General features: G+C 51.2%; 4 protein-coding genes across 6 annotated transcripts in view; 2 read left to right on the plus strand and 2 right to left on the minus strand.

Annotated features, from left to right (window-relative positions):
• Positions 1–6,367, plus strand: part of FAM166A (family with sequence similarity 166 member A) — a 14,068-nt gene extending 7,701 nt beyond the window's left edge. The window contains exons 4-6 of the mRNA XM_038156712.1: positions 2,296–2,390; positions 4,403–4,520; positions 6,139–6,367. Coding sequence (XP_038012640.1) covers positions 2,296–2,390; positions 4,403–4,520; positions 6,139–6,227 — 302 coding nt within the window. The 3' untranslated portion in view covers positions 6,228–6,367. The remainder of the gene's footprint in view (positions 1–2,295; positions 2,391–4,402; positions 4,521–6,138) is intronic.
• TUBB4B (tubulin beta 4B class IVb) lies at positions 6,217–8,361 on the minus strand. Its single transcript, XM_038156404.1, has 4 exons — positions 8,214–8,361; positions 8,019–8,127; positions 7,832–7,942; positions 6,217–7,423 (listed from the first exon to the last, which is right to left on the minus strand). Exons 1-4 carry the CDS (start codon positions 8,268–8,270, stop codon positions 6,363–6,365), a joined length of 1,338 nt encoding a protein of 445 aa, XP_038012332.1. The 5' UTR covers positions 8,271–8,361; the 3' UTR covers positions 6,217–6,362.
• A 7,493-nt stretch (positions 8,362–15,854) lies between these two features.
• On the minus strand, positions 15,855–31,261 carry LOC119709211 (ectonucleoside triphosphate diphosphohydrolase 2-like). Of its 3 annotated transcripts, none has more exons than XM_038156667.1 (9): positions 31,025–31,261; positions 28,870–28,987; positions 27,226–27,376; positions 26,303–26,435; positions 24,648–24,878; positions 22,041–22,313; positions 19,932–20,027; positions 18,798–18,929; positions 15,855–17,579 (listed from the first exon to the last, which is right to left on the minus strand). In XM_038156667.1, exons 1-9 carry the CDS (start codon positions 31,136–31,138, stop codon positions 17,352–17,354), a joined length of 1,476 nt encoding a protein of 491 aa, XP_038012595.1. In that variant the 5' UTR covers positions 31,139–31,261; the 3' UTR covers positions 15,855–17,351. The 3 variants fall into 3 exon arrangements, with proteins under 3 accessions (XP_038012595.1, XP_038012593.1, XP_038012594.1); XM_038156665.1 differs by having other exon boundaries at positions 26,303–26,462; positions 31,025–31,258; XM_038156666.1 differs by having other exon boundaries at positions 24,654–24,878; positions 26,303–26,462; positions 31,025–31,253.
• A 2,232-nt stretch (positions 31,262–33,493) lies between these two features.
• Positions 33,494–45,211, plus strand: NELFB (negative elongation factor complex member B). Its single transcript, XM_038156632.1, has 13 exons — positions 33,494–33,691; positions 33,827–33,990; positions 34,177–34,276; positions 35,511–35,741; positions 36,632–36,817; positions 37,827–37,939; positions 38,748–38,850; positions 39,786–39,881; positions 41,559–41,701; positions 42,587–42,693; positions 43,579–43,720; positions 44,451–44,559; positions 44,806–45,211. The coding sequence occupies exons 1-13, from the start codon at positions 33,590–33,592 to the stop codon at positions 44,941–44,943; spliced, it is 1,734 nt and encodes a 577-aa protein (XP_038012560.1). The 5' UTR covers positions 33,494–33,589; the 3' UTR covers positions 44,944–45,211.
• The last annotated feature ends 13,654 nt before the right edge of the window (positions 45,212–58,865 follow it).

Here is a 58,865-nt window from a genome sequence, read left to right on the forward strand (position 1 = left end):
TTGGGTCAGAAAAGGGCTTACTCCAACAAATGACAAGGGAACAAAGTTAGGAGTTTGTGTAGAGAAAGATCAGACACACAAATGTTTCCAGCAGCAGCAAATCTACTCCATCTTCAGGAAATGGTTTTGATCCCTAATTACACTTCCCAACAAAAAAGGCTTAATTTCTCCTTTGGGTGGGTTTGGCTTCAATCCGTCCCTAAAGTTGTGTTATGCTGTGCTGGGCAGCCAGGCCTGTGCTTCCTTAGGGTGTCCTTGGAGCCCTGATGCTGCCTTCCTCCTCCTCCCAAAACCAGAGCAGTCCCAGCACCTTCGGCTGGGTTTCTGACCCTGTATCTGCCCCCACCGGAATTTCCCACCATCATCACCTCTCCTCTGAACACCAGTACTGGGATTTGCCTGTTGAGCTGGGGGCTGTTGAGCACAGCACAGCCAAATATCCCTCCAGACCAACATATTTCATGGTGTTCTTTTTGTTTGGTTGGTTTTTCTGGTTTTGTTTTGGTTTTTTTTTGTTTGGTTTGGTTTTTTGTGGTTTTGTTTTTTTTTTTTTGGTGGTTTTTTTTTTTTTTTTTTTTTGGTTTTTTTTTTTGGTTTTTTTTTTTTTTTTTTTTTTTAAATAAAACATTCATTTTCTCCGGAGCCAGCAGCAGCCTCTGTCACGTTCCTGCAGCCATGGCTGTGCAAATCCTCTGCAGGCAGAGATTAGAGGTTTGACGCATGGAGTTAAAAGCTGGCTTGGATGTAAATCCCAAGAAGGGGCATTCCTGCTCCTTGCCCTCAGAAAGAGATTTGCACAGGAGCTCAGTGCCCAAAGCTCCCCTTGTTCTCCACAGGGATTTTGCAAACCCCTTCCAGGTCTGCCACTCGCTCATCTCATCATTTGGCTTTCCCAGAAATCGCTGGGGCAGCTCTTTGAGTGAAGCTGGGAGGAACTGGAAGTGGCAGCTGCCATTCCCAGCCCTGGCGGTGATTTAAGCAGTGCGGCCGAGGCAAGAAGTGGTTTTACTGGCGTTTGATTTTATTTCTCTTTTTGTTTGAAGCAGCTAGAAACCGGAGGTGTGGCCCTGCCAGGAGGGGTTGCAACAGCAGATTACACACTGCCAGTGCTGCCTGTCCCAAATGCCATCCGACAGAAAGCCACTTTAGGTAAAGCACAGCCGGGGCACCTGCAGCACCAGGCCACCTCTGAGGAAATGATGGGACCCTTCTCCCCATGGGGAAACCTCAGTGGCATTGCCCAGTGCCTCCAGCTTGTTTGGGATGGAAAATATCCCTGCTGCTCTCCCTGCAAGGGCGTTTCTTTGGGATGCTGTCACCCTTTGGGATGCTGTCACCCTTTGGGACGCTGTCACTCTGTGCCCGTGGCAGTGGAAGGGATTCAGGAACCACCTCAGTCCCCGGCAGCTGTGGGGCCGAGCTGCAGAGGGTGAGGAGAGCTGCTCCTTGGGCTCTGCCCCACCCTGCCAGGGTGGTTGTTCATCTCCTAGAAATCAGATGTTTTCCTGAACCACCAAATCCACACGCAGGGGAGCATGGCACCACCATAAAGGTGTAAACTGTGTCCTACAAGGGGTGTTCTTCATCTTCCCCCTTGCTCTGGGAGAACATTCCTGTGCAGCAGGAGAGCTATGATGGGTGATGGGCTGATCCCCCTCAAGGATCCAACTGCAGCAGGGATCCTTCACCCTGCACTGCACCACAGGATCACAGGGATCACAATATTCCAGTTAAAATGAGAGTGTCCAGGCTTTAGGGTGCAGAAGACAAATTTCCCTCTCTAAAACATTCCTTTGGAAAGAGGGAGTTTGGGCTGCTTTTAGGTTCTACCTCACTACGTTTTGTGTAGTTTTAGACTTTATAAAGTTTCTCTTGTGGGAATTTGTTGGATGGGCAGAGAGGATGAGGAAAAAAAGGTTGGACATCCCGTTGTTAGCCCCTGAATGTGTATTAAATTGGGAGAAAACACGAAAGAGCTGTAGATGTAAAAAAAAAAAAAAAAAAAAAAAAAAAAGACTAAGTAAATGAAATGGTTCTTCCATTCCACATTCAGACCAACAAACATCAGTTCAGGCCTTTGTGTTCTCCTTGGGAATCATAAGGCAAAAAACCTCTGTCAGAGAAGATACCTCACATATAAGAGTTAATTTTACAATTTAAACAGATTCATTTTTCCTTCCTATACTTTAAGGTTTTACATTCTTCCCAGGCTCCTCTACTCTCAGAGTGGTTGATCTTTAAATGATCTCTGTATGTTCTCAAGCAGAAAATGTTCTCTTTTGCCTCCACCCAAAGGGTACACTGGATACATCCCCTGCTCCCTGGACAATGTTGGCATGACCTACCTCTTGTCTGTGAAGAAAGCCATGAAGGAATTTGACCGTCGCCAGGTAGATTATAGATCATTGAAATGAGAATGTGCATAATGCTGATGCTGGATTTTCAGGACTAGGATTAGAACTGGGGTACAAGTACAAGCAAAATCAAACACAGTTAGTTAACACTGAAAAAAACCACCGGCAATTAAATTCTGTAACTTGTTTCCTTGGGACATTAAGGGATGGTAAATGAGTTCATAAAAGGATTAAGGAAATATATTGAGGGCTGGGTCAAGAGTGGCTGTTAAAAATGTTGCTCTGGGTGCAGAAATACAGGATGCAACTATCTGCACTTCCCTTATAGACTACATCTCCTCTGTCTGGTTGGCAGTGCTGGTGACTTCCTGTGATATAGCATTTATTTGGTTGTAAGGCTTTTTCCTTTCCTAACATAATTTGTCTTGAAGGGATCTCGACCTTCTTTCTCCTCCTATTGGGAAGGATGCAGAAATATGCCTCCTGAAAAACTTGTCCCCGTGCTGTAAGAGCTCCCATACAATGACACATAATCCTCGGGCACGGAAAGCGAGATCCCTCCCGCAGCAGCTGATCGTTTGAATTCAGAGCTACACGTCCCTCCCTGCCCCCAGCATGGAGTGAGATCCTTGGATGCAGCGAGATCCTTGGATGCAGCGAGATCTCTGGGGTGCAGTGTGACTCCCGGGGTGCAGTGTGACTCCCGGGGTGCAGAGGGATCCCCGGGGTGCAGAGGGATCTCTGGGCTGCAGCAGCCTCGCTGGTCCAGCGGATCAGAGCATTAAACCCAGGCTGAGACACCCGAGCCCTCGCTGCTCCCCGGGACACGGCCGTGCCTCCATCCCCGAGCACATGGGGCTGATGTAGGAGAGGCGGCCCAGGCTGAGGGTCCCCAGCTCGGAAATCAGCTGGGCAGAGCTGAGGCAGCGGGGAGAGAGCAGGGCAGCGCCGTGCTTCGGATGAGATGCATTTCCCGGCGCTGGCTGCCGTCTCCTTCCCTGCTGCCGTGATTAGGAATTGAAATGGAGCCAACGGAACAAAACCCGGGCTTTTATCCCTGAATGCGCTGTTTGCCAAGCCTGCCTGCCCCGGTGCCCTCGGCCCCGCCTGCCGTGCCGCGGGTCAGCCGGGGCGGTGTCCGTCCGTGCGCGGTTCAGCGCTCCGGGCTGCCGGGGCTCGGCAGCAGCGAGGAGCCGACGCGCCGAACGGAGAATCACACCGCAGTTCTAGCTAAGATGGCTTCTGACTTCGAGCCACTAATCTGCTGCCCTAAATCTTTGTTGTCCTCGGTTACAGATGTGCCGTGGATCACTGCTCGCTGCCTGCAGCAGGCACAGCAAAAACGCCCTCGAGGAGCCGCAGCCTGGGCTCCATCCCAGCACAAAGGCTCGGTGGCTGCGCGGTGCGCTGGGCTCCGTGACCCACATCCCCTCTCCGCATCCCACGCACAGCTCCAGGGACACCTTTAGGGGTTCTGACAGAGCTGTGACACCCATCCTGCTGCCCAGCCCCTCACCTGTGTCCAGCCTCAGAGGCAGGAGATGATTTGCACTCTTCCTTCAGTTAATGCTCCCTAAGCCTTCCTGTTCCTCCTGGCCTGGGAATTCCAGGCTATTCTCGTTGGTGGGACTCATGGAAACACAAAGGGGGTCAAGCCCAAACACAGCCACAGCACAGGAACACCACCAGCTCCAGGGACAGCAGAGCAGGAGCTTTGGGACTTGGGGATGATCCCCAAGGGAATAAATCTCTGCAGCCTGGTCTGCAGGGATCCCAAGGGCAGAACCTGGGCCACGCTCTGGGCATGGGGGACGAGCGGGCAGGGACTGCTGCCAGCACCTGCCAGGAGAAAAATTTATGGAGTGGAAAAAGGGACAATGCAACGTAGCTCTCAATTAGAAGAAAGCAGGACTGGAAGGAGAATTGCTTCATGTTGGCTTAAATATTTTATATAATGCAGAGTCAAAGCACATGACTTTGGTAAAAATAGTGTGTTTTAAAATAAACTGTTCCATGTTGTTGTGGGTCTTTTTTGTTTTGTTTTCCAGCTTTTGGAGAGAAATCCACCTTATACGTTGGGCACGAGATTCCCCCTGACACACTGGCCGGACACCAAAATTTACAGCCGTGCTGGGCTCATACCTAACTACATGGGCTTTGTACCACGTAAGTTCATCGGCTGAGCGAAAACGAAAGTCACTGATGCTGATCACTGGGTTAAGGAGTGCTGCTGCCGGCTGGAGCGGCACAGCAGCGAGCAATCTCTGAGGTGTTCCACATGGGCAGTAGGTTTTTTCTGGTCTGTGCTGAGGTGCCGGAGCTCTGCCATGCCCTGGCTGCAGGAGAGCCCAGTATTCCCACTGCCGGCCTCTCCCAGGCTTCGCATTTCCAGCCACCATCCCCCGCCCAGGCTCAGTGACATCCCACCTGTCACATGTCAGGAGAGGGATTTGTTCTAAAAAGCTTGAAGTCTGATAAAAAGGAAAAGGTGGATGGTGTGAAGGGGTTGAGGAAGCACAAAAAGTGTAAGGAAATTGTATCTGCCATCAGGACAGGTCCCTGCCTGAGCCCTGTGTTGGGCTGCCTAAAAGGAGAGGTCTGGAGGAATTTTGTGTGTAAGGGAAGGTGTGCCCGTGCACCTGAAAGCGTTCATGTACCAGGCTAAAAAATCTCAACACATCAGCAACTAATGCTTTGCTGTGTTTGGTCACAGCTCAGTAATGTGGGTGGGGAATCATGGAGCTCAGCTGGGAAGAACTGGACTCACTGCTCATCCTTGCTGCAGTGCAGAGGGGAAAAATGGGAGAAGATATGAAATATGGCAGGATTGAAAGCAAAGAGTGGGAAAACACCTCTCTCCTGGCAGGGCTGGGCTGCGGCTGATGGGGAAGTTGAGCCCGGAGAAGAGAATGTTGAGTGCAGGTCTGACACCGGGCCCTGCTCTGCAGACATTCCCACTTCCCTGCCTCTGGAGCCACCAGTCAGCACAGTTTTAACTGCTCCAACCAGTCCGGCTCTGGGTGGAGAAAATTAATTAAGGCAGAAAACCTTTAAACAAAAGCAGTTATAATTTAGAACACTGAACAGAATTCTTTTAGCAGGGAAGGATCCTGCTCGCTCCTGTCCAGCTCCTCGGTTGACAGCTTTGACACCAAACATACGAATTGGCTCAATTGTAAAGCCCTGCTGTTAATACAGGGTTTTCACGAGACACCTGTCAGGCGCTCAGCTCACCCCAACAGAGGCTGCATCAACACCTGATTATCAAAAGCTCTTCTGTGATTTCTGAAATCACTGCAGGAGGCTTGTGTGCACGGGACAGCTTTGGTGTCACTTGTGACAGTGTGCCCAGCACCCTTGGGCCAGGCCAGGCTCCCTGCTGGCGTTGCAATGCTGAGGAGCTGCAGTGGAGCAGCGCGGCTGCTGCAGGAACACCCTGTGCTGGGTGGCAGCGCTGTGGCACCATTTTGTGCCCAGGCAGCTCAAAGCTCCTGTGACCCCTGCTCAGCTCCTGCCAGGCCAGGCTGCAGCAGGGCACAGGCAGCTACCTAAATTTAGATACAGCTTGGAGTTAAATCCACCCTCCCTGCTAAATGTGCCCCCCTCCAGCAGTACCTGATTGTAAGAGAACACCAGGGAGTGTCTTCAATCCCACAGCACACTGCCACCGTGCCAGTGACACAGCAGGCGGCACCTGGCTGAGGGCAGGACAGAGGGGTGGGTACCAGGGACAGGGTGGCAGTGCTCGTGCCAAGCCCATCGTTTTCCTGTTTTTGTGTTCCAGACCTGCAGGACACCTGCGGGCTCACTTACGGGGACGGCACGCGGGAATCGTACCGCTGGGAACAGAGGAGACGGGGACTTGCACTGTGAAAACTGCTTTAATGGCGCCTGTACAGCATTGGGAGTGACTCGGAAACAGCAATAATAACACAACACAACAGAATTTTTGAATGAGAGAGTTCATACAACTTTAAACAAAATTTACAGGTGTTCAACTGCATAGCTTTACTCTGCCTCCTCCTCGGCCTCCTCCTCGAACTCTCCCTCCTCCTCAGCTGTGGCATCCTGGTACTGCTGGTACTCAGACACCAGGTCGTTCATGTTGCTCTCAGCCTCTGTGAACTCCATCTCATCCATGCCCTCGCCCGTGTACCAGTGCAGGAAGGCCTTTCTGCGGAACATCGCAGTGAACTGCTCAGAAATGCGTTTGAACAGCTCCTGGATGGCCGTGCTGTTGCCAATGAAGGTGGCAGACATTTTGAGGCCGCGAGGTGGAATGTCACAGACTGCCGTCTTAACGTTATTAGGGATCCATTCAACAAAATAGCTGCTATTTTTGTTCTGAACATTTAGCATTTGCTCATCCACCTCTTTCATGGACATGCGGCCCCTAAAGACGGCGGCCACGGTCAGATAGCGGCCGTGACGAGGGTCACACGCCGCCATCATGTTCTTGGCATCAAACATCTGCTGGGTGAGCTCTGGCACGGTTAGAGCCCGGTACTGCTGGCTCCCACGGCTCGTGAGCGGGGCAAAACCAGGCATGAAAAAGTGCAGACGTGGGAAGGGAACCATGTTCACTGCCAGCTTCCGCAGGTCAGCGTTGAGCTGGCCCGGGAACCGCAGGCAGGTGGTGACACCGCTCATGGTGGCTGACACGAGGTGGTTCAGATCACCGTAGGTGGGGGTCGTTAACTTCAGTGTTCTGAAGCAAATGTCGTACAGCGCCTCGTTATCGATACAGTACGTCTCGTCCGTGTTCTCCACCAGCTGGTGCACCGACAGCGTGGCGTTGTAGGGCTCTACTACAGTATCTGACACTTTAGGGGAGGGCACCACACTGAAAGTATTCATAATTCGGTCTGGGTACTCCTCACGGATTTTGCTGATGAGAAGGGTACCCATGCCAGAGCCTGTGCCACCACCCAGGGAGTGAGTAAGCTGAAAGCCCTGGAGACAATCACAGCTTTCTGCCTCCTTCCTTACAACATCTAGCACAGAATCGACTAATTCAGCACCTTCCGTATAATGGCCCTTTGCCCAGTTGTTTCCTGCTCCGCTCTGACCTGGAAAAGAGCCATTTTCGAATTAGATTACGGTCACTGCTTCCTGCTTATTGCTCGCAAGCAAAGCATAAGAGCATCAGGCTCCATGAAAGCTTTCATCTTATCGAGCGCAGGGCTGTGGTTTCACACAGGCACCTCTGCAGAGGCTCGCCAGACACAGGCAAACATTAATTATCAATGATACAACAGCCACTCCATTTCTCCCAGTGGCACGCACAGAGGTGGTAATGAAGAACCAAAAAGCAACGACCTCTGGTGCCACCTCGGAGCTGCTCCCAGCCGCAATCCCGGTATTCCACGCCAGGATTAGCCCCGTTCGGGCCGGTCCCTCGGAGCATGTGCGGCGGGGCAGCCCCGCAGTGCCCTGCCCGCCCCACCCCGCGGTTCCTCCCGCCCCCGCGCACTCACCGAACACGAAGTTGTCTGGCCTGAATATCTGCCCGAAAGGCCCGGAGCGCACCGAGTCCATGGTGCCGGGCTCCAAGTCCACCAGCACGGCGCGGGGCACGTACTTGCCGCCTGCAACACAGGGAGAGCCATGACTACCGCGCCGGGGGGGCCGGGGGGAGCACGGGAGGGCGGGTCCGGGCCCTACCTGTGGCCTCGTTGTAGTAGACATTGATGCGCTCCAGCTGCAGGTCGCTGTCACCGTGGTAGGTGCCCGTGGGGTCGATACCATGTTCGTCGCTGATCACCTCCCAGAACTGCCGAAGAGAAGCGCGTCAGCGGCGGCCACGCTGGACCAGGCGCGCTCCCCTCCCGCCCCCGCGCCCTCTTTCCCCGCCCGGACCTTGGCTCCGATCTGGTTCCCGCACTGCCCGGCCTGCAGGTGCACAATCTCCCTCATGATGGCGGCAGCTCCAAGCGCTCTCCACAACCCTAGGTTTTCCCCAACCGACTCTGGCTGCGTGAGGCAACCGCCAGCCCTTATATAGCAGCGGAATGCGCGCGCAGCCTTCTTCTCCCCGCCCAGGCGGCCACTCGCAGCAACGATTGGATGCTCATAGCGAGGCTCTACAAGTAAGAGAATCTAATTGGCTGCGCCGCCGTCACTCAAGCCGACGGGCTCCTACTCGCCCCGCCCTCCTGTCTGTTGGCTTTACAGTTAGGCAACCGGGAGCCGCGAGTGCCCGCCTCAGCTCGCTGACGGCGTTTCCGATTGGCTCAATTGAATGATTGATGTCGATGCCGATTGGCTGCCGGCCGTGGGGGATGAGCTAACGCCGTTTGATTGGCGGAGAACGAAGTGCCCTGGTAACCGTCGCAGTGACTCCGCAGCGGGCTCAGGGCGGTGGCCGCCGCAGCCGCCCATTCACAGACCCGAGTGCGCGCTTTGCGCAGCGGAGGCGCGGCTCCTCCTCACTGCGGGACAGGGCGGGTTCCCCGCGGGTCCCTCGCGCTTCCCCCCCGCCCCCTCGCCTCCGCTCCTCCAGGCGGGTCTCCCTCCTTCCTTCCCCGCCCGTCCCCCCGTCCCGCTCCAGCCGGCGCCGCAGCGCCGCGGCGGGTGGGGGAAGGACCCCGCGTGCGCACGCGCGGGCTGCAGCGACATTCCAGCACTTTCTGGCGCGCGGCCCCGGCCCGAGGGTGGCGGGGCCGCGCGCGGCCGTTGTCATGGCGACAGCGCCCGCGCGCGGGTGGCGGGAAGGGGCTGGGGCTGGGGCGGGCGGTGTGAGGGCACTGTGAGGCCTTGGGAGGCTGAGAGGGGCTCCGAGGGCTCAGGGAGCCTGGCTCCTGTGAGGGCTTGCGGGACCCTAAAGGCTCAGGGGGTCTGGCGGCTGCGAGAAGACTGTGGGGGCTCGAGGACATGTGAGGGCTTGAGGGTGCCATAAGGGCTGGGAGGGCTGTGAGGGAAGTGTGAGGGCTTGAGGGGCTGTGCGGGCATGGGGAGCTGTGAGAGGGCTGTGAGGGCAGAGGGGAATCCTGGCAGCTGTGAGGGGAGTGTGGAGGTTCAGAGGGTCCAGCTGCTGTGAGAGGTTAGGGCTGCTCTGTGCCTTGCAATGGCAGCTCTGTAGAGGCCCCCATGATGTGAGGGGAAGGCCCAGTGCGGGCCTCCTGCCTGTGAGGGGATCTGAGGTGGACGTTGCTTAGTTACCAAGGCTTCCTCACATGGGCACCTGCATCCTGGGCTGTGTGTGGGTGCTGCAGCCCAGTCATGAGCCAGCCAGGCACCCCGTGCTGGATAAATACCATCCTCACCTTTCCTTGTCCCTTATTCTACCTCCCAGCTTTGTGAGCACATTCTTGCCCAGACACTGCGTCCATTGGTCACAGTTTTATTAAGCATATTAGATTATTGTTTCAGTAGAATCTTTTTATGGTTGTATGTATTCATTGTGATGCCAGCTTGGTCTACAAGTCCCAGCATCTCTTCTTGTTTCACACTGGAACAAAAACTTGAAAGAGGCTCCTAATGGAGCTCCCAAGGCAGGGAGTCTCATCCTGCTGCCTTGCCGTGGGGTGGGCTGAGGCAAACGCAGCCATGACCTCAATTCTGCTGACACAGGCCAGCTCTGTGTGACACACAAACGGCTGGTACACATCCTGGAATCTGTGCCTGGATAACAATAATCCGATCCTGTGCCTGGGTCAGGTGAGGAGGAGGTGGCAGGACATAGAACCCTGTGAACGCTTTGGCTGGAGGCTGAATGGCCTCTGGTAGTCGGCTTAATACAAAGATTATGATGGTGGATATTTCTGGCGTATAAACAACATATTCCTGCAGAGGTGCTGGAAGGAGTCCAGGAACACTTGGAGCAGCCCCAGGGCATCAGGAGTGACTGAGAGGGTCCTGGGAAAGGCCCGTGTCTGCTTCTGAGGTGTCTGGGGAGACACACACAGCTCATCCCTCACATCCACAGCCAGAATGCAGGAGGTTCATGCAGCTCCCTTTGCCTCAGATAGCTGAGTAATGCAGAGCCATTAGGGTCCAGATTTATCCTGCTAATTACAGGCATTGATTAAATAGTGTTCACACTGGAATCAGTGGAAGGGAATGGCTCAGCCCACTCCAGCTCGGAGCAGTCCTCTGACATCACCTTTCTGTTCTCTGTGATGGTGTTTGAGGCGAGCAATTCCAAAAACTGCAGCATCATTTAGGTACTAAAGGCAGCCAGGATGAATCTGGATAAGACTTGCTCAAGGTTTCACACAAGGCTGTGCTAATCAGTCAAGACAGCTTTTCCTGCAGGATGTGATGCCATCTCTTCAGTGATGTACGAATAAAGAATCCTGGCTTCTTTCTGATTAAAACCAGGGAATGCAGAGCATGCTGCCTGTGTGCTGCTGTCTGGGGAGGTACATTCAGCGTCAATTCTCTTCAGGTGTGCTCAGCACAGCGTTCAGAGGCACGTGTGCTCGGGAAACCCTGGGAAACCTGCCCTGGGATGGAGTGGGGGAGCCACTGCAGGGCTTGGGGGAGGTTTTCTGGTACATGTGCTGCTGGATTTAATGCAGGTACAGGTTTGGGGTTTTTTCAGCCAGGGCCAGAAAGCAAAGGCCTGTGCATTAGTGCCATCCATGTCCTCACTGTGTGAGCAATCCAAGCCTTTGTGCTTCCCACAGCCTCTACTCCAGCCTGCACTGCCTTTCATGTTTGGGAAGCTGCTCTGTAATGTGTGGAGTGAGCAATTGTTGCCACCCCCAGCATTCCCAGAGGGAGTGTGAGAGTGGAAATGCTCTGCTTCGCTAAGGCTCCCGTACCTGTCTGCAGAACCCAGTGGAGCAGGGCTAGGACCCTCTGGAGCAGCTCAACTTTGCTCTCTGAGCTTCTAGAGGTTTCCCCAGGAGATTCAGCTACCTGAATGTCTAAGGAGGAGGCATTTCAAATTATTTGTGCAACATTAATTTTTGCTAATTCTAGCCCAATCAGTGAATATTTCTGTTCTTAGCTCCCTGCACATCCACAGGAAAGGACAATTCTATCTTAAATATTTATACATTTTTTAAATTGAAGTAAAATGCCAGCCAGTACTTTTCTCTGAGAAGGAGCACAGTCAGGAATCTCCATGGAGAGCTGCTGGAGCTGCCGACCATGTCAGCCCTGGTATTTCTAACACTGTGGCAGGCCAGCATTAATTAGCGTGTGCCAGGAGGTGAGCTGGCAAGTGCCGGGGCAGGTCTGTGCCAGGACCCTGGCTCACATGGAACATTCCTCCCAGGGTGAACCTCTGCATGGAATACTGAGTGTGAGGCAAATTCTGGGACAAAAAGCTGCACGTTCCATGGTCCTGCCTGAGCCAAATGCTGAAGTGCATTTCTAGTGGTCCTTGGTTTACTGGGGAGGCTGCAGCTCGCCTGAGTAGGGAATGCTGGAAGGCAGCTGGGAGGGCAGAGAAAGGAGCAGCGCTGAGGTGGGATGTTTGTGGCTCCCACGTTGTGTTTCCATCGCAGACATCTGTCTCAGCTGGTATTTGATTACTTTGAAAGCTCTCCTCAAGCTCTGCTGCAAGTGACAAGCAAGGAGGTTTCAGCTCATTTAGGGGCAGATCCCATCTGTAAGTGCTGCATAAATTAATGTGGTAACAGGGGTCCTGGAAAACATCGGGGCAGTGTTACATGGCCCGAGACCCTGGGTATAACCCAAAGAGAGACACAGGGAAGTTAAAACAAGTTGGAAATCGCATTTCTGTTTTGCTAAATTAGGTATTAGAGTTTTTTAAAGCTTTTTATTGCAATTGTTTTGGTTTTGTAATGACCTGTATTGCCTTTTGCTTGGAAACAGATTTTACTGTAAACAGAACTGGTTTGGACAGAGTGGGGAGGGACTTTCTTTTTACTTTTGCATATTACCTTCCCCTTTTACTGAACAAGTGTTGTCTGTGTGTGTGTACAGAGCTGATCCCTCCCCTCAGCAGGCAGGCACACAGCGACTGTCCTTCTTCTCTTGGTGCTTAACCAGTGAGATTGCAGCCTGTGTCTCTGAAACAGCATCCAGTCTGAACTGAGCCTCCACCTGGGGCTGGCAGGAGCCCAGACAGGAATCACAGATTCTGTTTCTGTAGGTAAAAACCTGGCGCCCTGAGTTAAGGGAGGGACGCTGGAGGATGAGTGTGGGTGGGAGCTGCCTCCAGAACCAGAGGATTTTTGGTGTTGGGGTTGTTCCAGGTTTATGGTAACGCTGAAGTGAGATGTGGGTAGTGCAGGTGTTTTCTCATTCTCGTCTCATTGTTACTTCTAAGGATAAACAGCCTTGTTTTCCAGAAATAACTGCTCCTGTGATATTGAAGTTATGGAGGTGAGAGGCTGCTTCCAGAGACCAGCGAGTGAGAGGTGCAGTTGTGGCATTCGTGCCTAAGGGAAGTCAGAACAGCTGAATGGGATCAAGCCACAGACCCACCCAGGCCAGTGTCTTGTCTCTAATGCTCTGCAGTAGATACCAAAGAGGAACAGGGCAAACAGATACGGATGTGGCAGGTGGTTGGGGCAATTCTTTAGCCACAAGCAAGTAACTTTTGTTTAATAGCCCCAATGGTTTATTATGAATTTATCTAATCACCTTTTGCAGCCATGTAAAATTATGGCATAAACAGCCTCCTGTCCTGATGACTCCTGCGGTTTGACTACGATTGGTGTGGAAGAAGAACTCCTTCCGTTTGGTTTGATAATTTCCACTGAGTAACTCCAGTCACAAGGCCCTGAGTCTGTCCCTTCAGAGCTTTCACTCCAGGACGATTTCACATTTTCTGTGATACTGTGAGACAAGGTAATGCTAAACCAGCTTTTACTTTGTGTAATGTTTGGCATTAATTGGCCATTTACATCTCCTTCATGTTTGAAACCTGTGAACTTTGAACGTTGTTCCCATGAAGGTTCCACAGCTCTGCTGCTGTTCCTTGTCCAGTGATAAGCCTGATAGCTGTTGCCTTCTTCCACGTGGAGGATCTGTTTCTCCTGAGACTTTCCACCAAGAAGCGGTGACTAATTTGGTCATGAGGTGCACATATGGTGACACCCCTGCTGTGAACAAAAATAAGCTTTCCTTCACACAAAAGTTGATTTTCTCATTCCTGTGTCTCTCTCAAACCTCCTCTTCATTCTCAGGGCACTTCTCTTCCTTGTAGGGATTATTCTTTCTCCCTCTTGTTTCCAAAAGAGCCTTCATCCGTGCTCCATGCTAGTGCCTGTCTCCCTGCATAGAGGACTTCTTCCAGTGCCATGGCTTCTTAAATCTCTTTCCCATCCCACACAGAGAGTTTCCATACTGCAGTGTCATTCCCCTGCATCCACGAGGTGTTCCCGGAGAAGCCTCCTTGTTAACTGATGTCACCTGTGGTGGGAGAAGCTGCTGGCTGTGTCAGAGATTTCCTTAGGCTTTCTGTGGGGTGCTCTGCCAGCCTCCCTCTCGTGACTGATCCCTGGCATTGCACACTACTGCAGCAGTTCCTGTTCTGTGTTTGTCTGACTCGATCAGGGATCTGACGGCATCCCACTGCAGGAGGGCTGTGAGTAACTCACATGGAGGGAACCTGGTCACCTCAGTGTACACTCATGTCTGCACTTGGAAAACACCCAAACACTGGGACTTGTCTGGGTTTCATGGCATTGTGAAAGGACTTTTATAGTAAGAAAGCTGTGGCAAAAATTGCAGGTTTTCTGATCCCAGTATTCCTTCAGGCCTGTTTTTCTTCAGTGTGTTCAGAATTAGCTCTTGAAGTAGGAGTGACAGTCCGTGAGGTAGGATATAAACATCATATGGCTGCCTGCTTCTCTGGAAAGACACTCAGATACAGAATCAGAGGCAGGGCAGAAGAACAAGATGAAAATATACTAAATCCAGCCATCCATGAAAGGCATTCCTCCATCTTCTGCTGGGTTTGCTCCACAAGAAGTTGTGGATTCCAAGGCCTCAACTTGGGTCTCTCCTACCCCAGGGAGCCTGGGTATGTCAAAATGGGAAGAAAGAAACAACTCAGGCCCTGTGGGTACTGCAGAGGGGAACTGCAGGCAACAAACTATTTCCCCCAATATTCATGGGAATTCGTTGGGACAACTCAGATGGGATGTACTGGTTGAGAATCCATGGTGCTTTGGCATGCCTAAGTGACAGATAAGCCCTAACAGCCAGCAGTCACCCCGTTGTGTGTCTGAAGCCAAAATAGAGAAGGTGCTTTCTGGTGTCAATTTTCTTTATCTAATACTTTTAATTTCCTTCTTATTGGTATTTGCTGACAGCAGCAGAACTGCAGTTGCACATGAGCAGACTTTATTATCTGCCAGAAGATCTCTGCCATGGTTCAGCCTGAGTGAGAGGTGAGGGCCCTGTATATAAACATAAAGAATTTACAGACAGTTAGAAAATCCTCATTATTTATCATTTCCACAGTTGAATTGTAACCAAAGCCTGCAAGCATCTTTGTTTCAAAGTGAGTGAGTTCATCTAGAATCTCCTTTTAAGTAGATTTCGGCTGTCCAGGCAATCTGGGGATTTATTCTGCAAACTTATTGTGGGGCTGACATGAACAAGCTGCTCTATAGATAGCTGGGAGGAAGGAATATGTTACCAGTATTAGTCTCCTTTCTTCTCAGGGGTTCCCCATTTTGTTATTTTATGCCTTTTTATTACCAAAACACCAGTTTTAAAATCCCAGTCTATCTTATCATCTAGTAAAAACATCTGTAAATGTTTTTATCTGTCAGAAAAAGAAGTGGTTGTGGGTTTCTGCATGGCAGAGCAGTGTTCATTGTCAGGGTGGCTCAAGGGGCAGGGATTTAATTCAGTGGCATGTGCAAGGCAAAAGTGAAGTGTCAGGAGGCCACGCTGAGCTCGTTGCCTAATTACTCACTTATTATCTGTGTGGAAGTCCCAAAGCTTCTAAACAAGAGCTTGGGGAAGTTGTGGCTGATATCCTTTTCTCTTGGACCCTGTGATCTATTCCAATTCAAGAAGGTGCAGTGACTGACAAGCCAGAGCACCTGGAGTCCAGGAGTTCCTGGCATCTTGCTGGCTTCTTTCCATTTCTGACAGTGGGAGGATTCTTCCTCAGTAGGTTCCAAATCTGAGCCAGGAATCCCAGAGCTCACCCCTATGCTGTCAGGTCACCGAGCCAGAGCTCTGTGAAAGGATTGCATTTCCAGGTGCAGGATGAATGAAGTCTCAGGAATTTCCCTGATATTGCTGACTCCATGATAACCTCTTTGTTTTTCTACGCCACCTTGCCAGGATGCCTCCTACCTTCTTCAGATGGTTTGAGCAAAGAACACATCAAAAGGTGTAGGCATGTCTCTCATCAACTAAATACCAGCAGTTGGGTTATCTGAAATCTTTTTCTTTCACTGGAAAGAAAGTGCCTTCAGGGGTTCTCATTGTGTACCCCAAAAGTACACAGCAAAACACTCGAGTAGAGGCAGCAGCAGCACCCCCATCCTGCTCACTGAAACACTGTGTTCACAATAACCCCCCTGCTTTGATCTCTTGCCAAGAATAACACAGACAGTCTATTAAAACATCTTTAATGACATGATACAATTAAAAATATCTAACGTGCAACTCAAAGAAATGAATATGAAGCTTAAGTCTGTTTCCACAGCCCTCTAAACTTGACTGGCAGGTTCCAAACCTTCATTAATTGGCCTGAAAATGCATGAATACCCCAATATTATGGGGTGTGTGTCCTATATTATCAGTTGGGAGCACAAGGGATGAATAATCAGATTTGAAAGGATTTATGTGCCATGGTAGCTTTAAACATCCTGTAAGGCTCACCACTGTTTCTGTGAGCATTTACATTTCTGTTTAAAGTGGTCTGAAAAGCCTTGGAGACACTCGGTCCCTGAGGCTCTTGACAGTCTGTGTGTTTTAAGTCTCTGCAGCAGTTGAGAAGTGAGCTCTAAATGGCTTAGTCAAAGGACAGTGCTTGTGAATCGATCCCTTTTCTTCACAGTAACTCAGAATTTGTGCAGCACCTCATCTTGCAGACGTGCAGAACAGACCAGAGGAGCTGGAATGACTCCCAGGTCTCAGGGGAATCTTGATTATTAGATCATAAAGTAACTCTGGTCATGGTGAAATATGAAAGTGACAATTAGGAAAGCTTCTGTTCCTGAGTCTGCTCTGGTCTCAAGGGCAGTGTCAGCTGAGACACTTCCAGAGTCACCAAGAGAAGCAGGTCAGTGCAAATGAACAAACAGATGAACCTCAGCCCAGCATGAGCCCAGCTTTAGCAAATGTGAAATTAAATGTGTTCATTTGAGTCCTTGCTAAAGAGTTTAAATTGGCAATTTTAAGCCTGTGTGGCCGTGACTCAGCTGAGAGACAAAAACTCAGCTGTGCGTCTGTGCCCTTTGTTTCTCCTTTGATCCTCTGCACATTTTGTAGAGGCCAAGCCTAAGGAGGATTGGTTTTGAAGGATTCCTGGTCAGCAAGGAGCGTTCATTGGAAGGGAGACGTGGCTATCACCACTGACATGAAAGCACAGACAGAACAGGCAGAAAATACCTGCATTTTCCCTAGAGCATGGAAGCAGTTGGCTCTTATATTCTGACTGTGTTTTAATGTCCTTCCAGTCTTCACTAATGGCAATACTGCAGGTATCATCTTTTGAGAGGCCACAGAAGAGGACAGAGCACATTTTTCAGACACCACCTCTTGTGATTTGACAGGATTATACAATATTAGTTTCACAACAGCTCAGGGCCTGCCTGCTCAGAGGCATCATTTCATGTCTGACATGAGTAATCCCAGCTGTAGCCCAAGGAAGAGCCATGCTGGCTGTTCTTGTTTGGAGAATGAATAGCTTGCCATCCACCAGGAATCACAGATTTCCTGTGGAGCAGGATCCATTGTCTCAAAGTACAGTAGTGCAAGTACCAGCAAGTTGCTGGGAGCCCTGCAGGAAAATCACTTGCATCCTCCAGTGACTTACACCTCTGTGATTGCTGTCTGGACCCCGTTCGCTGTGCTCTGACAAGAGTCTTGAGTCACAGAAAACCGTCAGTCTTCGAAAACGCTGCTGTTCCTGTGGCTGGAGCTGCTCTCCTTGGCCATCACTCGGTACGAGATGCGCATGAAGGAGCCCATGAGCAGCACCACGAAGAGGATCAGGAGCAAGGACCAGACCCCCGGCTCGATCCCCTTGAGGAAGCTTGGGCTGTCCTGGGGGATGGTGCTGGTCAGACTCAGCAGGTACCCAAGAGTCCAGCCAGATGATCTATCACCCATCTATTGAAATAAAAAGGAGAGGTCAGAAGAGAAGGAGATGGCCTGGACCCCAGTTGTGTTTCTGTGCATGGGCCCAAGGCTTTGTATGTATTATCTGAGGCTGATCCAAGGATTTGGCTTGCAATGAGGAGCTATCCCACTCCGAGTGCCCTGAGTACACCAACAGGCCTTAATGGCACTTCCACCCACACCTCTGCCCACGGGCACGGGCGCTCCATGTAAACTCTGGCCTGGGCAGCCCCCTCTCTCCTGAGCTGTGCTGTAGGGGAGCGCTGTTCTCTGCTTACTGATGGGTTTTTCTAGTGGATCTCAAGTCTGTATTGTGTGTAGCTGTCTCTCTGGCCCTGGTTGAACCTCAGACCTATGGTTTAGGTTGCTTGTTTCTGTCTTTCCAGGCTGGGCTCCCTGGGGGTCCTGGACCTGCCTCATTACCTTGCCTTATCTGATGGTTATTACTTGGCCCTGCTCAGTGGGACCATGGGTGTGATTGTCTGTTATAAAGAGGTCTGGGAACAGGCTTTCTTTTCTTTTGTGAAGGGAATGACTTGTCCTTAGAGCCTCCAGATCCTGGAGCAATTCAGATCTTATTACAGAGTAGGTTAGATTGTTAGATATTAGGAAGAAATTCTTCTCTGGGAGGGTGATGAGGCCCTGGCACAGGGTGCCCAGAGCAGCTGTGGCTGCCCCTGGATCTCTGAAGTGTCCAAGGTCAGGTTGGTCATTGGGGCTTGGAGCAACCTGGGATAGTGGAAGGTGTCCCTGCCCATGGCAGGGGGTGAAATGAGAGGAGCTTTGAGTTTCCTTCCAATCCAAAACCAGTCTAGGATTCTATGATGATAAGGTATTTATCAACCCTCATGAGTATAAAGGTGGTTGCATAAAGGTAGGGAAGCACCTTTTGGCTCAGGAAATGTTACCAGCAGCTTGTCCTTAGCATTAAGTGGAGATCATGCTGTACTTCCTTCCCTGTCAACACAGATTTCTAAAGATGGTGCTGATCCAGAGAAGATTTTTGACCCATGTGTTTTTCAGAGAGGACAAGTATCATCTCTGGCTCTTTGACACTGGTTTTCTTGTTTATCACAACTGTGAATTCCATTTTACAAAACTGTCCTGCTGAAGAAGCCAGCTGGTTAGGGCTTGTCAGTGTGGGAACAGGCTGGCTGCACTGGGACCAGCCCTCCTGGTCACTGGGAAGACTGTGCTGTAGGAACTGACCTTCTGGAAGGCAGTCCAAGCAGGCCGGTCAAAGTCAAGTGTGTATCCTCTTGTACTGAGATGGAAGATGAAGGCAGACACAGTGCAGTAATCAACAAGTGTATCCAGGCTTGCTTGGGACTCCCTAATCAGCTGGTGCCATTTCCAGAGGAAAAAAGAAAAAAAAAAAAAAAGAATATGGGAGAGAAAAATAAAAGAAGTAAATACTCAGTAGATGAATTTCAGGCCTGCTACAGCCTCTCCTTTCCTGTTCTGAAACTGACTGTGGGACTGGAGGAGAGGTTCATGTCCTATGCAGACTGAAACCACATTTCCTGCACTCACTGGGCTGTGGGGTAGAAATCCGTGGCATCTGGTACTTTGTTCCCATCTTACTCAGCCAGACCCGAGAGCAGCAGGACTGACAGCCAGGTTGCCTTGCTGGTGAAGTGCTTGGTAGGATTGATTCCCTGCTCTCTAATTAGGTTAAGCTGATGCTGCAGCCTTTCTCCCAACTGGAACATTGGGATCTTTCTCCTCCTTCCAGAAGAGAATGCTTTAGGGGACTGCTTATGGCTCATTAACAAACCCTGGAGAAATTGCCCCATTTGAATGTTACTGTGGATGCTCTATCAGTGTAAATGCAAATGAGAGTGACCTCATAACCACCAACTCAGGGAAAGAAGTGACAAACTCCCTCTGGCTTGAGCTCCATGGGCCCAGGTGAAATCAGAGCAACCCTGGAGTCCGAGTGGATGTGTCCCTTGCACTTAAGGACAGAAGGATAACAGAAAGACCAAGGTGATGTGCAGGAGTGAATAGACAACCTTCCTGTTTACTCCTTAAAATACTGTAAAAGGTATTTGTGGCTTTTCATTTAATTAGGTCCAGGTGTTACCAGCAGCAGCTGGCATTTGAGAGGAAGGAAAATAAGTGGAGCCTGTTTCCTCAAAGTAAAAAACAAAACAAAACAAAACAAAAAACCCAAAGAAAAGCCCCACGAAAAACTAAAACCCACGAAATCCAGACAAATCCAAATGTTTCCCTGAGGGAGCCAGTAAGTTACAGCTCTGTCAGTCTGAGCCCTGTGGGCTTTTGCAACAAACTGTTCCTTGCTTCCCACTCTCCCTGCACACCGAGTTACTCCACAGTTACCTCTTTGACAGACATCCCACACAGCCTCTGGACAGCCTGACCCAAGTCAGGAGAAGGTGCAGTTCCTCTCATGAAGTCCATGGCCTCAGAAACCACCTACAACAGCAGCAGAAAAAATCATCAGGTGGGACTGTGCTCTGTGTCCTTGCACTGCACACCAGAAATTGCCCCTAGGGAAGTGAGGGGCAGTGGCTGAGCATTGCCAGGATGCCCTTGGTGTGCAGGGTTGGTTCCAGTGCCTTGGAAGGGCTCAAGGGACATGAGCAGAGCTGCTGCTGTCTGGAGATGGAAATGGGTCTGTTCCCAGCATCCATCCAGCAGCCTTCCTGGCCCTGGCTGGATAAGTAGATTTGTCATAGAATCAAAAAATCGTATTGGTTGCAGAAGATGTCTAAAATCAAGTTCAACCATTAACCCAGTATTGCCAAGCCCACCAGTAATGATTTATTAAAATATGGATATTGATCTAATACCGATATCCAACTGTGATGGACAAAAACTCTCTAACAGTTTAAAGTTAGAAAGTGTATGTTTATTACGACGCCGGCAGCGTGTGGGATAGCTCCCAAATACACACTGCCATTTACAGGTGATTGCAGAGCTCTTTTATCTATGCAAGTATTGAATACCCAAAATACAAATACATATTCATGATTTTGGTACATGCCATTCCCCGCTTCGTATGGTAATTAGTTCAAAAGCTATTAAGCATGCGCAGTGTTCCTTGAAACGGGTCGGTGGTTGCTTACATGGGGAGGGGTCCCAAAATGAAGAAGTAAATGTAGTCTTCCTCGTTCTGACCTTTCTACCTTTTCAATGCAAATATGACAAATGAACCCTTGGAAGAACTCCCATTCCTTGTCTTCAGTTGGTTTCAGAGCAGAGGAGGCCCACAATTGTCTTATGTTCCTCAAAGCTATTTGTCAGTTTCTATATTCTTCATTATAAACCCAGCTAACCAAACATTATGTTGACAAGCAATCAATTATTAGTTAACTACTAACTCTTAACTTCATCAAGACCTACCTATTTGTTTTAATTAGCTTCAACAAAGCTTATCTCAAACTAAAATCTTAGCTTCTCTAAAATCTTTAAAGTTTTAAAGTTTATGTTTCAGTAGACAATGTTCCCAAGTGCCACATCCCACACAGCTTTTAAATCCCTCCAGGGATGGTGATTCCACCACTGCCCTGGGCAGCCCACGCCAGGGCTTGACAACCCTTTTGGTGAAGGTATTTTCCCTAATATCCAGTCTAAACCTCTTTTAGCACAGCTTGAGGCCATTCCCTCTCCTCCTGTCCCTGTTCCCTGGCAGTAGAGCCTGACCCCCCTGGCTGTCCCCTCCTGTCAGGAGCTGTGCAGAGCCACAAGGTCCCCCCTGAGCCTCCTTTGCTCCAGGCTGAGCCCCTTTCCAGCTCCCTCAGCCTCTCCTGGGGCTCCAGCCCCTTCCCCAGCTCTGTTCCCTTCCCTGGACACGCTCCAGCCCCTCAATGTCCTTCTTGCAGCGAGGGGCCCAAAACTGAGCACAGTATTCATGGTGCAACCTCACCAGTGCTCAGGACTGAGAGATGATCCCAATGCACCTTGGCACCATGTCTGTGGGAGACTCAGGAGCAGGGAGCTGGGGAAATTTCCATAGTTACCCTCCCTGGAAACGCCCTCAGCTTGTCCTGGGATCTTGAGCTACTCCTGGCTTAACAATCCAATGACTTTGGCCACTGAGCCCAGGTTCTCAGGCAGAAGGGTGCTTGTGGTGCAGCATGATGAGACGTTTGCTAAGAGAGGGGCAGAGGATCTCCAGCTTTACAGACCTGGTGAGGGAAGACCTGCTCAGCACACAGCTCCTGACTGTCCCATCCCTGCTGGCTCCATGGAGCCTTAGAGTTGGTCTCAGCAGCAGACATTGAGGAGACATAGATGAAAAAAAGCTCCCTCACAGTCCCTGTGGGAAGCCAGTGGCCCATGTTTGAACTGCTGTGTGGCAATGAGGGGGAGAGGGCAGGAGTGTCATGGTCTGGATGTTCCCACTGTATTTATTAATGGTCAAACTGGTCCCATTTCATGGGTTCCTCATGCCAGTTGCTTACCCCAGTGTAAATGAGAACTCACCAGAAGCCTGGTCTGAAGGGGCTTGAGACCACTGCTGAGAGAGTGCTTGAAGAAGCTGCAGGAAGAGGAAGAGTTGAGCAGGCTCTGCACAAGGTTCATGCAGGCTATGGGATTGCTGGAGCCCGTGATGTTGAAGACCTCCTTGGGGCCAGGGATGTCCCATGTGTCATCACTGGCAGCACAAGGCCCGGCATGCACCGACTGCCACTGCACTTCCTGGGAGTAGGTGAGGGGCCAGCAGGGATTGGACACGGTTTTAGCACTTCTCTGATCCTGGAGGCAGAATAAAACAAGGACAGAGGAGCAACAGAGGACATTGGCATTCCAGGGCTTCACACAGGAAGACAGACTGTAACATGGTTAGGAACAGCTTTCCCCAAGCACCGCAGTCCTGAGATTGAGCAGGGAGACTGTGAAAGCTTTGCCAAATCTTATGGCATTCAGTCAACCATGAGGCCCAGCCAGGTCCCAGCTCCTGCTGAGCTCAGGGCCAGTAACTGGACCTGCTGAGAGGTGATGAGTCCCAGCCCTACCACCCTCCCTTAGAGCACAAATACAATTTCATGCATCCTGTGCTCTTTCTAGTTGCAAGAAGGAGGCTGTTCTGATCTGCCTTCAATATGGTTCAGCCCCACCAGAATCAGTGGTTCATATCTCCAGCAATTTAGCACTATAACTGTGGTGAAGTTGGTGTTCAATGTGTGACATTCAGGTCTTAAATAAGAGCAGGTCAGGTTTATAGAAAAGTGAATGGGCAGGGAGCAGTTAATTCCTGAAAAACACAGTTTTGATGAGGACTGTGGTGATTCTTGAGTTTGTACCATCCTCTACTACTACTTTCCTCCACCCCATTCCCCAAGTGAAATAAAGTTTGGAAGAATCAAAACACTGGCATGTTTTCAAAATGCAATACTGCTCTTTTAAAGATGCTGCAGGGTTAAAGTCAGCAAAGGAAATACCCCAAAAGGAAGGTCCAAGTTGGTTCCTGGGTGCTCCCATTCAATGATGGAGGTGCAGTTCCTAGGAGCCAAGGCAAGCCCTGCCTCTCCTCACCCTGAAGGTGATGTTGACACCTCTGAAGAGCAATTTTTTGCTTGTGTGTGTTAAGTAGGAGCCAAATAGAACCCGTAAGTAGGAAGCCCTTGAACTGGTGCCTGTGTGTCTGCTTGGAGGGAGAGAAAGTTTTACAAATGCACTGGGTTTTTCTAATATATGGAAACATCCATTGACTTTAAAGTGATCGACACTTTGTCCATTTCCACACCTTGTGCAGCTGCCATGTGGTGGTGTTGTGCCCCTGAGCAGACACTCACCTGCATGAGCACAGAGAGCAGACACTCACACTCACCTGGATGAGCACAGAGAGCAGACACTCACACTCACCTGCATGAGCAGAGAGAGCAGACACTCACACTCACCTGCATGAGCACAGAGAGCAGACACTCACACTCACCTGGATGAGCACAGAGAGCAGACACTCACACTCACCTGGATGAGCACAGAGAGCAGACACTCACCTGCATGAGCACAGAGAGCAGACACTCACACTCACCTGGATGAGCACAGAGAGCAGACACTCACACTCACCTGGATGAGCACAGAGAGCAGACACTCACACTCACCTGGATGAGCAGAGAGAGCAGACACTCACACTCACCTGGATGAGCACAGAGAGCAGACACTCACACTCACCTGCATGAGCAGAGAGAGCAGACACTCACACTCACCTGGATGAGCACAGAGAGCAGACACTCACACTCACCTGCATGAGCAGAGAGAGCAGACACTCACACTCACCTGCATGAGCACAGAGAGCAGACACTCACACTCACCTGGATGAGCACAGAGAGCAGACACTCACACTCACCTGGATGAGCAGAGAGAGCAGACACTCACACTCACCTGGATGAGCACAGAGAGCAGACACTCACACTCACCTGCATGAGCAGAGAGAGCAGACACTCACACTCACCTGGATGAGCACAGAGAGCAGACACTCACCTGGATGAGCAGAGAGAGCAGACACTCACACTCACCTGGATGAGCACAGAGAGCAGACACTCACACTCACCTGCATGAGCACAGAGAGCAGACACTCACCTGGATGAGCACAGAGAGCAGACACTCACACTCACCTGGATGAGCAGAGAGAGCAGACACTCACACTCACCTGGATGAGCAGAGAGAGCAGACACTCACACTCACCTGGATGAGCAGAGAGAGCAGACACTCACACTCACCTGGATGAGCACAGAGAGCAGACACTCACCCTCACCTGCATGAGCACAGAGAGCAGACACTCACACTCACCTGGATGAGCACAGAGAGCAGACACTCACACTCACCTGCATGAGCACAGAGAGCAGACACTCACCTGGATGAGCAGAGAGAGCAGACACTCACCCTCACCTGGATGAGCACAGAGAGCAGACACTCACCCTCACCTGGATGAGCAGAGAGAGCAGACACTCACCTGGATGAGCAGAGAGAGCAGACACTCACACTCACCTGGATGAGCAGAGAGAGCAGACACTCACACTCACCTGGATGAGCAGAGAGAGCAGACACTCACACTCACCTGCAAGAGCAGAGAGAGCAGACACTCACACTCACCTGGATGAGCAGAGAGAGCAGCCTGCTGCGGAGCTGCTCCGAGCCGTGGCAGGGGCACTGGCGGGTGTGCACCCTGCGTGTCTGCCCGTAGAGCTGCAGCCTCACTCCATCCTCTGGGGCCTGCTTCTCTTCCAGCTCAGAAGTGAGCTGTGCTGAGGTTCTTCCCACGGACAGGACTCCTGCCATCCCCTTCCTGGGGGGTACCAACTGTCCTTGCCAGTCATACTGACCCAAAAAGAACAAGAGAGGTTAATCCTTGAGAATTCTCCATCTCAGTCAGAGCCAAGTGCCAGCATTGGTGCACAGAGAGAGAAAGCAGCTCGATAGTGCCCACAGCCCAACGCTTTTTTGCCCACAGGACAAGGATGCTGAACCAGTGGTTTTGGAGGGAACAGAGGAGCCAGTGTACAGGCACTGCCACCTGCACAGAGCCTTCCCACAGCCTGTGAGGGCAAACAGGGCTGCCCAGCCTGGCTGGCTGCACTAGGCAGTTGTCCCAGCAGGCAGGAGAGGGGGACGGTGGAGAGGGTGGTGGGGAATGACAGGAACGTTTCCAAGAGGGCAGATATGGCTTTCAAGTGCTGCCCTGACACTAAAGTGATCTCTCTGTCAGAGGAACTCTGTGGCATCATCTCCTGCAGTCCTGCAGAACTGACTTTGGCAATGCTGAAGTTTGCAGCACAGCAGGAGAGTTCACATGGGGTAAACACTGTGCCTGGCTGGAGGAAGCTGTCGACAGGGCTGACAATTCCCTAACCAGTTTGTGCTTGCTGCTGGTTATCAGAGCTGTTTTTCACATCTCTGATGAGGAATAACTCAGTCTAACTCACCTTTCTCTTGCCCTCTGAGTTCTTTTTGAGACCCTTTGGCTTGAGAAGTGATGGGTGAAACAAGAAAACTGAAATTATTTTCTTTTTGTTTAGCAAGTGCCTTCTAAATACAGAGCAGGCGTCCCTGGTATTTCACTGAGAGAGGCTTTTGCTTTGGCAGCAGCAGAATCAGCTTCGCTACCATCCACAAGACTCCCCACGGGACAGCTGGACTCCAGTGGCAATCCCACAGCACTCCACAAACAGCAGCACCTCTTGTTTGACAGAGGCACTGAGCTACAGCTGCACTGGGGTTCTTGGGGATGCCCCATGGGCAGGCTATGTAAGGTCATTGTGTGAGCATCATGGACATGCTGGCCAGAAAGCCCCATGTCTGGTAAGGCAAGCGTATGGATGTGTTCATGGAAGGCCAGAGCAGAGATTTGGTTCTTCAGCCCAGTTATGACCATGGAACCACAGAATGGTTTGGGTTGGGAGGAATATTAAAGCTCACTTCATTCCAACCCCTTGCCATGGCAGGGACACCTTCCACTGTCCCAGGCTGCTCCAAGCCCCATCCAACCTGGCCTTGGGCACTTCATGGCATGAGGGGATGGGGGGGCCCCAGCTGCTCTGGGCACCCTGTGCCAGGACCTTACCTCCTCACCTCAACCAGCTGGTGCTGGATCTAAGCTGCCTCCTCTGACAGGCAGTGGAAGTTGTGCTGAAGCATTGTTTTAAGTACAGGGGTTTACCCATCCCACCACTTTTCTCTGTGGCTGTCTCTTAACAGGAGCTGCTCAGCCCAGCTCTGTTGCCCCAGGGAGAATCATCTTTTACCTTGAAGAAGTTCTCCAGGACATAGTTAACAGCAACCCAATTGAATGCCTCTTCCTCTGCGCTGGACAGGATTTGTGCCCCTTGAAAGCTGAAGGGGGATGACTTCAGGGTGCCAGTCAGAGCTGCAAGGAGACTGTCAGAGAGGATGGGATGGGTGAGGCTAAACACAAAAGAAAAAGAAGGCACATTTGATGTTACAGGACCCTGCCAGGAGCTGCCTGCAGTGGGGGCACACTGCAGGGCTTCTGCTGTGCTCCCAACTTTGGGCAGCAGCTCAGAGACACAGTGACAATCCCACTCCTGCTGCTGCTTCCCTCTCCCCTCACATGGCACTGGGGGCAAGAACAGCAGAGGGCTGGTTTGAACAACTGTGCCACCGTTTAAGAATTCAGGACCTTTGTTCCCTGTGTCACTGAGGAAATCCTCTGGCCCTATCCCACCGGCCTGGTCCCCTCCAGACCTTACTTTTCCCCAGTGTCTAAAAGGAGATAAAGGTCCCAAATTTGTGATGACTGAGAAGAGGGTCCACAAGAGTGTGTGTGATAAGGTGAACCTTCCCACCACCATTTCCAATGTGCTGACAAGTAGCACTCCTGCAAGCGCATGTGGACTGTCACACAAACTGAAACCACTTGAGCTTCCAGGCTGATGGGTGTTTTCCCAAGCACTAATTGTGAAAGTGTAATTGTGAAGGAGACACTGGCCGCCTGGTAGCAGTTGCAGGACTGTCATCTTCATGGCTCCTGGGGCGACACATGGAGACACAGCCATGCCGTGCTCCTCTCCTCGGGGCCTGGGGAAGGTTTACCTGGCTAACATTAGGGATGGCTCACCCTGCAGAGCAGACAGGGTGAGATGCCTGTTACAGAATGATCCCATGATGTGTGCTGATCTCTGGCTGTGAGTTTGCAACATTCACTCACTTCAGCTGCCTCATGCTGGCAGTGGCTCCCAAGTACAGGGGGGTTTGGCTGTGCTGCTCTGCTGGGATCTCCTTCTGGGCCCAGTTCAAACATGGCTCCAAGCTCTTCCCAGCTTTCTGAGGAGAATCTGAGTAGCTGGAGACTCCTGGACCTGAGGACCACAGAACAGAATGGAATTTTAAGGGAAGTTTTGGGAGAACTGTTAGAGCTTTTACCCCAGAGATTGCTATCCTAGGACATGGTTAAGACAGAACCTGTCACAGGTGGAATGAAGGAGGTCTTCTTATGCTGCTAAAATATGGAAATGGGACCAAAATGTGCATAGAAATCCCAAATTACACTAAGACTACCCTAGCTCTGCAGCTGAGACATCTATACCAGCCACATGACTGCTGCAACAGCTGAGGCTGTCTCAGCCCACAGAGGAAGAAATGTGGCTTTAGTTGCTATAGAAATAAGCAAAGGACACACACGGGCTGATGTGTCACCTCTGTCTTCCAGCCACCGAGCCCCTGCTGGCAAGGAAGACACCCCTGCCCTAGAGGAAGCAGGGCTCTGCAGAGGGAAGCTGTGTGCCAGCCTCGACTCATTTTTCCAGCAAGTCAATGGGGTCTTGGGGTTGATTTTGAACTACTACCCAGGAAGAGTCTCCCTTCCCCATCCTCCTGATTCCCTCACCAGGTGCTTTGCTCTCTGTGGCGGTGCTGCCATGCAGGCAGGGCCACTCACACCTGGGCTCCAGATCTGCCTGGGCCTCTTGTGCTGAGGCTGGCAGCAAACTGCCTCACAGAGCTGCTGCTTAACCCAGCCACTGAATGAGGGACACAAACAAGGTTTCAGGGAGCCCTTCTTGCATCTGCTGTGTGTGATTTGTGTTGCTTACAGCCTGCAAGGGCACAAACCCTGTTCCCTGCTTGCTGTGCAGCTGCCTCCCACAGCACACTGCTGCTGAGGACTCAGTCCTTCCCAGCATCCCACTGCAACCAGGCTTTAACATCAAAGCAAGATTAGGAGATAGGGAAGGAAAACCCCATGCATTAATGCATGAAACCCACTCAGCTGGCATTGGCAGGGCCAAACTGATTCAAATTTGTGAGGAAAACCCCCAAATTCTCTGAAATGGGACACCTAAAGGCAAGCTGAACTCACTGTTGTGCTATCAAATGCCATATAGGGGATTGGAGTCTTTTCAGCTCTGTGGTCCTGGAGCTACCCCACTTACTGCCCAGGGCACAGTCAGGAGGAGGCAGAAGATACCAGGAGTCATGCTGCAGTCAGATTTGTCTCCATTGCTGTTCACTGCCTCTCCTGGGTGAGAAGCTCCAGCAACCTTGGCTCTACCACTGATCCATGTGGACATCAAGACAAGCCACGTCCTCTCTGCCTGCTTCCCTGCCTGCAGCAGCCCCAAAATCCTGACACCTGCTACTGCCAAGTGCCTGATGTCCAGCTGTGTGTGGCTAAATCTGCCCAGTCGAGAAGAGCCATGCTGAAAATAAACAACTTGTGCTTCACCGTTTTCATGCACAGCTGGGTGGTGCAGGAGCCAAGGAATTTATGGCACTGGTCCTTGCACAGGTCTCTGTTTTTCCATCCATCCCATAGCAGTCTCACAGACTGTTGAGCAGGAAATGGGCACCTTACCTTGCACAGGACAGGAACTGCACCCTCTGATCACCCCGGTCTTGTTTGCCTTGGTGGTTGTCCACTGGTAGATGAACAGGATGGTGCGGGATGGGCCAGCATCCAGAACAATGCCATACTGGAAAAACCCCAGAACATTCTACTGAAAATCCCTATTGAACGCGTGCTGACTGATATTGTAGGGTTACCCAGCATATATAGGTATTCTGGGTGAGCCCTGGGCCTGCACTGCAGTGTTGGAGTTTGCTTGTGACATTCAAAGAGCAGGCGAAGCCAGAAGATGATGAGGATTTGCAGGGAACCATCTGCATTTCTGAATATATATGAGGAACAGCAGGAGTGGAGAAACGCCCAGAAATACATCAGCCCTACATCAGCATCAGCATGTGCTGGAGCTGCTCCTGAAACCAAGCAGAGGGCTTCCCCTGAGAGCTGAGCCACCTGGAGCTCAGGAAAAACAGGTCCTAAAGCAGTGGGAGATGGCACTGTACGAGTTCTCCACGGATTCTGGGACTCAAACTGCTGCTGATTGGTTTGCTCAGGCTTTTGTGCAGGGACTGGAGGGCTGCAGCTCACTTGTCCCAAGGAGCACAGGACTCCTGTGTCTCTTTGATGTGCCACTGCAGTGATGGTGTGACACAGGCTAGGTTCGACCTGATGTGTGCAGAGCTGTGGGAGCTGCAGCAACCAGCACAGACGCTGAACACACAGCAGCCCTCAGAGACAGAGATGACGTCTTGGCAGGAAGAGCAGCAGCAGTGGACATGACCAGCTCAGCCCCTTGTCCCCTGGCAGCTCTATTGCCCAAGCCAAGGGCTCTCTGTCTCTTTGTCCCCAGTGTTTGTCTGTTTGCTGCTGACCAAGCCTTGCTGCTCCCAGTACATGAGGATGAGCAAGTGGAGGCCACTGGACTACCCTGCAGCACACCTCTGGATGTCCCCACACCAAAAATAGCTCCAGAGCTAGCCTGGGGCTCCTCTGCTCCTATTCCATGACCCCAGTTTGGGATATCTCCTACACAGACAAGAAGGAAACTCATGAGCTGCAGGGTAGTGCGTGGTTGAAGCTGGATCTCACACACAAATAGAGCTGTGACTGAGTCGGAGGAGAAACCTCCTGAGAGGTTGATGTTAATGCCACCAGAAGGGTTTCAGCACCAGACTGAGCTGGCTGCAGGCTCTCAGTGAGGCTAGCTGCCTGCTGCCCTCCTGGAGCTCCCAGTTGCACCAGTCCTGGCAGCCAGGCCAGGGGCTGCTGGGGCTGGGCTGGAGCAGCAATGCGGAAGGAGGCTGGAGCTCCCTGCCCCAGCCTGCTGGCACCCTCCCACACCAGTGACAGCTCGGATTTCTAGCAGGGACATGTTGGCTGCTGCAGAAGAGGAAGAAAGGAATGGCATTGGTGGAGAAATATGGATTTTTTTTTCCTCCTTCAGAAAATAGAGGCTGCTGCTGGAAGCGCAAGGGAGAAGGGGAGGGATCACCACATTTATGTCCAGCTCAACACCAGGAAAGGACAGAACATGGAGCAATGAAGGGGTTTTTAATCCAGTTTTGTTTCTGAGAGGAACATGGAGGAGGGGTGCTATCTCTAAACACACAGGATAGTCTCCTTCTGTTGGGTGAAACCATAGTGTGCCCCAGAGCTCACCTCAGCAACGGGAGCATCAAGAGACAGAGCAGGTGGGCATTAACCCCCCGACCTGACCCAGCTGTGAGGAGCACACTGGCTCTTTGATTGAAATCAAGATAGGACCAAAGAGAAGAAGGCATGAAAGACAATTTGTTTTTAAAACAGAAGCAGCAGTTCAGGAGCAAATTCCTACCTACTTTTGAGAGGGACCTAGCACTTCCCTGCACTGACACCACTGGTTCCTTGTTGCTCTGGGGCAGCTCCTGCCATGGGCTGCCTCCCCTCAGCCTGCCCTGAGCATCTCCACTGATCCATGGACGATATCCAGCCTGTATTCCCTGAGCAATCAAAGGGGTGGGCTTGTTTCTGGTTTGAAAACCTACAGTGTGTTGAAAGATGCCAACCTGTCCTCACAGTCTTGTCCCAGTGCCCTCCTCGGTTTGTAAGCAGCTCAATAATAAAATAATGTCAAAAGCAACAAACCAGCCCAGCTTAGCTGCTTGACTCCCCCCTGGAGAGCCCTTACCTTGGTCCTGAGTGGAGCCACAGGCACATCTTTGGTGGAGACACAGAGCAGCACGATGCCAGTCAGTCCCGCTACGATCACCAGCCAGGGGGGCAGCAGCTCACGCCAAGACATGAAGAGCGTTCTCCTTTCCCCAGAGAGGAAGCAGTGCAGCAGCAAACCGGCTGCTTCAACAACCTTTAAAAAGAGCAGAAAGGCGTGGCCGGGGCCAGGCTCTGACTTCAGCCCAGCCCCAAGCCACAGGGACCACAGGGACGCGTGGGCCTGGCTGTGATGTGTCAGGCAGCTCTGCTTTCCCTTCCATCCCTGCTGCCCATAAATAACAGGAGGGCTCTGTGCCCGTCCCAGGGCGAGCTGTGCAACGGCACCGCTGCAACCTCGAAACTGCCCCAGGCAGCGGGGCTGAGGTAAACAGAAATGTGGGGTTAACTCAGCTGGGTAATAAGCAGAAAGCAGGCAAAACTCATCCCTTTGGTATTCCACGTCTGGCAGGGTGAGCTTCCAAATGAGAAGCTGGGGAAACTGCTTGTCACTGGATTTACTTTATTCCTGAGGGCTTGAGCCCCCCTTCCTGACAGCCTCCCTGTGGACAATAACTCAGGCTTTATGAAACACACGCCTGCTTTGTCCTGACTGTGCCACAAAGTCTCATCCCTCCAAATGGAAACTGTGAAGAAAACTCCCTGGCTGTTCACATTGAGGCAATTTGCTGATTGCTCATGTCCACAGACTGGTCACGGATCTGAAGATCAAACCAGGAATGGGGAAATGCCACTTCTCTGTTTTTGGTGACGTTTCCTCTTTTCATTGCTGCCTGCCCATGATCAGCCTGGGGGGAAGCCTCAGACACGCCCAGGAACCCCGAGTTTTACTGCATAGGAACGTGGAATCACAGAATCTCCCGAGCTGGAAGTGACCCACAAGGACCGAGTCCAACCCCTGGCCCTGCACAGGACACCCCCGAGAGTCCCGCCATGTGGGAGCTCCTGGATCAGGTCCTGTGGAGAGCTACTGAGTTGGTCATGTTATAAATAAGAAGCTTGACTAGGCCAATATTTAAGCAGTACCAATTTATTAATTAATGTGGTAAAGTATGAGCAAAACAGCGCTGGGTACAGTGGGGGAAGTTTTCCCTCCAACTGCACACCGATGGTTGTGGCTTACAGGTATTTATAGGGGTGCACATAAGCTTTTCTCAGCAGTTTCTATTCCCGATTTTTAAGTCACAATTCTATACACTATTGTGAGTTAGTTTTCTCAGGATGTACCCCAGAAAGGAGTATCCCCAGATGGTGGGGTCCGACTTCCGAAAGAAGAAAGAGGTCTTCCAGCTGGTGCAGTCCAGACTCCAGATGTGGGCCCACCTTTTAATTGCAAAGACTATAAATCTCATAGCAGTGATGTCCAGCTTCCCTTGGTCGAAGCCATCAATCCTTGGGTTGATGCTCATCTTCCTTTCTCAAGCTGCTTTTTACTGTTTTGCTAAGGTGTTGAGATAAGCATATTTCCTTTACATATATTCTAAACTTATATTTTCAAAGCTCCTTACTACAAGCAATATTCTAAAATTATACTTCAAAAGGTTATTATTGCAAAGCTGTTTAATGCTTAGCTACGTGCAGAAAGTTCCTGTCCAGCAGCAACATCCTTAAAGCTTTCATTCAGATGCTATAACAGTTAATTGCAAACAAAGGATAAGTTCAAAGGCCTTCTTCCATGCTTTACTACCTCAGTTATTTTTTTTTTAGAATTCATCCTCTAATTGTCCCATGATCAGTTTCCACACATATCACAATCACAAGTACACATGCTGCCTGTATGTACCTGACATGAAACACAGCTTTGTATCTCACAGTCAAGGCTCTGGAACATTTCTCTTGTCAGGAAAGGCTGAGGGAGTGGGCCTGTTCAGCCTGGAGAAGAGACAGCCCAGAAGGGACCTCATGGATGTGTATGAGTGTCTAAAGGGCAGTGTCAGAGCAGGGACCAGACTCTGCTGCTGCCCACAAGTGGACAAGAGGCAGCCACTGACACCCAGGAGGTCTCACCTGAACATGGGGAAGAATTTCTTTCCTGTGGGGGTGACCAAGCACTGAACAGGCAGCCTGAACAGGTCTCCCTCGCTGGAGATATTCCAGAACTGTCTGGACACGATCCTGTGCCCTGTGCTCCGGGACGGCCCTGCTTGGGAAGGAAGGTGGGCCCGGATGACCCTCTAGGGTCCCTTCCAACCTGAACCATGCCGTCATTCTGCGATTCCGTGTGCCTGATAGCGCTGTCCAAAGGCTCCTTGAGCCCTGTCCGCCCTGCCCGGCGCTCAGCCGAGCCGCACGGAGCTGCGGGGCCGCGGTGGCCGCGGGCGGCCCGGGGACAGCCAGGGCAGCGGCCGCGGAACCTTGGTGCGGCGGAACCTTGGTGCTGCGGCGCGGGGCTCGCGCGCGGCGGGAGCGGCTGGGGGCGGACCGCGCGGAGCCGGGGCGGGAGCTGAGGCGGGAGCGGGGCCGGGAGCGGGATCGGGAGCGGGAGCTGAGCCGGGAGCGGCCCCGCCGGCCCGGCCAGGCCGACATGTACGCGGGGCTGCAGGAGCTGGGAGTGGCCAACGGCGAGGATCTCAAGGAGACCCTCACGAACTGCACGGAGCCGCTGAAGGCCATCGAGCAGTTCCAGGTGCGTTAGGTGCCGTGTGGGGCCGGGCTGTGCGGGGACAGGGAGCACGGGACGGCCCCCAGCGCTCTCTGGGCTTTTCCTGGCTTTATTTGTTATCGCGAGTGCCGTTGTCAGCTCCCTCTGGTTGTGTTGCAGACGGAGAACGGGGTGCTGCTGCCCTCGCTGCAGTATGCCCTGCCCTTCCTGGACCTGCACGGCACCCCCCGGCTCGAGTTCCACCAGTCCGTGTTCGATGAGCTGCGGGAGAAGCTGCTGGAGCGAGTCTCTGCCATCGCTTTGGAGGGGAAGGTCGAGGAGAGGTTTGTCAGCAGTGGCCTTGGTTCCTTGGAGTGAGCTGGGAGCTGTGTGTGAAAATGCAGTGCATGGGTGACGTCTCTAAAGGAGAATTGGGTTCCTCAGGGCCTGAGTTCCAGAGGCTTTGAGGTGTCTGCTTTGTTCCTTGACTGCTGCATGGTACCTAGTCTCGTGTTTCTCCATGATTTCAGATACAAGAAGCTGGAAGATCTCCTAGAGAAGAGCTTTTCCCTGGTCAAGATGCCCTCCATACAGCCCGTGGTCATGTGTGTCATGAAGCACTTGCCCAAGGTGGGACCACTGTGCTGCTTGGCCTGGTGTGACGTGGCATGTCACTGGCGTGTCACTGGTGTGTCACTGGTGTGACATCTCTGGTGTGCCTCTGGCAGGTGGGCTCTGCTCCCTCTGCAGCTTCTGCAAGTGTGTTGTTCAGTGTCAGAGACTGACTGAGGATTCAATACATTCTTGTGTCTGCTAATAGCTCTGTGGACTGATTCAGAAAGCATTTCGTTTTCATAGTCAGACAAGACTATTTCCCTATTTCCTTCAATCCATGCAGCTTCCTAAACAGCCAAGTTTGCTCATAGGTGAATTTTTCCACAGCTGTTTTACAAATCTCTGACAAGTGGAAGGTAAAACTTGAAGACTGCAAGGAAAAGTACGCAGGAGGGAGAATTAGATCTGTGAAACAAAAATCTCTAGGAGTGTTCTTACTAAAAGCATTATGTTGCACTCAAGGTAGTGGACTCAAAACTGCTGTAACTTCAGTAAATTTCTGAGTTTGGAAATATCATCTCAAATCTCAGCACTGGAGATTTAAAGTTGACCTTTTTTCTTCTTTGAAAGAGTTAAGAGTGTGTGATTTGGTTGCTGAAGTCTCTTAGGGCTGGTCTACTGCTACACCAGGTGGGTGGATGCCCAGACTGCCTGAGGTGGGGATCAGGGCACAGAGAGGATTGTCCTGCCTTGCTCTGCACTGGGGCAGCCTCACCTTGAGTCCTGGGGCTGTTTGGGCACAAGATAAAAAAACATCTAAAGCTGTTGGAAAATGTTAAGAGGATGGGGAAGGGTCTGGAGGGGCCCGTGAGGAGCAGCTGAGGGCTCTGGGATTGTCCAGCTGGAGCAGAGTGAGGGCAGAGCTCCCCGGGGCTGCAGCTCCTCCCGAGGGGCAGCTCCCATCTCTGCTCTGGGACAGGGACAGGAGCCAGGGAACGGCTGGGGCTGGGCCAGGGCAGCTCAGGCTGAGCTCAGGGCAAGGTTCTTCCCCCAGAGGGTGCTGGCACTGCCCAGGCTCCCCAGGGAATGGGCACGGCCCCGAGGCTGCCAGAGCTCCAGGAGCCTTTGGCCAGCGCTGCCAGGGATGCCCAGGGTGGGGTTGCTGGGGGGTCTGGGCAGGGACGGGGCTGGGCTGGGTGATCCTGGTGGGTCCCTCCAGCTCAGGACATTCTGTGATTCCATGATTTAGATGGTTACATGGAAGGCAGGTGAGGTGCTGCTCACTGTGTAACTGCTCTGGGGATTGCAGGTCCCTGAGAAGAAGCTGAAGCTGGTGATGGCTGATAAGGACCTGTACAAGGCCTGTGCTGTGGAGGTGAAGAGACAGATCTGGCAGGACAACCAGGCTCTCTTTGGGGATGAGGTGTCACCCCTGCTGAAGCAATACATCCTGGAGAAGGAGAACATTCTCTTCAGCAATGATATTTCCTTCTTGCAAAATTTCTTCAGTCCATCTCCCAAAACGAGACGTCAAGGAGAGGTAAGGACAAGGAAACCCTCACAATGTGCTGGTGAGGGGAATTTATCAGCTTTCAGTCAACCATCACATAACCTGGGCTGTTTTCTTCTGCCCACCTTCACTGCTGAAGTTATTTAGCTGAACAAACTCTTTGCAACAAACACCAGGCCATTTTCTCCTACACATCTTGATGAAAGCAGCGGGAATTATTTTTGTTGTTGTGTAATGAATGGTGAATATTCTAAGCTGCTTATGCACTTTAAAAAAAGAAAAAAACAGGGTTTATTTCTCTGCTGTTCAGTCTGTGAAGGCTGAACATCTCATCACATCAGTTTGAGTATGCTGATATGTTAAATTTGCTTTCTTGGGACCTTTTTTAGTGGACATAGCTTAACTGAAGTTGCTGCTTTTTTTTTAAGTATGTAGAAAGTTGTAGTTAATTGGCATCCAGAAAAGTTGAATTAAATTAAGGCAGTGTAAAGCTTTAATTTCAGAGAGAGCAGCACATCTGTTGCATCAGGGGTTGTTTTAGGCCTGTTTTGCTTTCAGAATCATTTGGTGAAAGTGCCCTGGTGTAATTTACTCCAGGTTTGCACTGCAGAGCTGGACACTCAGCACCACACCTCCACTTGGTCACTCCACCCAGGGGATGGGGGGTGAATCAGAAGGGAGGAAAGAAAGGAACTAGTGGTTGAGACAAAAAAATGTTACGGCTGTTGAAGGTTTGGTGAACCTCTCTTGAACAACAAATGCTCTTGGAAATCTTGGGGTAAACAGTTCCTTTTCAGGACTTCATGTCCCTGCAGATGTTTCAATCTTGGTAAATCAGATAATGTGATTAATTTACATTTGTGTGTGTGTAGAATGAGAGCACCTCTTGGTGCTGAGCCCACGTTTCCCTCTGAGCTCAGGTGGTGCAGAAGCTGACGCAGATGATCGGGAAGAACGTGAAGCTCTACGACATGGTGCTGCAGTTCCTCAGGACGCTGTTCCTGCGCACCAGGAACGTCCATTACTGCACGCTCAGGGCAGAGCTGCTCATGTCACTGCATGACCTGGAGATCAGTGACATCTGCACCGTTGATCCCTGCCACAAGGTACCAGTCATGTGGGACAGATGGGGGTATTTGTGGAGAATTTGCTGGAAAAAGCCCAGAGAAGTTGAGTCCTTTTTGTAAAGAGAGTTCAGACCTTAAACCTAAATGTCATCTTATATTCCTTGGACCTTTGGGTGAAAACTTCATCTTGGTTAACCAGCACTTTGCTTTCATTTCATAACCCGTGCATCATTCAAATTTAGGGTACTTTGGCAGTGTTAAAAGCAATGTCTAATCTGACATCTAGTCTATGTAGATGCTGCAAAAATCATAAAAAACCATCAGCTGGCCCCAGGTTCTTACTCCAGGCTTCCCTCCCAGTTGTGGATATGCTCCATCTGTAAACTGTGTGTGTAACAGTAAATTCTTTGAATATTGAATGAAAACATGAAAATGAAAACATGAAACTATTTAAATACTGGGAAGTGACAGATATGGTAATGTCACAGCAGGATCTTATTACTGGCCCCTTGTTCATGGTAGCATCACTCTGACCTGGAACAAGGCCTTTTCTCTGAAGTAGTTGTTAAGTTTTACATGTATTCTGCTTTAAAGATAGTTCAGTAATACAGCTCTAAAGCAGGATCACCTCCACTGCCAACAGTCCTTTATTTAGAGAGTGGGAGTGCTATTGCAGTGGCCAAAATAAACCACGTTTTTACTTCTAAGTGATGCTGCTTCTTTCTCAGTCTCCTGCTTGTGTAAATCCTCAGGTGTGCTGGGCAGTGGTGGATTTCATCAATGCATGTTCCTTAATTGCCAGGGAATGCCTTCCCTGGAAGTGGAGAAAGTGACCCCAGGTTAACTTCCCTGGGCATTCCTAACCCGCTTTTGGGGTGTTGGCCTTTCTGACCTCTGTGTTTGTCACCAGTGTGGTACTATGCCTGGTGCATTAATGAAGCATCTCAATTGCAGATATTTTGAGGTCATTCTGAGCCTGTTTTCTCTGACCTCATGTCTTCTGTTGCTGCTTTAATGAGTTCATAAAGCTCCCTCTGTTTGCTGGCAGTTCACCTGGTGCCTCGACGCCTGCATTCGGGAGAAGTTCGTGGACAACAAGAGAGCTCGGGAATTGCAAGGATTCCTGGATGGGGTGAAGAAAGGACAGGAACAAGTGCTGGGGTAAGGCACTTGGGCTGTTTATTGAGAAACTGAAATTGGCTTCCTAGCACTCACAACATCTGACAGGTGTTAATTCTTCCCTAAAGCCAGCAAACCTCCAGCAGCCCCTCTGTGCAGTCACATCCCAAACGTCCCTCAGTGCACTGGGGCACAGCCAAGTATGGCCTGGTGGCAGAGCTTGCACTGCTTCACTTGCCACCCTTGAGTCTCCCCTGTGGCCTCATAACAAAATTCAGGAGCCTTTCTTAAGGAGTCAGAATAACTTACTATGAATGACTTGTCTGTCTTTAAACGCAGAGAAAATGGGCTGGTGATGCTTGTCAGTTGAAGTACTTCATTAGCTTCAAATGGCAACCCTGCTGTGATCAGGTGCACTTACATTTCTGGAAGGCTGCCCTCACAGTATTTTATTTAACTGGTACTTTCAGATTTTGTCCATTGGTGTTTTAAACTATTTAAGAATTCACTTTTACTTGTTGTTTTTCAAAAGCCTCTGAGACCTTTCTGTCCTCAGCACTCTGGAGATGGTTAAAACCTGCCGGCTGGAAGAGCTGGGGCCACCAGAGCCCCAGTACCTGTGGGCTGTCTCCCAGCAGACCTTCAGCTGGCTGTGGGGGATTTTGTGCTTGATCTCAGTGCAGAAGACTTTCAGCAATTGTTATTTGTGCTCTTTCACATCAAAACCACCATGAATGTTATTTCTTTGCAAGGCAGGACAAGGTTCATCAGGTGGACACAGCTGGGTTGGACCTGAACAATGGGGTTGTTGGTTATGTGTCATAAGTGTTTGATTTTTACTTCTTCTCAGGGACTTATCAATGATCCTGTGTGATCCCTTTGCCATTAACACCTTAGCCTTGAGTACCATAAGGCACCTGCAAGACCTGGTTGGGCAGGACACCTTACCCAGGGTAAGCATTGCAGCTTGTGCAGCTAACCTGAGCAGTGCTCTAGGCTGGCTGACAGCCATCGGGGAAGGAGTGGCACCATCCAAGTCTCATTAAGTTCCCAAATGTGCTAGTTGGATCAAGGGAAATGTGTTTCCTGTCCATTTGCAGCACCTGCTGCAGAGCTCTGCAGGAGCTCTTTGGACATGGTGGGCATTTTGGAACTCTCCAAACTGACCGTGAATTCTTTGCATGGCTCATTCTGGCTGGCAGCTGTGCAAATACAGAATAATATGTAGAATCTGTGCCTCCCTGCTTTGTCCCTCCAGTAATTTGTCTGAGAGCAGCACCTTTCTCCTGCCACCATGAATGCCATGGGTTTGTTTGCACAGTTCTGGTCTGGTGGCTGAGATAAAACACAATTCCTGCAAGTGGAGTCTGCAGGAGGTGCTGAAGGGTTGAAGAAGGGCACCCTGACAGGTGTCTGAACAATGGGAGCCACTTGCTGTTTTATCCCTGAGTTGTTAAATGTTCTTGTTGTGTGGAGCAACTTCCTTGTGACAGTAAAGGACCGAAAGTCGTTAGGGTTTCAGGACACAAACAATGCATTCTTACACACCCTTTCTCCTCCTTTCTTCTGCTGAGATGACTTGGTTTGTCCTCTCACACATTATATTCTAGTGCACTAATTGGGCTGGACACATTTGAAAAAGATGTGCTCAGGTTGCTGCAGACTTCCTGGTGCATTATGAATTTACAACTCCCCCCAAACCCTGAGGTGTGGCAGTTATTTGATGCCCATTTGAGGATCAGTTTTCAATTAACTTGAACTGAATGCCTTTAGCAGTCTTGGACAAAGCTGCTAATCCAGAACAGCTTTGAATATAACCACTTCTTCCAAACAAATATCTCATGTGAAGATCAAAATAGCTGTTTTTCTTTTCCCCTTAACATTGGAGGAAAGCCCGGATCTGCTGCTGCTCCTTAGGATGCTGTCTTTGGGACAAGGGGCCTGGGACATGATTGACAGCCAAGTCTTCAAGGAACCAAAAATGGTGAGCCCTTTTGATGTTAAGAAATTAACACAATTAATCAAATTTAGACTTGTTTATTATTTTATTGCATTAAACATTTGTTCTCCAAATGTCTCATCAGAGCTTTCTTGGGAAAAAAACAGTGATCATAGAGCAGCTGTTCTGGACATGCTGAGAGCTTCCATTACCTACCTTTTTATTTCCATGGGTGCCTGGTCCTTACTGTTCTAAAATCAGCCTGGACCTCTCTTAAATACTCCACTGCTTGCTCATTGCTCTCTCATTTTTCCTGGAGTCTTGCACACAACTGATGGGTTTGTAGAACACGTCTTGCATGAGGAAAGCAGGATTTCCAGGACTGGTCTTAAACTCTGGAAGCAGTTCAGAAGCTTTTCATTGACAAGAAAAATGTTTTTTTTCCCTCCCAGCTCTCTGTTACAGCAGTTTAATGTAGTGCCACATTTAACTGTAATCTTTCCATGCTTTGGAAATCCTTTCCCAGTGTTACAGGAATCCCTGGTGTAGTTCAGCGGAGGGCAGGAGGGCCAACCCTGGTGTTGCACAGCAGGGCTGTTCCTCAGGTGTAGCGTTTTGCCCGGGGGTTTCGAGCTGATCTGATGAGCTCTCAACACCCCAACACTACACCCCAGAATAGCTCAGCTTTCATCGGGAGGCATAAAAGGAGCAGGAGGCTGATGTGACAGCGTCAGGAACAAAAAAGGTTTAATAAAGGCAAAATAACAAACTCAAAGCGATCCAGGTGCCACAGACTTGTGCTCCTGGTAAAGACACCTCACAAAAGCCATTTGGCTTCTTTGTTCTGTGCTTTTCTACTAAATGGCCCAGGCGGGACCTTTTGGCTCATGGCCAATTAGCTGTCCCCAAACTTGAGGTGAAGTCCCCAAGGTCCTATCAGTGACTTTTCTACCTGATCACCGGGAGAAAGTTCTGGGCTCTTTCCTTTTTGGGGGACAGAGGAAGGTTCTGTCACTCTGTCCATAGGGGGCACATTCCTACACTCAGGAGGAATTTGCTGTTGCTGTTCTGAGCTATAAAGCAGTAAATGTTTTATAAACACCTAGGAGGCACATTTGATGTCTCCAAAATGCATTCACTCCTGGCTGCTAGGAGGTTTAAATTCACCCAGGGAGGGTGTGCATAACACTGGGACTGTAACAGTGAGGGTGACCAGTAATTCTGATAGTGCTGTGATTTGTGCTCTCTCATGAACCTATAAGGGAAAATGCTCCGTTTCTTTCCAAAGAGAGTCTCTGAATCAGTCTTTAAAATCTGATTTATCTGTGGTTGTGTTACCACAAATAAGCCTGGGCCATGCTGGGGGTCAGTGATTGCTGACATCAGCAGTTTGATGTCATCCTGAACACATCCCATGCCTGCAGCAGTGCTGGGAAGGGCCTCTCAGAAGGAATGCAGCACAATTGTCCAAAGAAAGGGTTTGAGCAGCAGTGTTTCTGCGGTGAGATGAAGTAGGGTTTTCCTAATTACCCTGGGACATGTGGAAGTGAATTATTCAGGAATTTTGACTGGAACTGGATGTCTGTAAGCTGGTTTTCCTCACTGTAGGATGAGGCTCCTCACGCTGCCTTGCTTTTGTCACAGCACTTCAGGACCATCAGGTGGCATGAAATGACTGATGATGGCTTTATTCTCTTCCCTCTGTCGTTCCTTCCCTCCAAGGAAGCCGAGCTGATCACCAGGTTCCTGCCCCTGCTGATGTCCTTTGTGGTGGATGACCACACCTTCACTGTGGATCAGAAGCTGCCCTCGGAGGAGAAGGGACCAATCCCCTACCCCAGCGCCATTCCCGAGGCTTTCACCAAGTAGGTGCCCGGCCCCACCCACGGCAGGGTCTGGCACCAAAGCAGCAGGGAGCCAGCCAGACCTGGCAGGGAAAAACTGCCTGTGCTGAAGGCAAGGCTTCCTGGGATGAGATTCAGTGCTAAGTAATGCAGTTTGAACTTTCCCTTTAACAAAACAGGTTTCCCTTGTGCTCCCTCAAATAAAATTTATCTACATAAAGTATTATTTCCTATAATGGACCATTCTCTCATTGAATATGAGAGTATTTGGTGTTTCTGTTCAGTATTCCAGGCAGTGAATGCTGAGTTTGGGGTGATATTTGGGTGCAGCTGGCTGAGTGCCCATGTTGGAGAGCACTATTGGAAATCATAAAGTTGGCATTTTTGACACCCACACTCTCTCTGTTGATAATCTGTCACTCCAGGGACATCAGAAAGATAATTAAAACCTCTGGGTGCTCTTTTCTGTTCAGATCTTCCACTGATTTCTAGCACAATTCTTGTCTGTGTGCCAGAATCTGGGATACTGGGTCCTGGTAGTTGTGTTCTCCTCTATCACAGTGTTATGTTTGACTTTTGGGAGACTCAAACATTTTTGTACTTTGTGTAATTTTTGAGTATTTGGGCTTCTTCTAAAGGCCATTTTGAACAGCACTTTCATCAGGAATACATTATAAATGTTGACAGTTAAACGCAGCTGTTTGCTGAATGTTCAGTTTTTCTGGAGTGTGGTAGTGAACATAGGGATGATCCATCTGCTCACTCACTGAATAGCTGCTCTTCAGTGGGTTTGAGATTAGCCACTGCTGTACCTGCTTGATAACCATCCCAAAAGTACTGTAAACCTCTTAAAAATTAAAAAAAAATTGCTTTATTGATGAATAAACTTTGCTTGTGCCATAACAGGTTCCTGCAGGAGAACAGAATAGCTTGTGAGATTGGGCTGTATTACATCCTTCACATCACCAAACAGAGGAACAAGAATGCTTTTCTGAGGCTCCTGCCAGCTCTAGGTAAGTTTTTGTCTCATCTTCTGCTTGCCTTGTACTGGAAACCCAGGAGGCCACTAAACCTGGAGTGACAGCGATGTCAGACCAGGAACATGATGTTCTTCTGCCTTTGGCTCTTCTGGTGACTTAGTTGTGAGTCCTTGCAGGAGTGTTTGGGTTCTGCAGTTTTCTGCTGATGTGAGAGTTCAGGGACAGTGGCTGAGGGCAGTGGTTCCTTACATCAAGGGCTCCATTAACAATGAGATCAGTTGAGATCTATTTGGAATGAATCTGAAGGATAACAGAGCAGGTGTCCCAATTCTGCTGCTGCCCACAGTGATTGCAGGTGGCCAGAAGCTGCTGGGACTTGGCTTTGTGTGGTGGAAAAATTGGTAACAAAATAGGACTGAACACAACCTTAATTTTTTCACCAGTATTATCTTGTTCACTGACTCCTCTGGGATGAGATACAGGAGAGCTCTGGAGCAATCTGCTCCTAATCTTTTATGTCTGAGGGATCAAAGCCACCTGCCTGGGCTGCCTGTTAGCAAAGGAAATGAGAAAAAAAATGACTGAAAGGAAGAAGGCTTACATTAGGTACTGGGAAGAAATTCTTCCCTGTGAGGCGAGGGAGGCCCTGTCACAGAGTGGCAGAGCAGCTGTGGCTGCCCCTGGATCCCTGGCAGTGCCCAAGGCCAGGCTGGACAGGGCTTGGAGCAGCCTGGGACAGTGGAAGGTGTCCCTGACAATGCCAGGGGGTAGCACTGGATGAGTTTTAAGGTCCTTTCTAACCCAAACCATTCCATGATGAAACCTCACTGCAGGGTTTTCAGCAGGAACGGGAGCTGTGTGGACAGGTGTTGGCACATCCTTGTCAGTCTCTGTCTCTTTCATTTCTGTGTTTTATAGTTGAGACATTCAGTGACTTGGCCTTCAGTGACATTTTCCTGCACTTGCTCACTGGAAACCTCACCCTGCTCAGTGATGAGTTTGCACTCGAGGAGTTCTGCACCAGTCTCTTTGATGGCTTCTTCCTCACTGCCTGCCCCAGGTAAAGCAGATTTTTCTCAGTGGAGAGAGGGAGTTTACAGAATGCCTGGCAGAGTTTTACTGCTTTGAACAATAGTTTAGTAGTTCACCAAATTCTTCACAGGCAGTGGAAATATCAGCCTGATGCTGTTTCCCTTTAAGGAAAGGTGTATGTTTTGGGATGAAGTTTTTATCAGCAAAATGGTTATGTCTTAACTGTGAATTATTATCTAAACTGCTATTCATTATCCCCAAGGTAGAGTTGCAAAGGAGAATATCCTTCAGGCTTTGCAGTAGCTCTGGCTATGTAGAGTTAACTTTAGCTCTTTGCAGAATCAGCAGTGTGCAAAAATCTGTTGTTACCTCTGATCAGTCGCTCTGGTTTAGCTGGTGGCCTGCAGACAAGTTCAGCCTCCAGAGAGCTTCCCTAAAAGTGGCTGAAATTCCTGCTGGAACATAGCAGCATCTGCAGCTGCTTCTGCTGCTTCCTCCACACACTCTGTGCTTAAAATCTCCCCCTCCCTCCTCATGGTTGTGCAGGTAATCCACTCCTGTTGAACAATTCCTTGAATCCTTGAAGGTCTAAGGCAGTGTTAGTGCTTACACTAAGTTAGCCCCTGACAGAAGCTCCAGTTCTCAAGGGTTTTGGATAATTATAACAGTCTGTGGTGGGGTGAATTCCTCTGTTGCTCTGGCTTCCTTGTTCTCAAGATGCTTGTCTTGGTTACTGTGCTTTCAAATGGCTCCTGCAGGAAGGAGAACGTGCACAGACATGTGCTCAGGCTGCTGCTGCATCTGCATCACAAAGTGGCCCCAGCCAAACTGGAGTCTCTCCAGAAAGCTTTGGAGCCCACCAAGCAGGTAGGAAGGGAAGCAGGAGGGGGGGAATACTGATTGCAAATGAAAGCAGCTGCCTCTCCAGACATTGTTTCATGGAGCACGAGCTCTGCTTTCCAAGCGTACCAAGCTGTGCCCTAATTAATTGCCTTGTGGCTTCCTCCTCCTGTGTTGGTTTGTGTTAAACACACAGGGTGAAGCACACTTGGTGCTCTGGCTAGAATGGAGTGTGACTGTCCTGTTTCCCTGTCCCTGATTCTCGTCCTGCAGAGTGGGGAAGCTGTGAAGGAGCTTTACAACCAGCTCAGCGAGAAACTGGAGCTCCGCAAGCCCAGCCCAGCTGAAGTGACTGAGACTCCCTCCATGGAGCTGCCCCTGCCCACCGTGCCCACCCCAGCCTCACGCTGAGCTGGGGCTGCAGGGCAGGACGGAGGGGAGAGGAGCTGAGCCTGTGCTGCCTTCTGAGTGTCTCTGCTCACATGGTGGGAACAAAAACAAAGCCACTGAAGCTCCTTCAGGAAACTCGCCCAACTCACTGACTCTGGCTGGTTAGAAAACTGTATGCAGTGCATTGCAAGGTTTACTTTTCTTAAAGATAGCTGAGTGTCTTCTTGTAGATCCACTTAAAATCTGACTGTACATTTTTAAAAGAAAAAAAGAAAATGCATATTTTTAAGCTTAGCATCCGGTGTTTTTAAACTCTGCTCGGTGAGTGTGGAGCCCTGGTGTGGCTGAGCAGGTGGCGTGGGCTATGGAGGCTGATCATGGCTTCCTTTGGCCTTGGTCTGTCCCTTGGGGTCTCTGGACAAGATGCTCAAGAGGAGGAAGACTCAGAGGAGATGAGCTCCACTGAAAGCAGTTCCTGTTTGAGGTTCCAGCTCTTGTGGCACATGGTAAGAAGTGCTGCACTATCAGAGGTGTCCAGTGCTGCCACCAACCTGGGCAGCAATCAACAGCTTCTTCTCAGATGGACTTCCACAAAGAGAGCCAGAAATTGAGCCAGTCTCTCCCCTCCCAACTTTCCTCCAGAGGAGTAGGTTGAAGTGAGTCCTGGAGCCAGTTACAAAGAGCAAGACTGGGATGTTCTCAGTGACAGTAGGGTTTGAGTGTAGATGCAGTGAGATCCAGTTTGTGAAAAAACAGAATCAGAAATTTCCTGGGTTGGAAGGGACCTTTCAGATCCTCCAGTGCCACCCCTGCCATGGGCAGGGACACCTTCCACTGTCCCAGGCTGCTCCAAGCCCTGTCCAGCCTGGCCTTGGGCACTGCCAGGGATCCAGGGACAGCCCCAGGGCTCTGGGCACCCTGTGCCAGGGCCTGCCCACCCTCCCAGGGAACAATTTCTAACTCCCAATATCCCATCCATCCCTGCCCTCTGGCAGTGGGAAGCCATTCCCTGTGTCCTCTCACTCCAGGCTCTTGTGAAGAGTCTCTCCACCTTCCCTGAAGGCTCCCTTCAGGCACTGGAAGGTTGCAATTGATTCACCCAAAGCTTCTCTTCTCCAGGCTGGCAGGCCTGTTCTTCATGGCTCACTTGTGTCACTGTTTCTGTTCCACTTCTGCTTTTGCTTGTGCCTCAGCTGGAGTGTGCAGGGGCCTGTTCAGTGCCCAACCACCCTCTGAGGGAAGAACCTTGTCCTGATACCCAACCTAAACCTCCTTCCTTTTTTCCCCCATCAGCTCTTGTTTCCTGGGACTTGAGCACTCTGAGTGCCAAGTCATGCTCAGGAGACTCTTGTGTTTCCTGAAGCTGTGTCCAAAAACTCCAGACAAACTCAGTAGTTAAGTAGAGGGGTGGAACTTCCTCCCCAGTGCTGCTCCCTCCCCTTCTGTGTGGTTTTCTTCCTCCTGAGCTCAGAAATGCCGTGTGAGGGCAGTGGCACCCTCTCTTCACCACCTTGGTGCTGTATTTCTCCTTGGGTGCAGGAGCTCGTGCTACCCTGTGGGGGAACAGGAAAGGTGGGAGAAGTTTGTGTTTGACACAGGTGCACTGCCCTGTGTCCCACATTGCCTGTGTTCCTCTTGTCTCCACTGCAGCCCCTGGGGTCAGGGCTGCCTTTGGGGGCCTCTCAGCAGTTCTGGTCCTGGATTTGTTGGAAACAGGACCTGGGTGTAACAACTGGGTCTTTCCTGCAGAGGTTTGGTTTTAAACTGTTAAAACGGTCCTGGTGACTTAGACCAAATAACATCCCACACTGCTGCCAAACCTTGGCCATGAACCTGCTCAGGCCCACGCTCTGCTCAGACTTGGAGGTTATTTTAGGATTGTTTTGGGGATTCTCTTGGTCACTTGAGGTTTCCCATATCCCAAGGCTAATGTTGTGCTCTCCTGCAGCAGGAATTTGTCATCCAGGATGGTTATTTTTTTGCTGCTTGGTACAAAGGCCTGTACCTGCAGAACTGTCACACCCAATGGTGATTTTTCCCAGTTTTTTTACATCCATGAAGAAACTGAATCCCAGAATATGAACCCAGTGCTGGTGGCAAGTTTGGCTGAGAAGGGGAGAGCTGGGCAACTGAGAGGGAGTGGCTGCCAGTCCGTGCTCTCCTGGTGCTGCTCAAGAGTGAGAAGAGAGACAATTTCCAGAAAACAATTTCAGTAGCGAACATCTGCTCCTGCTTGCACATTTTGATAGTGAAAATCTTCCATGTTTTGAGATGAGAAAGATTTCACTCCTGTGCCAGGAATTAACAGACCCCTGTTGTGCAGGTAAACCCTGCATGGCAGGAGCTGAGCTGGCTGCCCTGGGCTGCAGGATGTGGGATGCCAGGGATCTGTGCTGCCAGGGATCCAGGGGTGTGGAGTGCTGGATGTGCAGGGTCTGGGATTCCAGGGGTCCAGGAGTGTGGGGTGCAGGATCTGGGATTCCAGGGTCTTGGCTGCTAGGCATCCAGGAGTGTGGGGTGGGGTGCAGGGTGCTGCATCTGCAGGGTCTGGAGTCCCAGGGGTCCAGGAGTGTGGGGTGCTGGATGTGCAGAGTCTGGAATTCTGGGGATACAGGGATATGGGGTGCAGGGTCTGGGATTCCAGGGATCTGGACTGCCAGGGATCCAGGAGTGGGGGGTGCAGGGTACTGGATGTGAAGGGTCTGGAATTCCAGGGATACAGGGACATGGTGTGCAGGGCGCTGGATGTGCAGAGTCTGGAATTGCAAGGGTACAGGGATACGGGGTGCAGGGTCTGGGATTCCAGGGATCTCGGCTGCCAGGGACCCAGGGGCGTGGGGTGCGGGGTGCTGGGGTGTCAGGGATCCAGGTTACAGGGATCCCAGAGGTGTGGGGTGCAGGTTGCTGGATTTGCAGTGTCTGGAATTCCAAGGATACAGGGTATGAGGTGCAAGGTGCTTGATGTGCAGGGTCTGGGATTCCAGGGATACAGGGATCTGGGGTGCAGGGTGCTGGATGTGCACAGTGCTGGGGTGCAGGGCAGTGGCTGTTCCCTGTGCCAAGGCCAGGATACCCCTTGGTTCTGCTCTGGGGCTCCCTCTCAGAGGAGTTCTCTCCCTTCTGCTCCCGCAGCTGCTGTTGCAGGGCTGGTGCTGGCCCAGCTCCGGGGGAAGTCCAGCCAGGCTGGATTAGGGAATTTTTTCCCAGACTTTCAGCACAGGCACTGCTGTGGGTGTGCACTAGAGGGTGGTGCAGCCTTGCGTGCCCTGAAATCCTCCCGGACTGGCACACGGGGAGCTGGAATCGCTCCCTGCTCACGCTTGGAGGTGACAGTTTGTCTTTACAGCACGGCTGGGATCCCTGCGACACGAACAAACCGTGCATTCACTTCAAACCCACTGAGCCTGACTGCAGAGAGAATTCTTACAAAGAATTCAGGTCTGTGGGTTTTCCTGAGGGATCAGAGGAACTCAGTGAGGCTCTTCAGGCTCATTTGGGCTGTGATTTACAGCATAACAAGAGGTGGGGGCTGGACAGCTGAAGCTGTTGTCAGGCATCCTCACACTCCTGGATGCTCCAGAGCATCTGCTCCTGGGCAGAACACCCTGTTCCTGATGCTGTGGGCACTGCACCCACTGGAAAATGGTTGGGAACAGTGAATGGGATGTGGTGCAGGTGGCTGGAGGGAAGATGGACAATAAAAGGAGTGTGTGATAAAGGCTGCAGCAGATGCTGCACAGCAGAAAACTGAGTTATCTCACTCCAAGAGACTTTTCTGGCAGAGCTGCTGCAAGATTCAGGCTTTGCAGTCTCCTTTAGGTCAATTCTGATGAGTTGTGTGTGGTGGGGAATTTGGTTTGTGACTTCCCCTGTAAAAGAGGAGAAGTTCCCCTTATCCAGCTCCTTGGGATGAATGTCTTGTCTTCAACTTTGAAAGAGTTGTATCTAGCCCAGAAAATGAACTGACATGAAAAATCTTGTTAACTCCTGTCCTGGTTTCAGCTGGGAGAGAGGTAATTTTTTCTTAGTTATTTAATTACTTTTTCAGTATAATTCAGTCATTTGAGGGTAGAGAACATCTCTGATTTTGCCTGTAGGTGCATTAAAGTTGTTTCTGTCTGCTCTAAATGCTATTTGAGCTCTCCTCAGGCTGGGGCTGTCTCAGGAGGTGTGTTTGGAGGTGCCCAGCAGCAGGGCTGTGTGGGGCTGGGCTGTGCCACAGCCTGGAGCTGGGTGCTCTGAGTCTCTCTGGAGGCACAGGCAGAGCACATGGGGCTCTCCAGGGTCTCCAGCCTTTATTCCAGTTTTGATGGGTGACACACAGATGTCAGAACCCTGTGTTCTCTTTTGTACAGCAGTGAGAAGCCTGTCCTGGCACACAAGTGCCACTGTTCCTCCAGCTGTGTCCGTGGATGGGAGTCTTGATGGAGCAGCTTTGCAGGAGGAAGAAGTATTTCTGTACTTTGTGTCCTTGCAGCTCTGGTAGATCCTTCTGTGACCTCTCTGCTCTCTCCACTTGCCTTTCTCACCTTCATTTCCCCTCCAAGCTGTTTGTTAACAAGGACCGAGCTCCTTCCCATGGCTCTGAACCCCAGGCATGCTCTGGGTGTCTTTGCCAGCACTCCCCTTCCACCAGGGCCATGCTCAGCATTAAAAACAAGGGGCAAATCAGCACCTCAGAGCTTCGGGTGGGTGTAAAACTTGGATTGAGGGCAGCTCCACCCAGGGTCACTCAGTGCTGAGGACACATCAGACAGGGTTGCTGCCGCATGGGTGCTCCAGTTCATGGGCATCCTCTGCATTCCCTGCTCTTTCCCAAGTCCCTTCCCTGTTCTTGCCCTCTGTGGTGCAAAAAGGACCATCAGCAAATTGAGCAGAGTCCAGCAGCACAGGGAGCCCACACCAAAGATAGCGAGGTCAGTCCAGCTGAAAGGAGAACTTCACCAAAGCAGCTGAACCATCTGTGTGGGTGGATTTCAGCCTGCTGGACCTGCTAGGGCAGTTTGAGGAGAAGGACAAGGCTGAACAACTGGAGCAGTGAAACCTGCTTCCTTTTCTAGCAAAACAATTGCACAAGGGGCAAAGGTGTCCCAGCTGGGCTGACAGAGCTGCCTTGGGGTGAGTCTGTGCTCTGCTTCCCCTCATCAGCAGGGTCTGGGCCCAGGGAAGGGGAGAAACATCCCTGGGAGATCACAGCCTCACATCTGCCTGTGCTGGAGAGAGCAGCCCAGGAGAGAGAATCGGAGTCTGTCCTTCAACAGCTTCTGTGAATGTCATTCTGTGGCAAGAAAGGGAGAAAGAATCAGCAGGGTTTGGGTTGGAAGGGACCTTAAATCCCATTCCACCCCCTGCCATGGCCAGGGACACCTCCCACTGTCCCAGGCTGCTCCAAGCCCTGTCCAGCCTGGCCTTGGGCACTGCCAGGGATCCAGGGGCAGCCCCAGCTGCTCTGGGCACCCTGTGCCAGGGCCTGCCCAACTCCAGATATTCCTGTGGTAATTCCTGTAACCAGCCCTCCAGGTTGAGCCAGAATAAACCGTGCTGGTTCTTGTGCCATTGTCATAAAAAACCAGTCCAGGACTCAGGAGACAATTGTTATTGTAGTTTTAATATTAATTTTTTTTTCCCTCAGGCCAGCATCAATTTGCTGTTCCAAAGCTGAGTTGCCTGATGAGGGTTAACAGAACAAAGAAGTGCTGAAATGTCTACAAAATCCTGGTAATGAATCATTACCAATCTGATACAAAGCAACCCAGTGATTAGGAATGCAGTTTTATATTACCACTTTTTCAGGCACAGTTGTAGGTAGAAGCAAATAAATACCCTCAGAAGAAATGTGTCTCATAGCATCTGTTCTTTCTTCTGTTAATTATTGACTCATGTGAGCCTGTGGAAGGAGCTGACACATTCTGCAAAGCCCCTTGCTCTTTTTAACTCTGAAACTCCATTTTCCTCTCTGCTCTGAAGGCTGAGAGCTGCTCTGGCAGTTTGTGTCCACTCTCCTCTCTGCTTCCAGACATGGAGGGAAGGGAGTCCAGTGTGCTGAGAGAGCAAAGAGAGGGCTGTGGCTGCAGTGCTTTGAGCTCACACCTTGGTCAAGGTGTCACCAGTGACTTGTGAAACCAAGCCTGGGTGCCAGCAACAACGAAACATCTGCTGCAGTGGCTCACAGGCAGGATTGTTCCCAGCCCACGTTCTCCAAACCAGCACTGTGGAGTTTTACAGGTGGTTCCCTGAAGAGCAGCCAAAGGGCAAGGGAGGGAATCTGTTTTCCATCTCACCTACACCCAGCAGGACAACATTCAAGGGCTTTGGCTGTGGAGATGCAGGAAAGAGCCCTGCAACCAACAGGGCCCTGCCTGGGAGATTTGGGGACACCAGAACCTCCAGTCCACCTTGGCCAGTGCTGTGTCTGAGCAGAGGGACTTGCACTTGCAGGTGTTTGTGGCCTGACTCTGCCTGGGGGGTCACTGGGACTTTTGGATGCCACAGGAATTTTGAGCCATGACCTTGTGGTCTCTTGCAAGAGCTCCTTGTCCTGATGTTTCAGTTTGACCTGTGTGTGGGATGTTTGATGTTTCCAAACTTGTCTGCCCTGATAGCTGGAGGGATCCTGCAGCCTTTGGGCCCCAAAAGGGAAATGCAGGTCATTGTCTTTGCAGTGAAACTCAGGAATTCCTTCTAAAAAGCCAAAAATTGCAGCAAGGTTTGGTCAATCCTGATTTAGTGTAAAAAACCCCAGTTGTTGCTGCCTTTTTGTGATGCACCTTGGGGGTTGTGAAAGTTCTGGGTCAATGGTGAGCCTCGGGAAGGTGGGCTTTCCCGTTTGTTGGTCAGCCACACTACATTCCAGCAGGAAGAATGGAGTGATGGATGCTTCCAGGAGCCTGAAGGAATGTGACTGTTGGTGTTGCAGGGTGCCCTTGGGGCTGCAATGAATATAAATATTAACTGGCACCTACCACCTCTGGTTGTTAAAATCTCTTCAGGAGTAAAGAGGCTTAGGTTGACACCCAAACTGATGGAAATAGGCCCTGGGGAGCAGAGGGACACAGTTCTGTTCCTCAGGGCCTTTGCTCCAGCAATGCACAGCCCAAACAGTGGGAATGCTGCTGCAGTTGGGCTTGCAAGGGGTGAAGGGCTGGTGAATTATTCTGGATTTTAATTCCAGCCCAACCAGCTGGACTGAGCCTTGGACAAAGAAACTCGGCCTCATGTCCACCCTGGTTTTACAAAGGAATTCCAAACCTGCCCTTGCTGCTGCTCAGGAATAAGGTGTTGTCATTGCTCAGGAGCTCAGCTGCATCCCTTCTGTGTCTGCTCCCAGCTTCTCTGCACGGCTTTGTGCCCACCAGAACCGGGGCAGGCTGCTTGGTCTCCCCCAGCTCGCTTTCACTCCCTGCTCTCCACAGCCGGCCTGAGCTCCAGGCCCCCGGACACCCCCAGCTCCTGCCTCCCTCTCACTTCAAGCTGGGGAGCTTTTCCCCCTTCCCACAGCCCCACCCAGGAGGGGTCACGGCTGAGGGGCTGCGTGGAAGCAGCAGGGACAGGGGCAGGGACAGGGACAGGGGCAGGGACAGGGACAGGGACAGGGACAGGGGCAGGGGCAGGGGCAGGGGCAGGGACAGGGACAGGGACAGGGACAGGGACAGGGACAGGGACAGGGGCAGGGACAGGGGCAGGAGCGCTGGCTCTGCTAAAGCCCTCTGCAGGGCAGGGGAGAGCTGGGGAGCAGCTCCAGGCTCTGGCTGCGGCTGAGCTCTGGCTGGTGCCTGTGCTATGTGGTAACGCTGTACACACATTTCACTGCCTTATCTCTGGCTACTGATGATTATCAAACAGGGCAAGAGCCCAGCTGCTAATTGCTCCCAACCCTTGGGAATCCACAGGGAGCCTGCAGACACCTGCTGGGCTCTGCTGGCCGTGCTTGGACACATGAAGGATCCTCACAGGGGCTTCTGCTCCACCAGACTTCTTCAGCAGAACACCAAGGCTGTGCCCATGGGCTGAAGTTGTGGAATCACAGAATTCCAGACTGGTTTGGGTTAAAAGGGACCTTAAAGCTATCCAGTGCCACCCCTGCCATGGGCAGGGACACCTCCCACCGTCCCAGGCTGCTCCAAGCCCTGTCCAGCCTGGCCTTGGGCACTGCCAGGGATCCAGGGGCAGCCCCAGCTGCTCTGGGCACCCTGTGCCAGGGCCTGTCCACCTCATAGGGAACAATTCCTCATTCCCAATATCCCATCCAAATCTACCTTCAGGCTGAGGGCAGAGAGGACACACCAACATGCCAGGGCTCCCCTCTGCTGTGAGGGGGGTCCTGTACCCCCTGTACCCTGTGGCCACCACAGGGGTCCCTCAGCAGCACCCTGCCATCCCAAACTGGGCTTTAATCACTCTAAAATCTAAATATTTTTTACTCATTTGTCCAAGAACTTACTGCTCATGGCTAGTCACAGTTTGGGAATCAGCTGCTGTGCTCTCAGCTCACAAATTGTTGGCTTTTCTACCTTATGTAGTAGTAAGTATTATTTTTGTTCAGATGTTGGAGCATCTCTTACAGATCTGAGTGAGTTGTTAGGAATTGTTCTGCTGCTCCTGCCCTGGTAATGTCTCTCCCTGTGGGAAAAGCTTCTCTTCCCTGGAACAAAGGAGTCACGCTGAGTTTACTCATCAGAAATTGCACATGTATAAAATATCAGCGTTGTCCTGGGTCTCCAGCCCCTCCCCAGGTCTGACTCGTGCCATCCATTGGAACCCATCACCCGCAGCCTGGCAACTCTCTCTGTTGCCATGGCAACAGCTCCACTATCCTTTCAGGGAGAACCTCAAATATTCCCATTTTCAGAGCTGCTAGAACACCTCCAGTCCTGGCTGCTTTCATTCACTTGCTCACTCCCCTCCACGAGCTCTTCTCCTCCCAGTTTGGAGTTACTCAGCACTTCTGGGCTCCTCATCAGCTGGCTGAGGGAAAGCCCCACAGCTCCTGGAGGTGCACGTTTGTCTGGGGACCCTTGGGTTGATTTCATGTGCAGATCCATCATGGAATTAGCACTCCCTAATGTGTGTTGAATTGGTACTTCAGAGAAAATTATCAAAGGCCTGGCTACTGCACACTTGTCTGCACTCACACAGCCAAGGGTAAAAGTTTCTGAGGAACCTCTGCCTCAGGTGGGTGAGGTGGGCTGGCTTGGGCAGCAGCTTCCCCGTGGTGAGTTTATGGTGGGAGGGTTGTGATGTGTTTGTCACACCTGAATTGCACTGCCCGGCTCTCCTGTCTGTGTAGGAGCTGTGGGATGGAGGATCCTGGGGGTCTCTGGGTTTGCCCCTCCTCAGGGCCCCCTTTTCTGCAGCTCCACAGCTGCACTGGGCACAGCTCTGGTTCTGGATAACCATAAATAGTTACTGAGGGCTTATTGTTTCACTTATGGAAATATTGCACTGGAAGAACGTGAATTTTGAGTAAGATGGTTTTAAAAACAATTCCTGGGGGGCTTTTTTTTTTTTTTTTTTTTTTTTTTGTTCATACAAGTGTCATAGCAAGACACTTTGTGCTTTTATCCTGCTAGAAATTCCAGGCACCAGTATTGCATTGTGTCCATGGAGGAAAAAGGGAGAGGCTGAGGGCATCTCACGGTGTTCAGATCCTGGCACAGGGTGCCCAGAGCAGCTGGGGCTGCCCCTGGATCCCTGGCAGTGCCCAAGGCCAGGCTGGATGGGGTTTGGAGCAGCCTGGGACAGTGGGAGGTGTCCCTGCCCATGGCAGGGGTGGAACAAGATGAGTTTTAAGGTCTCTTCCAATCCAAACCAGTCTGGGATTCTGTTATCTGGTGACACAACCAGATCTCAGCGAGATCCTCCACTCTAAGGGAAGGAGGTCGAGGGGCTGGGAGAGGAGCTGTGCTTTGGGAAGCCTGGATGCTGTGTGGCTACAGCTTTCCTGCACATCAGGAGCCCGTCAGAGCCTCACACTGGGAAAACAGCAGCTGAAGATTCAGGTAAGGGATAGCAGCGAGGAAAACAATAAATAAGAGAGTGAGAGAACAGCAGGAGAAAAAATTCTCAGCTGCAAAATACTCCGTAGCACTCCTAAACAAGATCGGCTCGGTGCAGCCCCAGATCCTGAGGCACCGGGAAGAGCCAGCTCGGAGGATGCCCAGCCGCTGCCGGGGGTTTGGTTGATCCTGGCAGGCTGGCAGGGCTCGCTGCTGTGCCGCTGCTCGGGCTCCCCTCCAGCCCGAGAGGGGCGGCTGCTGCTGCCCTCGGAGCGCTGCGGACACAGCCCTGAGCCGGGGGGGCTCCGGGGGCTGGATGTGCCCCAGCCCAGGCTCCGGGCTCTGATCCCCGGGCATTCTCCGGCGCTCCCTCGCTCCGCGCACAGCCCGGCCCGCTCTCAGCAGCCTCCTTCGCATCCCCGCGGCTTCCCGGAGCCCTGCCCGCCGCGGCGGCTCCCCCCGAGCAAATGTCACCCGTACCCAATGAAGCAGACCCCGAGGTGCCGCGAATGGACCCCAGGATTCTCATTTTCCTTCTCTACGTGATGATCCTGCACGAGCTGGTGAGCGGCTGGATGGAGTACCAGAAGCAGCTGGCCAAGCCAAAGAAGCAGGCGGGTCCCGTGTGGTCCTCCAGGTGAGTCGCTGCCTGTGCTGCTCCCAAAGGGCATGTTTGGATGGGGAGGATTGTTTTTGTGTGCATCCAGCGGTCCCGATAGATGTGTCTGTGCCTGTGTCTGTCTCATCTGCTGGGCATTATGCACTGAGCGGGGATTAAGGTCTGTTAATCCTCTGAGCCTGCATTGTCTGAGCATCCCGTGCATTTGACACACTTGCAGATAAACACGCCTGTCGTTTGCCTGGGGTATTTTGGGGGGATTTTTTCCAGTGGAAATGTGCTGTAACTCAGCATATTTGCTGTGACTCAGGTTCCCAATCACCAGACCTGGAAGAGAAAAATGTGGGTAGCACAAGGAGCTACACTTCATGCATGATATTCATCAATGAGGCACAAACCTCCAGAGACTGCTTGCAATCAGAGTATTTCATGTTAAACCACTACTGTGCATGTCACTATCTCTCCGTCTCCTCCCACTCCCTGGGCTGTGCCCACTACACCAATCCCTTGTTTTCTGCCCAACAACAAAAATGAGCTGGAGAAATAAGGGAAATTAATGAAAAATGCTGCATATCTTTAAAATTCAGATCTGTTCCTGCAAACATTGTTTATGTGTTGTTCACATGTAACAGTGTTTGGGCTTGTAGTCAGCTTGGTTGGGGTCTTATCAGGAAGAATATCTGAACATCAGATATTCCTTGTCTTCCATCAGCCTGGGGATTAGGGAATCACACCCCAAAATCCACCTCCTGCCAGATCTCAGGCCATGGCACAACACCTCCTCAGAGCTTTGGACCTAAAAATGTGCCCGTGACCCAGTTTGCTCCAGGTCTGGCTGCTGCAGCTCGAGTGCACAGAGCTCTCAGCTCAGTCCTGATCCTAATCCTGTGATGTGCATCATTCCCAGCCCCAATTCCAGCCCTGCTGCGCCTGTGCTGCACAAACAGCCCCCAGAGGTGGCTCCATCGATGAAACCCCCAGAGTTTGTGCCGTGAGGATGCACCCGTGGCTCGCTGGAAACCAGCAGCTCCCAGCCCCTTCATCCACAGCTCAGGAATACCATTCCTGGCTGGATTTCCAGACCAGCAGAGCTCAGCTGCACCTTGGGCAAGTGAAATGCTCAGCACTGGGAACACTGCCATGGGTGGAGACAGCACAGAAATAGCTTGAAAGGGATGGGGCTGGCTGGGTTCTGATCGAGGTCAGAGGCAGATTTCCTCGCTGTCTCCAAGGCAGAGTGCAGGGAGGAACTGGGACACAACTTGCACTGAGCTCGGGGACACCCTGATGTCAGAGAGAAAACCTAATGGAGTTATTTGGGTTACTCAAAGGCACCAAACAACTTGGATCAAGCAGCCAGAATAATGTGCCAAGACTGGGGGTTTTTTAAGAGAATTAGGTACCCCATCAAAACCAAAAAATCCCCAAGAGCTGCCACCTCACCCAGCCTTGTTTTGGGATGTGGGACCGAGCTGGATGATCTGTGCAGGGCTCCACATCCTGGAGCCATCCTGGAGCCATCCTGGAGCCATCCCAGCCCTCTCCATCTGAGCTGGGTGTGCAGCCCACCCTGCTGTCACAGCCCTGCTCCTGCTGCTCCTCCAGCTGCCCCCAGCTGGGAAAGCAGAGCCACCAGGTCTGTGTGGATCTCCTGGATAATTCACAGCTTGCACCACAAGCAGGTGAAGCTCTGTGACCCAGAGAACTGCAGAATCACAGGAGGAATTGGGATCCTTTTAGAGGAATTAAGACTGTCCCGGGTCAGGCTGTCCTTGCTGGTTCTGGTGTAGCCTGGGCTCACACACCCTGCTGCAATAACGTGAGGTGTTCTTGACTGATGAGCCCACGAGGTTTCCAGTGCCCAGAGAGCACAGCTGGAACCAGATGTTCATCCTTCAGTTTGATCCCGGGCTCAGAAGGTGCTCAGAAACAGCTGCCACATCTCTAGCCTGTCCATGGAGTCCAAGCCATGGCTCAGCAGTTGGGAAAAGCTTCCTCGTGCCTTGCACCGAGCCAGGACCGGCACAGCTCCTGCTCCAGAGTGAGAACAGGGACCTGGGACCGGCCAGCCCAGCCCTGCAGCAGTGGCAGTGGCAGTGGCAGTGGCAGTGGCAGTGGCAGTGTACTGTTGGGGGGGTCTGGGTACCAATCACCAGCGGGATGGGACTGCTGGGATTTCCTCTCTGTTTATTTTCCAGCATCAGTCTCTTTACATGGGTATGCCAGTGGGAAGATGCCAGCACCTCACGTCCCCCACAGCAAAGAACTCGATGTTAGCTCAAGTGTTAATGCACAAACCATTATTTTATTTGTCCTTACTTTCTACTTTCTCATATAATTTTTCTACTGACAAATCTTACAGCTACTGCTTAACTCTAATTACAGTTCTACTATTTCTAAAGCCTACCTTTTACAACTTTCCTAAAACCCTCCAATTTTAAAGGTTCCCACAGCAGTGTGGCCTCGGCAGGGCTGGTGCCATCTCCAGCCAGGAGAAACGACAGCCAGGGGCTGCTGAGCTCTGGGACTCAAGGGTTAGAGGATTTTAGGAAGGATTTGCAGACACTGCCAAGGCAGCCACCCAAAACCTTCCTGTAAGAGCTTAACCGTGAGGTGAGAGCACGGCAGAGCTCCCTGGATGAGCTGGGTGTGAGGGCACTGCTTCCCAGCACAGCCTGGAGCTGGGCCAGCGCTGGGGAGCTCAGCCTCCATCTCCTGCCACTGGTAAAGGTAATTAACATGAAAACCAATTAGGAAATTCAGTTATAAACAGCGAGCTAATTAGGAATTAGGACAGGAGGGTGCTCTCTCTCTCGACTGTAGCCTCAGCCCGGGCAGATTTTAGGGCTCTCCCTCCTTTCGTGGCTGTCCAATAGTAACAGGCTCTGTTGTGAGGCAGCTTTTTCTCACATTCACAGCTTTTCCACAGCTCGTCTTCCTCCGCTCCTGGAGTGGCTGGCGGCTCCCCGCCCTGCTCCATTCATAGTCCCGCTCCCCTGCTCGCCTTTCCTCCGCTGCTGCGGGCAGGGGCAGTGCAGCCCAGGATCCCGGACTGGAAGGGACCATAAAGATCATTCCACTGCCCCCACAGGGTCACTCGGACAGGTTTCTCCAAGCCCAAATGTCCAGCCTGGCCTTGGGCACTGCCAGGGATCCAGGGCAGCCCCAGCTGCTCTGGGCACCCTGTGCCAGGGCCTGCCCACCCTGCCAGAGAGCAATTCCTCATTCCCAAGATCCCATCCATCCCTGCCCTCTGGCTCTGGAAGCCGTCCCCTGTGTCCTGTCCCTCCATGCCTTGTCCCCAGTCCCTCTCCAGCTCTCCTGGAGCC

The sequence above is a fragment of the Motacilla alba genome, chromosome 17 (assembly GCF_015832195.1).
Source record: "Motacilla alba alba isolate MOTALB_02 chromosome 17, Motacilla_alba_V1.0_pri, whole genome shotgun sequence".
Taxonomy (NCBI): Eukaryota; Metazoa; Chordata; class Aves; order Passeriformes; family Motacillidae; genus Motacilla; species Motacilla alba.

Coding starts and splice junctions, on each gene's coding strand:
- NELFB (XM_038156632.1), top strand. CDS start 33,590: ATGTACGCGGGGCTGCAGGAGCTGGGAGTGGCCAACGGCGAGGATCTC. Junction 33,991..34,176: donor GAGGGGAAGGTCGAGGAGAG/GTTTGTCAGCAG, acceptor CCATGATTTCAG/ATACAAGAAGCTGGAAGATC. Junction 34,277..35,510: donor TCATGAAGCACTTGCCCAAG/GTGGGACCACTG, acceptor TGGGGATTGCAG/GTCCCTGAGAAGAAGCTGAA.
- TUBB4B (XM_038156404.1), bottom strand. CDS start 8,270: ATGAGGGAGATTGTGCACCTGCAGGCCGGGCAGTGCGGGAACCAGATC. Junction 7,943..8,018: donor CTACTACAACGAGGCCACAG/GTAGGGCCCGGA, acceptor CCTGTGTTGCAG/GCGGCAAGTACGTGCCCCGC. Junction 7,424..7,831: donor GCCAGACAACTTCGTGTTCG/GTGAGTGCGCGG, acceptor GCTCTTTTCCAG/GTCAGAGCGGAGCAGGAAAC.
- LOC119709211 (XM_038156665.1), bottom strand. CDS start 31,138: ATGTCTTGGCGTGAGCTGCTGCCCCCCTGGCTGGTGATCGTAGCGGGA. Junction 28,988..31,024: donor TGGCTCCACTCAGGACCAAG/GTAAGGGCTCTC, acceptor GGGTTTTTCCAG/TATGGCATTGTTCTGGATGC. Junction 18,930..19,931: donor GTGGGATGTCTGTCAAAGAG/GTAACTGTGGAG, acceptor AAATGGCACCAG/CTGATTAGGGAGTCCCAAGC.